Source organism: Mirounga leonina, unplaced genomic scaffold (genome assembly GCF_011800145.1).
Source record: "Mirounga leonina isolate KUSES-001 unplaced genomic scaffold, KU_Mleo_1.0 Mir_82, whole genome shotgun sequence".
NCBI classification, from domain to species: domain Eukaryota; kingdom Metazoa; phylum Chordata; class Mammalia; order Carnivora; family Phocidae; genus Mirounga; species Mirounga leonina.
This window is the reverse complement of record NW_023270825.1, coordinates 39,061,954-39,134,042: the sequence shown is the minus strand read 5'-3', so window position 1 is coordinate 39,134,042 and position 72,089 is coordinate 39,061,954. Positions and strand designations below refer to the sequence as shown.

Genomic DNA, 72,089 nt, shown 5'->3' with positions numbered 1-72,089 from the left:
AATGCTCCCAGGAGCTGAAGCTTGTGGCATCCCATGGACCTCCATGCCAGCGCTGCAGACCCCAGACCCCATCGGGGAAGCTCCAGGGCACTCAGAGAGAGGAGAGGGGTTGGGGATGTGAATATGGCCTGAGGAGACTCTTAGCTGCCAAAAAGTGCTTGGGGCTGGAGGGTGAGGAGACGAGGAGTTCATCTTAAGGCTTTTTAGAAGATCTAAGGCTTCATCTGAAGAGTAAAACCATGTCCTCAAAAAACCTTAGGTCTTCTCTATTTCCTCTCTGGAATTTCTTAAATGTACAGTGGCAGACAGGGCCAGAACCCCATGCTCCTGACATCTTCTACGTCATACGTGTGTGTGTGTGTGTGTGTGTGTATGAGTAACGCATACTTGCATGTGCACACACTATACTTTCCATCTGAGCACATTGCATCTGTATCAGCTATAACCCTAGCAGCCAGTTGAGTTCCAGGAATCCTAGAGTCTCTTATATCTAATAATGGTTCCAGTTGGAGATACCCCAATTAAATGTCATCTTTTGGTGCTCCCTTGGGCTAACCACATAAAAACTCACTAGCCTACACAGGGAGAGAGTGGGAGACTCCAAAGGTGCAACTAATTCCTATAGATCCTACTTGCCCTTCAGAACATTACTGCCCAAAGAGTGACCTCTTTGTAGGGCACAGGCTTTCGCAACAAATAGATCTGAATTTGATTCGTGGTCTTGCTATGTGATCCTGGGCAAGACATTCAGCCTCAGTTTCTGCATCTGTGAAATGGATCTAATACCTTCCTGCTGGGATTGTTGTAATGATTAAATGAGCACATATAAATCAGCTCACAATGTCCTGGATACATGGTAAGTCCTTAGTAAATGGTGATAATTATCTCCTCAGTGACTACTGAGCAGAAGAGATCAAGGCCTCAGATGGGTAAGCAGAAGGGATTTGCAAAGAAAACCTGCAGCAGTGTAATCTCTGGCTGTGGTGACCCCACCCGTGCCCACTCTGATCTCCAGTTCGATCTAAGGGTCCCTGAATGGACTGAGAGGTGGCCTAGGTTCTCAGCCATCTCCCTGAGCCAGTGCGTGTCTTCAGAACTGAGGCCACACAGGGTAATAGATCAGGAATTATCTTCATAGCAATTCTGCCTTCATCTTCTCTTGACTATTTGATCTTAAAAATAATTTACACTCCCTGAATCTCACTTTTCTCATTTGCAAAATGAGAATAATGATGATACCTCTCCCACAGGACATTTGTGCAGATTAATGAGATAATGTAGAAAGGTGCTTTAGGGTATAGTTATGTTTTATGATGGAGACAGAGAAATAATTGTTCATAAATTTGGCCTCTGCTGGAAAACTTCCAGTAACAATGAGTTCACAGAAAGGATCATATTGATCGGTTATAACTGTTTGAAGTTTTCCCTTTACATTAAAGTGGATGCCGGGTCTTCATCTCAACCCTGATGCATGGACTTTGTAGCACAAGTCCCAGACTAAATCAGAATCTTTAAGGCTAAGAATTGGGCTTATCTGGTTAAAACCCCTTCAAGTGACTGAGGGACAGCCAAGACTGCTCACCACTGACCAGGGATCAAGAATGACCTGGAGGTGGGGCAGAATTCTCTGGGGTTAACAATATGATCAAGATCTATGGATGGCAATGACAGAAACCTACCTAGTCTGATTTAAACTCTACCCTTGGGTAAGAGTTCATCTGGAATTGGGAAAGATATATTAGGAAAGTCTCCAACTGACTTAGACCTTTAGATTGATCCAACTTAACATCCAAATGACCAAATCTCAATGTATTCCTCTAATTGTCTCCCCCAGGTATCTCTCTAGCATCTTGGTGGGGAGCTAGGAAAATGGTCACAGCAATGTTGGTTGAAGGGTTGGAGAGACTGAACACTATCAGGCTTAAGGGCAGTCAAACAGTGTACTTGGAACAACGTGCAAAGTGAGTGAGGAGACTTCTCTACCATACCCACTTAACTGGTGCCGGTAAGTACTTGGACTAAAATGGACACATTCTAAAGCCATAAGAAACTTTAGCCATTGTTAGTTTGTAAGAGATTCATCTCATAGGCCAAGAAAATGTTTCACCATGTAATGTCTTTTGTACGGTAAGTTATTTAAAGTATAGAATACAAGCAATACAACGATACAGAAAACATTCAGACTTTTATTATAGCATTTTCCCTATTCTCTTCATCTTGGAACATATTTATATATTACATTGCCATTTCATATAAAAATTTTGTTATTCCCCCAAGCAGATTAGGAGCCCCTTCAGGGAAGGGATTCTGTCCTGTGCAACCTGATGTGGAATTCTGGGTGTTTGGTAAGTGCTCATCAAATACTTCATGAAACATTGACTATTGTGGGACCTTGTCCTTTATGCTGTTAACCCTTGGTCCAAGATAGGGCTGGCTTGCTTGGAAAGCACCACCCCAGCGCCTGATGTCAGTCTGTGACAAAACACCCCTGGGAAGCCCCCAGAAGTTTGTCTGGCTGCTTTCTATTGCTGCCATCACTTGAGTGACATGTGGATCTTCAGATACCAGTCCCATGGCGTTCACTTTCCCTTCCCCTTTTCTCACAGTGCACCATGCACACTGTTGGCTGAAGGATACATACTTTTAGCAGAGAACAGGTTAAGTTACACATAGGCATTGTCTTTTCTACTCACTGCACTGGGCACTGGTTTGGGGCAACGAGCCGTCTCCTGACTGCTACCATGGGTGGGATCCTTCTTAGCTCAAACCTTTGACTCCCAACCTGTCCTGATAATTTGTCTTGCTTGTGCCATTTGGTTCTGAGATCCCCAATTTCTGAAGGCATAAAGTAACTTCGGCCCAGGACTTGAATTTCTCTCCTTCTAACCACTAGAGCCCACCACCAACCAATCTCTGGAAGTGCTATCGTGGTGTAAGGCTTGAAATGAACTCGATATTATTTGCTGTTTTGATATCTTATAAAATCCAGAGGCCTTCCAGCAGCCTAACTGCAAGTTCCCCTCCCTGCACTCTTCATGCGGATAAGGTCTCTTAACCAAACAACCCTCCTTATCACGGGGACCAGGCACGCCACTTGCTTATCCTCGAGTAGCAGGTTTCAGTTCCCTGCCAACCCACAGAATTATTCAAAGATCATTTATTATTTATTTGAGAGAGAGAGAGAAAACATGAGCAGGACGAGGGGCAGAGGGAGAAGCAGGCTCCCCGCTGAGCAGGGAGCCCAATGCGGGGCTCGATCCCAGGACGCCGGGATCATGACCTGAGCGGAAGGCAGATGCTTAACCGACTGAGCCCCCCAGGTGCCCCCCAGAACTATTCAAACAAGCCAATCACATCCTTCCTTGGGAGCCAGGTGGCACCTCACCCTCTTGATACTACAAAGCTTGCCTCCCACAGCCCCTGCTTGTCCTGACCCTAAATGCAACCCCCATGTGGTCCTGTGTCGCATGGAGTGTCCTCTCCCAAGCTGAGTATGTACGACCAATAAGCTGCTGTTGATTTCATCTGTTCGGTGTCAGGTGTCACAGCCATCCCCATAATCCCAGGGCAGGAATCTTTCCCTTACTGATGGGGTGAAGCAGAGGCGATGAAAAAGCTACTCCCACACCCTCCCTGATGTGAATCCTGTGGCTATTAGTTCTTGTGCCTGTTTCTCGCACTGCTAAAATGCACCTGTTCCCTGCCGATTTTTGACTTCTTCTGTTGCCCTTCTGGAGTGCCGCATGCTGCATTTCCCCAGTCTCGCCCACCTTTGGTTCTTCACACTTAGCAAGTTACCAGCTCTTACAATGCCAACTACAACATGGGAGGGATTCGGAAGCAACTTCTTCCAGTCAATGAGAAGTCATAATCAAGTATTTCACTGTCTTTCTTCGGCAACATTAGTGTTCTCCACTCTTCAGTATTTTCCTACATCCATCCCACCACTCTGAGGTCATGCATACACAGTCTGAGAAATAAAGGGAGTTTCTGCTACAGAGACACAAATGTCAGATATACAGTAGTACACCTTTAAAAAAAAAAAAAAACTCCACTACTCTGAATAAGAAGCCGCTTCATTTTTTCACTTTCTTACAACATGGAAGCTCATCAAAGTGAGATCATAGTAGAATGCACTATTAACTAACCAATCTACTTCTAACCCACATTTTCTGCAGTAGGCTTTCATATGCCCTCAGGAGTATTGAAGGGAAAAGAACAAATACCTAAATGAAGTTACAGGTCAAATTGGGGAAAAGATAAAGCATATTTGAATGTCAAAGTGTTCATGGTCTGTTAAAAGTAGAACTTAAAAAAAGACAGATATATGCCCCAATAGAAATATTCCTATAGAAAAGGCATCAAAAGATACAGTTAAGGAGTTAACAAAAGAAAAATTGCAAACTACCGATAGTTCCACCCAAAAGATCCAATCTCTCTAGCAAACAAGTACATGCAAATTAAAGTAAGACTAAGAGACTAATTTTTGCCTATCAAACTGGCAGTGAGGGGATTCTCCCACTTTGTGAGTCTTGGTGGAAGGCATCCCTTCCTATAGGAGGTGCAAACACCCTGGACTCTCCTTCCCAGCCCCTCGGTTTGGGCACTCAGATGTGGCGACCCGAGATTGTGTGTCCGTTGCTTGTCACGCCTAGCAGCTGGAAGAGAGCAGATCTCTTCCTGGCTGCCACAGCAATATCCAGCGTGCACGAGCCATCGGGGCAGCGGTACCAGCATGGTGTCTAAGGTCCAGGCTCCATGTGGGCAGTGGCGGCCAGTGCAGGCTCGCGTCCCCCCTCAGTGGTAGTAGTGGAGGAGTCCTCGCCGCACTGGGTCATTGACTAGACATTGGCTGGGGCTCCAGCTGCCCAGCCTTCCTCCATTCCTGCCCATTACCTAAGCCTGAGGTTCTAGCCTTCCTGACACATCTGTGGGCTGCCCAACACCTTGCAATAAATTCCTGCAGTAGTTTCTGTTGTTTGACTGGTAGAGCATATACAGAATGCTCTCCAACCTAGTAATTTCACTTTCTGGATATAGCTTAAGTAAATAATTAGATATGTCCATTTAAGTAAAAGGATATCCTCCCGTGCCCTGTTTAGAATAGCAAAAACATGGAAACAATCTGAATATAATCTCTCTACAATAGGGAATTGGTTAAATGGATTATAATAAATCTATAGCATGGGACATTATATAGTAATTAAAAATCACGTTCTTAAAGAACATTAAAAGATGTGAAAATACTCAATATTAAGTTTATTTTTTTAAAAGATTTTATTTATTTGACACAGAGAGAGAGAGAGATCACAAACAAGGGGAGTGGCAGGCAGAGGGAGAAGGAGAAGCAGGCTCCCCACTGAACAGGGAGCACGATGTGGGGCTCGATCCCAGGACCCTGGGATTATGACCTGTGCTGAAGACAGATGTTTAACAGCTGAGCCACCCAGGAGCCCCGTCAATACTAAGTTTAAAAAGGTAAGTGTTCAGTAAAAGTCCACTTTTTCACAAATAACCAAAATGTTAATGGTTTCTTTCTCTTGGATATGAGATTATTGGTAAGTTTTCTTTTCTTTGTATTTATTGGGTAATCTTTTTTTTTTAGGGGGGGCAGGAGGAGAGGGAAAGAGAATCTTAAGCAGACTCCAAGCCCAGCGCAGCGCCCTTTGCAGGGCTCCACACGGGGCTCAATCTCATAACCCTGAGATCATGACCTGAGATGAGATCAAGAGTCAGAGGCTTCACAGAGATCAAGGGTTGTTTGAACAACTGAGCCACCCAGGCTCCCCTTTATTGGGTAACTTCTAATCCTCTATAATGAACATGTATTTTTGCTGATATAAAAAATGTAAACAAAAGCTAAATTAGAAAATAAAATAGATTTGTCTGAAATTGTCAAGTGGGTTAATTGTTCTTTTGTTTGGTTGTGTTCACCTTTTGCAGTTTGGTAATAGATATTCAACTGGAAAAGGATGGTGGAGAATTTAGCAAGCTTCTGAAGAGATCTAATGCCCCATTTTCTGTATGCTTTAGACTGAATGCATGAACCCCCCAAATTCATATATTGAAATCCTAAGCCCCAAAGTGATGGTCTTAGGAGGTGATTAGATCATGAGAGTAGAGCCCTTATGGGGTGGATTATTGCCCTTATAAAAGGGAACCCAGAGAGCTCCCTCATCCTTTTCACCATATGAGGAAACAGTGAGAAGGCAGCCATCTATGAATCAGGTAGCAGGCCTCACCAGACCCCTAATCTGTCGGCACCTTGATCTTGGACTTTCCAGTTTCCAGAACTGTGAACAATAAATTTCTGTTGTTTATAAGCTACCCAGTCTATAGTGCTTTGTTATAACAGCCTGAACTGAGACACTATATTTTTTTTCTTAGCTACCCAAAGAACCATCTCAATAAAACAATGGTTTTAATTTAAGAAACTTTTTTTTTAAAGATGTATTTATTTATTTGAGAGCGAGAGTGCGCACACGCATGTACATGCACATGCACGGGGGAGGGGGGCGGGCAGAGACAGTCTTAAGCAGACTCCCCGCTGAGCATGGAGCCTGACACAGGGCTCGATCTCACGATGACCCTGAGATCAGGACCTGAGCTGAAACCAAGAGCTGGACGCTTAACTGACTGTGCCACCCACGTGCCCCAGGAAACTTGGTTTAAAAAAAAAATAGCCTGGAATTCATTTGTCTGTTCAAGGCAGGAGGTCTGAATTGAATGGAAGATTAATGATAGGTGTATGGACTGATAGAGAGGCCCACAAAGGGAGTGTGGAGGGTCATAAAAGCAATATGAAGCTTAAAAACTTAGGGAACAGAAATATGGCCTCATTCTTCACTGAGAACATGTTAATTGTCTTTGCCTTATGCTGATGCTGCCCTAAATAACACTTACTACAATGGCAGGATGCTTTACAGTCTACGAAGGATTGTACCTCCCCATATATTATTATTAGGCTCATTTTACTAGAGAGAAAATTAAGCCCTAGAGAAGTTAAATGATTTATTAAATGTCTCATGTTATTTTGTGGCAGAACTGGTCCTACAAACCAGGTCTTTTGCTCTGTGACTGTTCCTGGAGGTGGCACAACAAAGGGATTGAAAGCTTGGGTTTGGGAGCCAGAGAAACCTGGGCCGGCACCTAACTCTGCCCCTAACTGCATGAACTCAGAGCAATTGCCTCGTCCTTCTCAGTCTCAGATTCCTCGTCTCAGAGCAAGAGAAAAACACCTACTTTGGACAGTCTCTGTGAGAATAAAAGGTGGCTGTAACTACCCCACTATCTCCTTGACAAGCCTTATTTTCAGTCTCCCATGACCTACATCCTTGTTTTGGGTCGAGTTGTGTCCTCCCCAAATTCATATGTTGAAATCCTAACCCTTAGGACTGCAAAATATGACCTTATTTGGAAATGGGGTCTTTGCAAATGTAATGAGTCATTGAGGTCATGCTGAAGTAGGATGGGCCCCGATATGACTGGTGTCCTCATCAAGAGGAGGAATTTGGGGCACCTGGGTGGCTCAGTCGTTTAAGCATCCGCCTTCGGCTCAGGTCATAATCTCAGGGTCCCGTGTTGGGCTCCGTGCTCAGTGGGGAGCCTGCTTCTCCCTCTCCCTTTGCTGCTCTCCCTGCTTGTGCTCTCTCTCTCTCTCTCTCTCAAATAAATAAATAAATAAATCTTTAAAAGAGGGGAGGGAGGAATTTGGAGACAGATACACACAGGGAGAATGCCACAAACCAAGGTATCAAAAGCTAGGAGAGAGGCCGAGAACAGATCGCTCCCTAGTGCCTTCAGAGGGAGCGTGGCCCTGCCAATACCTTGATTTTGGACTCTGGCCCCCAAACTGTAAGACAGTAAGTTTTGGCTGTTTGAGCCAGCCAGATTGTGGCACTTTGTTCCAGTAGCCCCGGGGCACTCAAACAATCTTCAACCGACCGCGGTGCTGGGAAATATGTGTTGGTACCTATTCCCAGTCTCATTGAGGGTTGTTTTGTTTTGTTTTTCACCATCGCTGGATAGCAGTCAGCTTCTCTCTGTGATGCTTGCATCCAAGTTCATTCATCAGATAGAGGTCATCAAAAGGGAAATCTGTGAACGCTGGAGAAGTCCAGATCCTAGGTTTAAAAAACAATTAGTCTGATTGTAAAAGTCTCATTAAAAATATACCTTAACCATAACTGAGCTTAAAGTGGCCATTTACACTTTAACCATCTACCTGTTGGAGTGGGCTCTCCCTTCAAGCCATACTTAATTCTGGAGCAATAATTCCCAACTTAGAATCCCTGGGGATGAAGCTCAGGGAACTGTATTTTTAAAAAGATTTCCAAGTGATTTTGACACGCAGTTGGATTTCTGTACTAAAATGCCATTACTGATGGGAGATTTGAAAATATCTCCTAATAGCGGTAAGAAGCAAATTAAGATCCTAAAGAAGTAAAGTATATGCCCTAGCTTCCTGTTGCTGCTGTAACAAATTACCATAAACTCAGTGGCTTCAAACAGCATAAATGTATTATTTTACCAGGCGCCTGGGTGGCTCAGTTGGTTAAGCGACTGCCTTCGGCTCAGGTCATGATCCTGGAGTCCCGGGATCGAGTCCCGCATCGGGCTCCCTGCTCGGCGGGGAGTCTGCTTCTCCCTCTGACCCTCCTCCCTCTCATGCTCTCTCTCTATCTCATTCTCTCTCTCAAATAAATAAAATCTTTAAAAAAAAATGTATTATTTTACCATTCCGGAGATCAGAAATAATAAGATCTGCCTGTAGGGCCGTGTTCCTTCTGGAAGCTCTAGGGAGGAGTCAGTTTCCTTGCCATTTGCATCTTCTGGAGATCACCTAACTCCTTGGCTTGTGACCCTTTCTTCATATCATTCTGACCTTTGCTTCCATCATCACATCTTCTTCTCTGACTCTGCTCCTCCTGATTCACTCCTGTAAGAACACTTGTGATTACACTGCACCTCAGGTGATCCATGATAATCTTCCCACCTCAATATCCTTCACTGAATGACATCTGCAAAGTTCCTTTTGCTACGTAAGGTAACACAGTTGCAGGTTCCAGGGATTAGAGGTGAACATTTGGTGGGACCATTATCTGTTCACCATACTGTAAGAATATTTGCTTTAATGTATATATATATACATATATGTATAATATAAATGGGGGGAGGATTATATATATGTGTGTGTATATATATAAATAAATGTATATACATAGAATTAAAGGAGAATTATTACTGTAAAATGTTAATGGGCCACACCCTCCCTATTTACAACTCTGGACTCTTTAGACCTATCTACGTTCTGATTTTCAATTAAGAAAATTGTAAGTATGGATGCCTGAGTGGCTTGGTTGTTAAGCGTCTGCCTTTGGCTCAGGTCATGGTCCCAGGGTCCTAGGATCAAGCCCCTCATCGGGCTCCCTGCTCAGCGGGAAGCCTGCTTCCTCCTCTCCCACTCCCTCTGCTTGCGTTCCCTCTCTCGCTGTGTCTCTCTGTGTCAAATAAATAAATAAATAAAATCTTAAAAAGAAAAAATATAAGTAACGGGGCACCTGAGTGGCTCAGATGATTAACTGTCTGCTTTTGGCTCTCCGGGTCCTGGGATCCAGCCCTGAGTAGAGCTTCCTGCTCAGTGGGAAGCCTGCTTCTCCCTCTGTCTCTGTCTCTCTCCCCTGCTCATGCTCTCTCTCTCTGTCTCAAATGAATAAATTTTTTAAAAAATCTTTAAAAATAAAAAAAGAAAATTATAAGTAACAAATCTGGAATAAACTTGCTAGGATTTGAATGTCTTTGGAAAAGAAGAGAATATAATCTCTTTCAGTCCATTTTAGTTTCCAAATTATAGACGCCCCTGGGTTTGGGACATTACAGGATTTCTCTAACTACTTCAAAAGATGTTAACTTTTCAAAAATGTATCAAGATGAAACTTATTTTTATTTACCATAACTTTAAATAAATATACCATATATATTTAGGGATATGTTTTTGGATGTTAACAAACCCTACAATGACTTCCAACTGTGTGCATAATGTTAAACCTCCGTGATCACTGCCTTCCATAAATCATTGGCCATGTGATTCAATCTCCAGCCATCCCCCACCCCTTCCCAGAGGTTGGGTTAATATCACCCACTTCAAAACCCCAAACCTCTGGTCACATGATTGGTCTTTCTGGCATGGGCAGCTTTTATCCTGAGTCATCACGTTTGTTTAAATTATCAAAAGTCCCACTGTTAGTCAACTCATCAGCATAAACTATCAGGGAACATGCTGAATAACAAAGATACTCCTATCACTTGGGACAGTCCAAGGTTTTAAAGGCTACTTCCCAGGAACTAGGGAGAAAGGCCAAATTCTTTATTACACAGGTTGTGAACTAAAATACCTACACACGGTCTTTGCTCACAACATGGTAGTATGGTTTCAAGGGCAAATGTTCTGAAAGAGAGAGAACCCATATGGAAACCATATTGCCTTGTATGACCTAGCCTTGGAAATAATGCAGTGTTGCTTCAATCACATTCTATTTATTGAGGCAGTTTTAAAGACTTAAGATTAATGGGAAAAGATATAAATCTTCTTCCACCTTTTGATGCAAGAATGGCAAGGTTTGGAAGAGGAGAGGTAGAACTCGAAATATCATAGGGGTCTTTTTTGAAAAATAAAATCTGACATCACCATCCAAGTCTAAAGTCCTCCTGGAACCTTACAACATCTTTGACAATTCAGTCTCATACTACTTTTCATTCCTGATATCTAACCGCCTCTTCACACTTTGCTTCCAATCCAGTTAAGAGAGTCGTGCCCATATCAAAGATTCTGGGCACAGCTTTCCCCCTCTGAAATACAACCTAATGCAAATTCAAGCTATTCTTCAAAGAGCACCCCTATTGTGACTCTATGAACCAGAAAGAAACCCCAATTTAAACTGGCTTAACCAAATAGAGAATGTATTGCCTCAAGAAACTAAACACTCCAGAGGAGAAGCTATCTTTGCACGTGCCCCAAGAAGCTCCGAACTCTCATCATCCTTTCTGTTAACAACCATAGAGGAACAGGATGTCTTTCTTCTAATGCTCCCAAACAATTCCTAAGATTTACTCTAATTGGTCCACTTAGGTCATGTGCCCAACCTTGCACCAGATTCTGGGGTCAGAGGAAGGAATTATACTGAGAGGAAGAGGTGGTTCTTCCTAAAGAAATATACATTACTGTTACCAGAATGTGGAAGAAATAGAAGTTCAATTCCAGAGTCAGGGTTTTTTCATTGCTAGAGTAGTGGAATGTTGAAGATGGAAGAAACTACAAGGATTATTTGACTCAACACCTTCATTTTACATATGTGGAAACTCAAAATTCAAAAAGATGAAATGACTTGCCTAAGTTGCATACAGCGGCATAGCATCAGGGCCAAGACTAAAACCCTGTGTTCTGACTCCCAGGCCAGAGGGTCTTTGTATAACCTGATGTCTTAATAGACATCAAGATTATATTTTAAACTTCAATTTTGTGTTCTAAAAAACAGCAAAACCTGGAGTCACATGGGGTTCAAATTCTATCCACTCACTTGCTCTATGAATTTGGACAAGTGACTTAACCCTCTGAGCTTCCATTTCTCATCTGTGAAATATAGTAATAACAGCTATCTTGTAGGGATTTTGTTGGGATTAAATTAGACACTGTGGAAATAAAGATTCTAGCAAAAAAGGAAGCACTCATTAAACAGTAGCTATCATTTATATCTCTTGCCATATTTATTGGGATTTGACACATACTATGTTTCTATTCCAAACTTGATGTTTGACTAACAATTCTTTTCATAGGTGTGGGGGTTGTGATTTACATCATCTAGAGCATTTTATTAAGTCAGTGAAATTCCTTGCCCTTTAACAGTTTCAAACAAATATTAACAACCAAAAAGGACCTATTTAATCCAAATTAGATAGAGTTACAAGGAACATTTCTTGGACTTTTAAACACCCTTTTGTAACATTGCCTTTGGGAATCTAAGTGTAGGACAGCAGAAATTTTATATGTTGTCAGTTCCATGTGCTTCTGTATTTTAGGTTTTTTTTAAATATTTTATTTATTTATTTGACAGAGAGAGAGAGCACAAGTAGGCAGAGAGGCAGGCAGAAGGAGAAGGAGAAGCAGGCTCCTCGCTGAGCAGGGAGCCTGATGTGGGGTTCGATCCCAGGACCCTGGGATCAATACCTGAGCAGAAGGCAGCCGCTTAACTGACTGAGCCACCCAGGCGTCCCTGTATTTTAGTTTTTGCTTTTGAATTCAGGCAGGACTGACATGTGATGATGCGTTTAGTGATGACAGTCCAAATAGTCTGACTGCCTTTAAGGCAATGTTTATGGGTACATAACCCAGATATGATACACATGACTCACTAGGGCCATATAAATCACTGGTATTTTACATCAAGCCAAGATTTTTTTTTTGGCATCCCATGTTTCAAGTACTCACATTGTTCCCTTTAAACTTTCCATGCTTGTGTTGTGATTGACAACAAAAAGAGTTTTGTATGTCTTGCCTACTTGGACAAAGGTCAGTAATTTTACTGACCGTCCCCCTCCCCGCAAGAGATGTACATATGGGTCTTTAAAAGTACAGATCCATATATTTTCTTATATATTCTTTTCAAGAACTTACAATGGCCATAAAATGTAATTTAAACAACAAATTATTTCTAAGAGATATTTGTATTTTATTTTTTTAAGATTTTATTTATTTATTTGACACACACACACACACACACACACAGAGAACAAGCAGGGGGAACTGGAGAAGCAGGTTCCCTGCTGAGCAAGGAGCCTGACATGGGACTTGATCCCAGGACTCCAGGATCATGACCTGAGCTGAAGGCCAATGCTTAACTGACTGAGCCCCTCAGGCACCCTAACAGATATTTTTAATAGAATTGATACGACATATGTCAGAGTCTGGTAAATAGGAGGTTTGCAAGATATTACAGCAACTATTATTTGCATCCTTCTCCATATTTAATGTCATTTGACACATTATAGGTTCATAATCAGTACTTAGTTTTGAATGATGGATTATTTTTCCAATGAGAAGTGCTTATTATTTACACCAGCTAGTGCATAGGCTGAATCTGGTACTATAGGCAGAAATTGTTGTTTGGCTCACCAATGCAGAGATCGCAGATTCTACAGGTGTCATATAATAGCCATAATAATTTTTATTATGAAATATTTCTTGGGTATCTATAATGTACTAATTATAAGATTAAGCATAAAATTAGTCATGGTCCCTTTCTAAAGGCCTACTCTAGGTTTACCTTGAAGACTACCAATATTTGACCTTTAAATTAAAGGAAGAAAACTCAGTAGCAAATAAGAAGACTAAACATGTGAAGTATTTGTATTTCTTTCATTGGTCCTTGAGTGAGACTGAAACCAGATATGGCTGTGGAAGAAGTAGAATTCATCTTTGATTTTATTGAGGTCTTTACCAAGTTCCTTCTTAAATTTCCTTTACCCTTCCCACTAATGCATGTCAATGCAACTTGCTTCCCATGTATTAAAATTTAACTACTCAAAAGATCTAAAGATTTTCCTATTAAGATGTAAAAATATCTGCCTTAGGTAAGGACACCTAAACTACCATTCTCACTGGATGGCACAAGGTATAAATAACTAGTAGAATTTTAGTCTTCAGCCTTCAGTCGTGTGTTGGGAGAGCATCAAGTGGAGAGGGAGAGGATAATGAGGTTCCTGGAGAGTATTTTTGAGGGCAGTAGGTATTCACCTGTAATTGAACCACTTGAATGGGTGTCTATCTTACCTACTCTTAATTTAGCCTTTCCTACAAGGTACTCCTTGCTACATTTTACTATACTAACCAAGAAAGGTTTTGTGATGAGTCATTGGCAAAGATATCCAAGTATCCTTCTCAAAAAATGAAAACATAAACTCCAATAACAAGAGATCTCTAGAAGACCTCAATCCTACCACCAAAATGTAATCATTCTATGACATTTAAAGCTGAAAATAATTTCACTTCCTCTTTAAGGATTTATGAAACTGACATGAAAGGATTTTTCTACTTCCACTTTTACTTTTCTAAAATCTCTTCTTCATATTGCAGCAAGAGCAAAACATAAATCAGATCACATCATTCCCCTGCATAAAAACCTCCAGTGGTTTTCCATCACACTTAAAATAAAATCAAAATGCTTACTGTGGCCAATAGGCACCCTGCCTACATAGCACTCTCTCCCACATTGACCGTGTCCCGGACATCCCAGAGTTCTGTCTGTTCCTTGACATGTCAAGAGCACTCCCACCCTAGGGCCTTTGCTCTTGCCTGGGTCTTCCCTTAGATTGTTACATGGTGGTTTCCTCTGTTATCCAGGCCTGCCCAACTGCCACCCCTGTAACAGACTTTCTCTGACCGGTTGCTGTAAAGTAACCTTTCCTTTGCCCCCTCTCCCATCCTGCTTGCCCACATCATACTTTGTTCTACATATATTACAGTATTTATTCCTCTGTAAGAAGCTTGTTTGTTTTCTGTTAACCCCAAGTAAGCTCTATGAAAACTGCCTTTCTTCTTCAACATAATATCCCCAGCCTCTAGAGCACTGCCTGGGATTTTTGAGGTACTCAATACCTATCGATTAGATAAAATGCATGGTGGTGACTCAAGTCTATAATATAAAAATTACAAATACTATAACATATAAAATATAGAGTTTGGAGTCCTTCTTTTAAAGCTGTATAAGAAGAACAATCTAGAGTTTAGGTTCAGAACCAAATGGTCACCTCTGATATAGATGGCATGAAGTGGAAACTCACATAAAAAGGGTCAGCAGTGGTGGGGATGTCATAGGTCACACATACATTCCCACAAGCCCTCAGTAAGCCAATGGACTAGAAGTCAAAACAAGTCTTGAAAAGAATAATTTTAGCCCTACAACTGACAACTCTGTTGTGAACCTTTGTAGGCCTATAGAAGAGATAAAATATTGCATGGAAGATGTCAAAACATTTACAATGTGTTATTATTAAAAATATCACATGCTGTGCTTTAAAGTAACAGTTACATTTTCTTGTGGCAGGTTCTTTCTGTGCAAGATCTCATCTGTTTCTGCAAGGTGATTATTCCTGTGTTCCTGATGAAGAAACCAAGGTTAAGAGAGGTTAATAACTTGTCCACAGGATAAACAGAGCAGAGATAGGCTTTGGGATATCCTCTTTGGCTCTAACGTTTTTAAAATATTCAAAAATGATTGTTATGAATATCTTCAGACAGAATAAATATGCTCTCCTCCTCCACAGTTTTCACAGAGTCTTAGGAGAAGGGAAGAGAGAAGTTTTCCTTGAGTAGAGAGAGCAGGAGAATGGAATTGGTGACAGCTGGAAACAAAATTCTAAGATAAGTGATGATTTTAAATGGAGCATGAGAAATATTTTGCTGTTCAATGTGCTGTGTACCTCCTCTCCTAAGACATCTTCAGCAAGAGCACCATTTTTGGGCTTGTTTTTTTTTTTTTTCTTGGATGCGAAACTGAAGCGGAAAGGGCCTCAAAAAAAGAGAAAGTCAGTTCAAGAGTCAGCTTCTGGGACAGAAAAAGCAGTGACTTTGGACTCAGATGGTCTCAGGTCTGCAAAAGAGCTCTTATCCTCAGCCTTAGTTTCCTCTTCTGTAAAATAGTGGGGGTGAGAGAGAGAGGGGAAGTATCTTTTTTTGCTTCTGGGACAGAAAAGCAGTGACTCTGGACTCAGATGGTCTCAGGTCTGCAAAAGAGTTCTTTTCCTCAGCCTTAGTTTCCTCTTCTGTAAAATGGGAGGTGAGAGAGAGAGGGGGGAAGTATCTTTTTTTTTACAAAGTTATTGTGAGAATTAAATAACACCCATAAGGGGCCTGGTATGGAGCTTGGCATATTCTGTATCTTTTTTTTTTTTTTTAAGATTTTATTTATTTATTTGACAGAGAGAGAGAGACAGTGAGAGAGGGAATAAAAGTAGGGGGAGCGGGAGAGGGAGAAGCAGTCTTCCTGGCGAGCAGGGAGCCCGATGCGGGGCTCGATCCCAGGACCCTAGGATCATGACCTGAGCCAAAGGCAGATGCTTAGTGACTGAGCCACCCAGGCACCCCAGAGCTTGGCATATTCTAGTCCATGTTCATTCCCTTCCCCTTATATTGAACTAGAATTGTTTTCTCTGGAATTCCCATGAGTTGGTTCTTGTTCTACTCTGCAGAATCTGAAGGGATTCTATCACCTTTTTCATGTGATAAAGCTCTAGTTTGTCTAGAGCTTTCAAGAAAAGAAAATGCGTATCAACATCTCTGTATCAATTGCTCTCAAGCCTAAAATGACTTCATTTTTCAATTACTGTTTTTACTACCCAATTAAAAACACTTTTAAGAAAGAATCAAGATAAAGATTAAAAGTGAATCTACATACTGAACAAATCCTTCAAATATTAAGGAATAAGATAAGTATACATCTCACCATGCAGCTTTTCTAAAGGCAAAGGATCTAATTTGGTAATTAGTTAACCTTATTGAGCACTCACTGTGTGTCAAGGATGTACCAGTTCTTCTGTATTTGGCTGCTTTTAGCTACAAATAACTGAATACAAAAATAAAAGTGGCTTAAACAATGAGAAATATTATCCAGTCCCCCTCCCAAAATAAATTCCCAAGATAGACAGTTGCAGGGATGCCTCAGTGGCTCAACAATGTGCAGGACCCAACCTTTTGTCATCACTCACCTTCTCCACATTACACTGGTTCTTTGCAAGATGGCTCAGAAGTTGCAGGCTCACACATAGATGTAACAGCATTGGTTGAAGAAGGCATTTTCTCTTGGGTGACTCTTCTTATTATGGAGGAAAATCTTTCCCAGATCCATCTTCCAAGGCTTTTCCCAAGTTCCATGGGTCAGAACGGCATCACATCGCCATGCCTTAAGCCTGTGCTTCCCAATTTTTTCACATCATGATACAAACAGGGGTCCAACATACAGGGGTACCTGGGTGAGGCTGTTTGTGGCCAGACAGGACAGTCTCAGGTTTCAGCAGCTGACCCTTATTCAAATATTCCAAGGGCTTAAGAGATCAATACTTTGTTACATTTCTAACCCATTCAGACCCTACTCTGAAGACTCCCTAGGACTTGGCCTGTGGTGTTCATGGGGACCCCCATTTCTCTTAAAAGATCCAGGAGGAGTCACAGTGGCCACACACGACGGCTGGCTCCTATCTGCTCCACCCTGATGGGGTGCCTCAGTGATGTCACACAGAACCGGGTTCTCTAAGCCTTTTCATTCTGTGACAGTCCTTTAAAGACCTCAGTTTCTCATGAACTTTATGGTGGGGGGGGAGGGGGAGGATGGAGGCAAGAGGGCCAGGTGGGGGGCACACACCCCACCGAAAAAATTAGTTTAGGGGCACTATCCACTGATACGTATTGCTTCAGGAGAAAGTGGGTAGCAGAGGCTGTAATTTGGACTAAGCTAAGAAAAAGCAAGAAGAGAAGAATGGGGAAAAGAAGGGCAAAGGGGACTAAAAAAGAACAGAAGAAAGGGAGAAGAGTGATAAGGAGAAAAGAGAGAAGAGGAGGACAGATGAAGAGGATATTTGTGAGAAAGACTCGTGGAACAGGTAGTGAAGTAGGAGGAGGAAGGAAGAGTTGAAGCTCTGTTCTGCTTGGCTTTGTGACCCCTGAGTAGTGGTTGACTTCAGTGTGAGAGGATGGATGGCTCAGGTGAGGGGAATTCTCAGGCGCTTCCCCAAGGGATCACTTAAATTGCTGACCTCGATTTTGAGAGGCCCAAGCCAGGCTGTCTCAAGGGACTCTCCTGGATGGATTCACAATAGTAATTTGGGAACAAGCAATGTAACCTTCACTTTAAATTGTGATTCTGGAGGAAAAGAGGAGAGGGTATTGCTAATCAGATTAAGCTTCAGACTCCTCACCTCAGCCCCCATCCTCACCCCATGCCTCCCAAGTACTAAGCTAATAGCACACAGTTAAATTCAGGACTTGAAAGCCAATCTTCCAGAAAATCTTCTTCCTCTTTGGTAATTGAAATGTAAACAGATTTCCAAAGCAGCATAGGATAGTTTTACAATATGCCTATAAGAAATTACTAAAATACAATTATGAGAATATATTCTCACTGAGGTTTCACAGAAACTCATATGAACATCCCAAATACACGTCGGAGGCCCCCTATAGTTTAAACAAAAAGAAAACTTTTAAGTCTCTTTTTTCTTTCTTTTTTTTTTTTTTAAGATTTTATTTATTTGACAGAGAGAGACACAGCGAGAGAGGGAACACAAGCTGGGGGAGTGGGAGAGGGAGAAGCAGGCTTCCTGCGGAGCAGGGAGCCCGATGTGGGGCTCGATGCGGGGCTCGATGCGGGGCTCGATCCCAGGACTCTGGGATCATGACCTGAGCCAAAGGCAGACGCTTAACGACTGAGCCACCCAGGCTACCCTTAAGCCTCTTTTTTCAATGTCCTTTCCTCCCTTCTAAATAGTTGGGTTTGGTCTATAGCATAATATTTCAGTAACATAATATTTAATATAATAATAAGGAACGGGATATTATAATATCAAGCATATTTATTCAGACAATATTAAGATATCTTTGTTCCAAACTTTAAAATGTTATCTGATAACCCATGAGTTTCCTAGTTCATACCAAAATGTCCCTGCAAGCTGTATCCAGATATAAGAAATAGCAGGAAGGTACAGCTTTATCAGCAGTCTGTGGTACACTGTGCAGCCTCCTTAAAAATCTCTTTACGCTCTTATTTTCTATTCTTCTGCCTCTTCTGCTATAATTGACCCAGATTCTCCTGCAAGTGTAGAACAGAGAGAAGAAAAGATATGGAAGCCTAAAGGAAGGAAGCAGAAAGATAAGCAAGTCCTTCAAGTTCTCTATGGTCCACTACTGTCATTGGCTACCCAGGCTCTGCCTTAGGAATAAGAAAATTTGCTTTCCAGGGGCACTTCACATAGTGGTTGCCACATGGGCTTTTTAATTTTACAATTGTAATGAGTCTACTAGCATGCTAATCATGCTGTTACTTGTCTTAAGTATTAGGGATTTCAATACAGCGCAGTTTCAAAGATCTTTGATCTAATTTCCCTTTTTTTTTTTTTTGGCAAGTGTACAGAGAAGTAATTAGGAACTGTATCCTCAGATGATACTGGGACCAAATGCATAAGTGAATTTTATTTTCACATTGTATACCTGGAAAAGATCCATCTTCCACTTACTCTAAGAAATTCTAACGCCATAGATAGTGGGGAGAGTGATTTTTGGGTTTCTTGAAGAATTGGCCAGCCAGGGACTATTTGGTGAAACTGTTTTATCCTGTTGTCAGGTTCCAGGCCTAAATGTGAAAGGAACAGAATCTTCTCAAAAAAGTCATGTAGAAAAAATTGGAGATGGCTTTCACAGCTTCAAAAACAGTTAAGTGTGCGCTGAATGACAGAAAGAATAAACAGATTGCTTTTGATCCAAGAGTTGGGGCAACAAAGTCCTTTTAGGATATACAAAGTAACAGGGTATAAATTGCTACAGTGAGTTTCTGAGATAAAATGGAGAGGCCTCATCACAAGTTTACCTTCTTATTGGCCAGAACACAATTTGACTAATATTTTCAGGTGCTCTTTTTAAAGTACTTGCCTCCTACAGTGAAGTATCTGTTTTTTTCTTTGTATATATGAGACCATCTTTTTAAAACACGGATTTTTCTTTTAAACTTCTCTTCCAGCCAGCGTGGTATAGGTCAAATCCATGAACAGGTTAAGCCTCTGACAAGAGAGGGAAAGACACCCCGGCCAATGGGAACGCATGCTGGTGATGTACTGCTCCCAGTTCTGATTCATTGGCCGCCTAGGGTTTGTCATTCTATCCCGGCGTCTGCAAACAGCGTGGGTCGGTTTTCTGTAGTCCAGCTAGCTAAACTGGATTTTGGCCGCCTGCATGTGCAGTTTCAGTTAGGTTCACTTGATCTCTAACTCTTAACAGAAGCAGCTGTTACGTTTCTGATCATTCTCAAGAAAAATCTTGCGTTCCCTAAACCTTGCAGGAGGTCGTTGGAGGTCCCCTGTGACAGAATCACATGACTGTCTAACATGTGCAAATAAATACAAGGTGGAATCCGATGAGCTACAGATGGAAAACCTGCCAGAAACTCAGAGCATGTGCCCCGTGCGTGTATCAGCCGCAGTCGCGTGTGGGTGGGTGGTGGTAGGGTGTGGCTGCCCTTCGGGACCAGAGGTGCGTGGCTGGGGCACCTGCGTGGGGCTCCCGGGGTCACTGGCGAGGGTGGCTCCAGAGGCCTCGGGCCCCGGGGGAGGGGGTCTGGCGGCTGCCTGGGTGCATCAGTGCGTTCAAGCCGCAGCCGCCAGGGGGCAACGAGGCCGCGACCGCGTCCGAGAGAGGTCGAAAGCACGGGGTCGGTCCTCCGGGTTCTGAGAACGGCGTCTTTGCAGGGAGTGGGGTGTGTATTCAAGACAAGTGGAAGCGCGGGGCGGGAGGAGCCGACGCCCTAGGGGGAGCTCCCGAGTCCGGGCTCGACAGACTGCCGGGTTTGGAGGAGCTCTCGATGGCCGGGCCTCCTTACGCTTACACACTCTGTCCAGCCCCCAGGGCCGGGGGCGTAAGGGCCCCAGTCCCGGTTCCGATCCGGGATTCGGCTGCTCCCTTCGGCCTCAGCCTGGGGCCCCGGCCGCGAGGGGGCTGCGGCGAGAGAAGCTGGGTAGGGCAGTGATGTCATCTGCGGCCGCCCCTCCCCCGCCTGCCGGCCCTCGCCGCAGTTCCTGCCCAACGACATCCGGGTCTCTCCAGCTGCTCCGCCGCGCCGCAGCTGTAGCGGCCGCCGAGCCCGCGGGGCGGGGCGGACAGAGGAGTCGGGGAGGGGCAGCACGGCGCCGTCGTGAGCGCGCCTGCGCGGGGACGCGCTCGAGGCGGCGGCGGCGGCGGCGGCGCTAGGGGCGGGAGCGCGCGCGGGAGCGAGGGAGCAGTGGTCTCGGCGCCGGCCCGGCCCGCAGCTTCGGGTGTTCGGGCGGCTGCAGCGCCGGAACGGGTGGTTGGGGAGGGGGGTGGGGGGGCGCCAGGCAGGTGGGGCGCGAAAGCGATGAATCTTCGGATCTTCCTCCTCCTCCTCCGGGACCCGCTCTCCGCCTCCCGCTCCAACGCCCGGATGATCTGAGCCGCGAGGGCGCCGAGAGCGGGGGGCCCGGACGCAGCCCGGCTCCTCCCCTCCTCCGCCCCCTCCCCGGCCTGACCTGGCCGGCGGCCGCCGCGGTGACCCCCTTCCAGCCCCCTCCCCGGCCGCCGTCGCCACCGCTGCCTTGGCCGACCAGGGACCTGCCAGCCCGCGGCTGCTCCTGGTAAGCGCGACGCTCGGGCCGAAGGCGGGCGGGCGGGCGGGCGGGCGGCGCGGGCCTGCGCGGCGGCGGTGGCGGCGGCCAGGCCTGGGCCTGGGGCCTGTAAACAAGCCGGGCGTCTGCCCGGGCGCTCCCGGGAGGAGACACGACAACTCCACCCCCTGGCCCGGCCTCCTCCCCGAAGCCGGGCGGCGGGCCGCAAGGGGTTAACGCTCAGCGAGGGCGGTGGCGGCGGCGGCGCGGGAGGGGGCGCGACCCTCCCGCCGCCGAGGCCCGGCGGGTGTTTGTGGCCGCGACGCGGGCGAGAGCCCCAGGCCAGCCTGGCCCGAGAACGGCGGGCGGAACTTTTCCGAAACGAAGAGTAGGGCGTCGCGGCGCCCCCACCCGCAGGGCCGCCCAGGGCTCCAACCCCTGGGAGGGAGGCCTGGAGAAAGGAGGGGGTAGGCTTCCTTTGGACCGCACTTGGCCTCGAGACACCAAATTCTGGAGGATTTGCTTCAGGTCTCAGAGGGGTCTGAGCTGAGAGTGAGGCTCCTTGAGAACTCAAGTCTGTGATGCCTCCAGTTCATTCATTACATCGAACGAATCCATTGAGGCAAATCACACTGATTTCTTGTATTTTTAACTGTAAATTGTGTGATAAAGTTCTTAATGTTAGAGTTGGGTGGTTGAGGTATGGTTCTGTTCTGCTTGTAGATTTAAATACTGAAACACAGCTGGCTGTGGAGAGCCTTCTACCAACCGCAGTTTAGATACGTTTTGAAAATTTCATCACCTGAGGTATTTTTCCTTGTCTCTTCTCAAGCACCGCATGGTACTTACCATCCACAAAGGTCGTACTTAAGTTGTCCAAGCCAAGAAATGTATGCGCCGCCCCCATCCCTACCCCTGAATTTTCGGCAGATTGCATTAATGAGCGGAATGAATTTTAGTGATTTGTAGAGTGATGGGAGGTGTAAAAATCAGTGGGATATAGGTATTATTTTCTCAGAGTAGGTGATTTTGACATTACTGAAAGAAATTAAAAAATGTTTAAATTGTTCTGAGGAAAAAGGCTTAATCTTTTCAAACTTGCGTATTGGGATTTTAAACACAACCAGTTTTTAGATGCAAAGAGCTCTGAAGAGTAGGGATTTATTTATTTAAACGGTACTCTGCTGAGCCTTAGGGGTTCCACAGCTCCCAGGAGTTCAGCAGGGCTTACTCCCCAATTCCTCTTTAACTGGAACAACTTCACTTTTATAACTTTTATATTTTTACATATTGGGCCTTTTACAAATACTGTATTTCTGTAACACTTTAGAAAATTGATTAGGGAGATAGTGACCCACCCCACTGCCAATTTTCTAATCATAGATGTTACCTTTGATTAAATGTTTCTTTGTCAGTAGATAATTTGAACCACAAAGTAGCATTCCTTGCCTGATGTTACAGTTCTGTTCTTATGTGTAACTCACATATATCTGAATAAACAGTCATGTAGGGATGATTACTTTTAAGCTGCAAGTTGGCGGCAGTGACACATTATTGAAAGTATAGTGAGAAGTGCACATGGAAGTTACTAAAGACATTTTTGATGTGGTATCATCAAACATTTTTCATATTAGTGAAGTAATTTTATTATGGGAGAGGTATATAAGACCAGGAAGTTTGGCTAGCTACCTCAGTATATATTTGAGAAATAAAAGGGTTGAATGCCAGAGTCATTAAAATTTCTTTTTTAGGCGCACCTACGTGGCTCATTTGGTTAAGCTTCCAACTCTGGCTCTCAGCTCAGGTCTTTTATTCCAGGGTCCTGAGTTCAAGCTCCACCTTGGGCGCTATGCTGGGCTTGGAGCCTACTTTAAAAAACATTTTTTTTCTTGGGGCGCCTGGATGGCTCATTCGTTAAGCATCTGCCTTCGGCTCAGGTCATGATCCCGGGGTCCTGGGATCGAGCCCCGCGTGGGGCTCCCTGCTCGGCGGGAAGCCTGTTTCTCCCTCTCCCACTCCCCCTGCTTGTGTTCCCTCTCTCGCTGTGTCTCTGTCAAATAAATAAATAAAATCTTTTAAAAAAATTTTTTTTCTTTTTTGGTGGAAATTTACATAAATTTCTTTAAATATTCTTTTTTTTTTTAAACACAAGTTGTATGTTTTCATATTTCAGTTTGAAAGGCTGGAATGATGACCATAATTACAGTATAACCTGTTGAAGGGAACACTGTACTAGGAGATAAGAATTGTTTAGTCATGACCGTGCTCCAAAATGTCTGTGTCCATGGACAAGTCCTTTAACCTTTTGAGTCTCAGTTCACAAGTCAGTAAAGCCAAAGTGGTAAACTGTATTATCAAATGCATGGCCAGTTGTTAAAAAATTTTTTTATTCTGCTAACATTGTCTATTCAAAATGCTTTGACCAAGTGCCTGGTATTTGCCAGGCACTTAGATGTTTCAGTATTCTATTTTTTTTTTTAAAGATTATTTATTTGACAGAGAGATAGAGAGCACAAGTAGGCAGAGAGGCAGGCAGAGGGAGAGGGAGAAGCAGGCTCCCTGCCGAGCAGGGAGCCTGATGCGGGGCTCGATCCCAGGAGACTGGGATCATGACCTGAGCCGAAGGCAGCCGCTTAACCAACTGAGCCACCCAGGTGCCCCAGATGTTTCAGTATTCTAAATCTGCATGTTATTTAAAAATAAGTGTCTTCCATAAAAGAATTTTAAGTTGGTGGTTGATGTTTAGGGATGATTTTCTTGTAGGCAGGCTTTATTGATTTTTCTGTTGGGATTGGGAAGTCTAGAAAAACTCTTGGGAGGAAGAAGGGTGGGGATTCCACAAGAGAATGGGTGGTTGAGACTGCAGGTTTGAACAAGCACAGGACCCTTGGTAGTTTGATGTGAAGGGCATTATAAGAACACATTATGAAGATGTTTCTGTGAGTTCAAGCTGGGTCTTGCTTATCTTGACTTGTTAATACACCTTTGTCTGAAAATTTGTTTCCTAATACCTAATTTTTTTAAAGATTTGATTTATTTTTAGAGAACGAGAGCACAAGCAGAGGGGAGGGGAGGAGCACAGGGAGAGGGAGAAGAAGACTCCCCGCTGAGCAGGGAACCCACCGTGGGACTCAGTCCCAGGACCCCGGATCATGACCCGAGCCAAAGGCAGACTCCCAACCAACTGAGCCACCCAGGTGCCCCTAGTACCTACTTTTTTTCAAAGGAATCTATAGCAATATTGTGTTGTCACATGGTAAACATTGCTAAGCAGTTACCAAAAACTTAATGAATTTGTTCAGATTATACTTAGACTATTTATTATAGTAGTTAATAAAATGTGTAGCCTATTCTGGCTTAGCTGTGAATGCTTATTTATTTAATAATTTAAAACTAAAGACTGACATATGTCCACAGGAAGCTTGTTGTCCCTGTAATGCGCACCCATAAGAGCTGGATTGATTTCTTAAGGTGGAAGTCCATGATCATGTAGATATAATTATAGGGTGATATTTTGATGATCGACCCCACCCCCCCATGATTATCTAACTCTTGCCTGGGCACCTGACTCTTGAGTGGTACTGATTACTTTCCATCCTTAGATCAGAGGAGGAGGCAGCCATGTAAGAAAGTCGGCTCAAGTGGAGTCCTGTAAGAGTTAAGCAAGAAGATAAAATAAGGTGTGGCCCTGTGAAATGTGTGGACCTTGGGTGAGGGGAAGGTGTGAGGCAACTAGGTAAAAGTTTGTATCTTCCTGTACCTTAGGTAGTAACTTTATGCCAGAATGTGTTCTGTCTTTCATTTCAAATACTGTCGGTGACAAATTTTTAAAATTCAGTTGCTTCATTTATTATTGCACTATTAGCCAAGAAATTCTCTGAATTTCTACCTGGGATTATTAATCACCCTTATATGAAAGGAGCTTGGGTTAAATTACATAAAAATCAAAAGGTTGATTATATTCTTCTTTTGCTCTTTTTAATGTCGAATGTACAAGTAATAATTTTATATTTTATTGAGTCTCCAGAATAGATTCCTTGATGATTTTGACCTTTGCATGTCCTAGCTATCTATGTACTACCTAGATAATCTCTTTACCTAGCTTTTCTTTTGCTGAGACAGGTAGGAGGAGCTAGAGAAAGGAAACGATTAAGAGAGGTGAACTTCTGTATACCTTTATCTAAAATGTAATAGACTAGAATTTTTTTAAGAAACTGAGAGAAGAGTACTAGATGTTAATGTGTATTAATAGACTACTGATACTATGTTTATGAAATTAGAGGTGTCTTAAACATTCCTTGAATAAATGTGTGATAAAGGAGGGAGCTTGAGTTTATAATTTTTAATATGTTTATTTGGAATCCATTGATCAAGTTTATGTAGTATTCATATTTAGGATCTGGATTGAAAGTCATTAGAGTTTTTGTAGCTGATATGATTTGAATTAAAATCCTATGAGAACAAACTACTTCTAGATACAGAATAAAGAAATAATAAAAGCCAGAGTGTATTGACCATTTGTCAGGCTTTAATTTTCCCCACAACCCTCTAAAGTATATGATGTTATTTCTGTTTTACAAATGAAGAAACGTAGATTCAGAGAATCTAAGTAACATGCCACAATCAGAGCTGTGTAGTTATAAAGTTATTTTCAAAATATTCCTGATTGAATTTTTCCCAACTAGATGAGCCTTCTTGTTCCTAGAAATCAAAAATTGAGAAGCTGAATGTTAACACTATGATTTAGATTCCTAGAATTAAAAGACACCTTATAAATTTATGTATAAATTAAGTCTTCCAATACAGGAGTCTCTTCTGAAACCTTCAGAAAAGATTTAAGAAGTTAAGTTCATTTTCTCATTCTCTTAAGTTTCCGAAGTCAACAGAGCTAAACAATTTTATGTCTTAAACTATCATTGTTTAGATTGAGGAATGGAATCAATATTAAATTCTCAAATGGTTGATATCCTTAATGAAGGACTAAGGGAAATGTTTCTAAGTACATACATTAAAGACTTTAGAGAGGAGGTGATGGTAAAATTTTCTAGTGGGGTGATTTGGGGCAAGCTCCTTGATTTCTCTAAGCCTCTGTTTTCTTACCTGTCTTATGGGAAAGCCTTTCTCATAAGGTGTTCTTTTTTTTTTTTAAGATTTTACTTATTTATTGGAAACAGAGAGAGAGCATGAGGGGGGGGGGGGAGGATCAGAGGGAGAAGCAGACTCCCCGCTGAGCAGGGAGCCCAATGTAGGACTCGATCCTGGGACTCCAGGATCATGACCTGAGCCGACAACCAACTGAGCCACCCAGGTGCCCCTCATAAGGTATTCTTGAAGATTAAGTGAGATGATTGTGTAAAATACTTGACGTTTTCTACCATGAAGAAAGTACTAAATAAACAGTAGTTGCTATTGAGTTTGTGAAATCTTGAGATACAGGAATAGAGATTTACTGAGTGTGAGTCTTTGAGTACAGTTTTAGCAGTGAGCCTGGAAACCATACTGTAAGAGATTGAGTAGAGACTTCAGAAGAAGTTATAAAGATTGTGGGCATCTAGAATTTATATATAAAAGTTAAATGTTAAGAGGTAATGGAAGAAAAAGTTGAGTATGAGTAGATTTATTTGAGTATATGAAGCTGGAGAGGTCATGCATTTGGAGTTAATGGTTAGGTGGGAATAGATGGTTAAATAGAGGATAATGAGTAAGAGTAATAGCAAAGGTGAATGTTCAGAGTAGAATGATCAGTAAGTGAAGAAAAACAAGGGTTGGTATTTTGAAGAAAAGTTACAGTTTATGATTAGACATGGGCAAGAAGATACTGCTATGGAAAAAAATGCAAGAGAGAGTAAGAAAACTAAATTCTAATTAATTCAGTTCTTGTAAAAAAAATAGTCTTTATATAAAAGGTATTAAGGCTTTACAGGTGGGTCCTGTGTTATTTAAGGTTGAAAAATTGTATTAGAATAGTACAGATCTTAATTACTTCATATCCAAGCCGTGCTTTTAGCACTCCAGCTGGTCTTTCCCACTTTCATTTTGTGCTGCATCTCCCTTCTCCATTCTATAAACCATCACAAACTTTTTCTAAAAAACTATTTGTATCATATTATTTCTGTGCTTGATATACTTTGTGATTCGTTTTCATCTAGGATAAAGTTTAGAATTCTTTGCTGGGCTTTTGACACTTTCCATAATTGAACTTCAGGATTGATCTGTTTCTCTCTTTTTTTTTAAAGATTTACTTATTTATTTTGGAGAGAGAGTGGGAGGAGAGTGAGTGGGGGGAGGGGCAGCGGGAGAGAATTTCAAGCAGACTCCCCACTGAGGGGGGAGCTAGACGTGGGACTCGGTCATGAGATTGTGACCTGAACCAAAATCACAAGTCAGATGCTTAGCCAACCGAGCCACCCAGGCGTCCCAGGATTGATCTGTTTCAGCCAAACCAGTACACTTGCCATCTCTGGAACACACCCTATCCTTTTATCTCAGTGGATTCTTGTTCATGCTAATTGGTAGGTTGGATTCTTGCCCTTCTTTTTCCCCTCTATCAAAGCTCATTTCTTTTTTTTTTTTTTTTAAGATTTTATTTATTTATTTGACAGAGCGAGACACAGCGAGAGAGGGAACACAAGCAGGGGTAGTAGGAGAGGGAGAAGCAGGCTTCCCGCGGAGGAGGGAGCCCGATGCGGAGCTCGATCATGAAGCTCATTTCTAATATTTCATCTTTCACAAAGCCTTCTCTGATCACAGTGTTTCATCTCTCGTTTCTCTGTACTTCTACAGCAGTATCTATTGTATTATTTGTTAGGCTTTAGTTGTATACTTTATTGCTAGGTATTTGTGTTCTAATTATAACTGTGTGTTCAATTTAATTATAAAACTGGGAAGGGGAAAATACAATAACTTTTTATTATCCCAAAGCTTACCACAATGCCTTGTGGATAGTAGATATTCAGATATTTTGTAAATATTAGGCAAAATCTACCTGAGAGTGGAAGTGATTGCTGTAGGAGGTGGTGGAAACAGTTCAGAGCTTTCGGGTAGCAGACATTTCTGACTTTTCTTCCTATATATTATTTTGGCTGAACCTGGGTATTTAAGTGTGAAGATTATACATATCAGAAATGTGGCAGAGTTCTTATGTTGGTATAGATAATTAGGTTGATTAATTCTAGACCTAAAGGTTTCATTTTAACTTCCAGTGTTTTCACTTTGAGGGTTAATAGGACATTCATAGTCATGCATCTCTTTCCAGAGTTATATTTGCAGATACTACGAACTAGGCAGCCTTTTAAATGGGAGTTGTGGAGTCACAGTAATTAGATGACGTATTAGTTAAAGAAGGGAGATAACTTTGAACTGATTTAATTTGAACCAAAACCATAATACATGAATAGTCTATGTTCATATAAACCTTAAAGCTAAATTTTAAACCATATCAAACTGTTAAACTGTTTCCAGTATTTGGAAAATGCATAGTAAAATTTCCTTTATTGAATTTTTAAATGGATAATTTTATATAGGCAGTCTGGTTGCTAAGACCCATTTATTGGAGTATGATACTAATGAGACCAGAATGATAAATTTTTTTTTTTTTAAAGATTTTATTTATTCATTTGAGACACAGAGATACAGAGAGAGAGCATGAGCAGGGGAGAGGCAGAGGGAGAGGGAGAAGCAGGCTCCCCACTGAGCCAGGAGCCCGATGCGGGGCTCGATCCCAGGACCCTGGGATCATGACCTGAGCTGAAGGCAGATGCTTAACCATCTGAGCCACCCAGGTGCCCCCAGAATGATAAATTTGATTCTTGTGCAACTTTTAAGTTTTTCTAGCTTTAACATTAGCTACTAACAATGATAGCTAACATTGAGCAGTAGGTCAGGCATTATCATAGAAAAATTTTGATTACTGTCTCATTAAATCTTCCTATCTTTGTATATGACATAGATACTATTATTACTTGTATCTTAACAGATGAGGAATTGAGACAAAGGTTAAGTTACTTGTCCAAAGTTTCACAGCCAGTAATAGAAGCTAAACACATGTCCTTGGATTTTTCATAGTTATTGTATATGTGGATCACAGCAGTTTTATTCCTCTTGCTAAAAGAAACTGTTGGCAGTTGTGATGGCTTAGAAAATCTTTGGTTATGAAGGGTATGACTACATTTCCGTTGTACCCAATGAGTGAATCTTGTGACTGAGTTGGGATCCTAGGTGGAAGGGTATACTAAATTTGAAAAGTGTAGTGTCATGTGTTAATGTCAATTCACTTTAGAACTTTTTACCAAGAACTATTAAATTTTGTAATATAAGAAAGATATAGGCATAATACAACTAGTACCACAAGCCATACGCAGGTTTGCCTTAGGGCTTATTCATTACTTTGCAACCCACTGACAGATGCTTTCATCAGGCCTTTATTCAAATTAAATTCTTAGTGAATTTAGGAAGATGGTCTTAAACACAAGCTACCCCATTGGGCTTAAAATAGAAGTTATACTATAAATGGAATAGTTCAATATTAAGATTTATTAAAAATAAATTCCTTGAAAGCAGGGACAGGGTTTTGTTTTAAGTAGATCTCAATATGTGATTGTTTAATCTTTATAGTCTCCTTGCTTATTTTCTGATGAACACATGACAGAGAAAATTGAATGTGAACCAGAAGTATAGCAAATTATGAGAGCATAGATCATGTATAATCCATTTTATATTTAGGCTAGTTCTTTTTACTCATCTGTGATATGACCATTCAGGCAGGGATGTAGATAAATGGTTTTTTTGTGTGTGTATTTTGTTTTGAACCAGGCTATATATGTAGCTTAGATATTTTATTTCAAGAATATGTTATTCAGTGGGGCACCTGGGTGGTTGTCAGTTCAGCATCTGCCTTCAGCTCTGGTCATGATCCCAGAGTCCCGGGATCAGGCCCTGCATTGGGCTCTCTGCTCAGCAGAGAGCTTGCTTCTCCCTCTGCTCCTCACACTGCTCTGCTCTCTCTCTCTCAAATAAATAAATAAAATGTTTAAAAAAAATGTTATTCAAGAACTATTGTGCTATTTCTAAGAATGTAATTCATTACTGATTTTGAATAAATGCCTTGGCTTTTTTTTTTTTTTTTGGCACTTCTACTTTTCTTTAGCATGAGTGGTAGAAAATTGCATCTACTTTGATATTACGTCTGTAGGAGATGTAGCTTGCTTACTTACCTTTGTTACCAAATTTCAGAGATGAAAATATTAATGATAAGGATAAACAAGGAGTGGCTGGCTATATATTGCTTTTTTGATTTTGTTTTACAAACAGAATTACAAAACTTACCAGGCTTTAGAAAAACATCTCTGCAGTATGCCATCATGCTTCAGAATGTAAATAGATGGTAAATAAAATTTTTACTTTTCATAAAGCAGTGGATTATTATCCTTGCTGAGAATCTTTAAGGCTGTTTTAGATGTTAGGGGCTGATCTTAGAAGTGGCAGTTTTTGTTCTGCTCTAACCCACAGCTTAACTCTGAATTACTCCATATCTGTCATCTTCATTTTTCTCTGTGTAAATGCTTCCTGATAGTATAAGCAAGTACTTCAACAACTAGTCAGCCATCTAGTATGATCTTGTACTAGTTTGCTACAGTCAGTAGAATGAGGAGCTCCTTAAGTGCATATGGGATAAATTCATTTTATATACAGTAAAACTCCCAGACTAAGTTAAAGATATTTTTGTCTAAAATACATTGAAAGTGGGTTTCCTAGCTCTCAGAAATTATTCCTTTGTGTCTAAATTACCTTATACTTTGCTTCTCATATAGAAAACACTTCAAAAAATTTACCCATTCATGACTATTGATTGAATGATCAGATGAATAAATAAATAGCTCAGGGAAAGAGAATGTATAGGCCCTAACTTCTAGTCAAAACTACATCTTTCTCTTTTATCCCTTCCATTTTTCAATAATGAGAGTGTCAACTAATAATGTCAAGAAACTTTTTTTTTTTAAGATTTTATTTATTTATTTGACAGAGAGACACAGCAAGAGAGGGAACACAAGCAGGGGGAGTGGGAGAGGGAGAAGCAGGCTTCCCGCTGAGCAGGGAGCCCGATGTTGGGCTCCATCCCAGGACCCTGGGACCACGACCTGAGCCGAAGGCAGACATTTAACAACTGAGCCACCCAGGTGCCCCTGATGTCAAGAAACTTTAAGTCATTAATGAACACAATCTGAAAATCAAATTTTTAATTGGTAAGCTGCACATTTGCTTTAGAGTCCAATATTTTCTTATTAGAAATCAATTCTATTTCTGTAGAGGTTTTAAAAATTAGAACTATGCATTCTATAGAATAAGAAAATGGAAATGGTAGGATACAGTTTGTTTGCAAGTCCTCTTCTATGGGAATACCTTTTCCTGGATAGAAAAGAATTCCTGAGGCTGTTGACAAGAGAGAAGTCATGATGATGGCTATCATTCCCTTGTCCTACATATTAAACAAGTGTCTCACGATATGCAAAATATTATGAATAGAAAAGACATGATCCTTTCCCTCATGAATCTGAAAATCTAAAATGAGAAGAATTCACAGGGTCTTATATACTATGATAAGGGTGAAATACAGGATTCTGTGGGCTTATGACTAATGGTAGATCTATTTCCTGAGACAGGGAACTGGGTAGGAGAAGTGGCAGGGAATTGAGAAATTCATTTTAGGTCATGTCATTTGAGGTGTGGCTAATCAAGTACAGGAGGTAGTTAGATATATATATATTTTAAGCTAATAGAAAGATGGAATTTTTCACTTAAAAAAAAAACTTTTTTTCTCTTACTTTCCCAACACCCTTTTCCATACACTCAAAGCATCTCATCAAAACTTATGGACTCAGTGAATGAATCTGTTTTTGAAAAATGTTAGATTGTATGGACAGAAGTCTTTCTCTTAGAGGCAAATACTTTTTGGTTCTTTTTTCTAGCAGTGGTATTTCATACTTAAAATTGCTACATATTTTGTTTGTGAATAAACCTTTTATCATCTTAAAGATTTAATAAGTTTTATTTTCCCCTTCTTTCAGGTTACCAGCATACATTTTTAAATGTACTGTCACACAGGGGGTTTTGTTTGTTTTAAGCAAACGAAAAAAGAATGGGTTGGTTGGCTAAGGGAGTCAGTTATTATTTTCTAGGTCAGTCTGAGTCTGAATCCTCAAATATGCAAGGTTTAAAAAATAGCAAACTGGAAATTGAATCCATTTCTGTAGACAAGTTATTCAAAACCAAGAAATTTGAAATAGTTAACAGATGAGGCAAATTGAGATTGTGAATACTATAGAACATTCTTAGAAAACTTTAAAAACTAAATAGCTCTATGCTTTCCACATCTTTTCAATGTTTTTGCTCATACTGTAGTTGAAATAGGTCAGTATCCAATTTTTATAGTCACTAGAACCCACCAACTAAATTGAGCTTAGATATTTTTCAGGCAATTATGTCCTTCTGAAGTTTACTTTTAAAAATTGCTCAATACGTACCTTTGTAGAAACTTGAGACTACCTCATGGAGCTTGTAATTAATATCACAGTACATGTCTAGAAGATACTGATATATTAAACATGAAGGAAACATCAAAAGTGGCAAGCTCTGTCTACACTTACTATGTGAGATTGAGACTGCTGCTCATACCTGCACAAGGTGACTATGGTTTCTGGAGTTCTAAGTTTTTACCTAATTCAGCAATGACTATTTTTGAGTGATATTTGGGAGAAAAAAATGACTTACGTCATGGACTTCATGGAAATACTATTTAGCATAGAAGAACTGTATCTGACTTATTTTGGTTGGTTTGCTTGGTCACTTTTGGTTTGCTTTTTGAAATTCCATTTTTAAGGTTTTAATTTAGAGCATTTAAATTTAGGTATTATTTAACTCAGTAACAGTTATAATTTGCATTATAATTCATTTGGATGGAATTTGGTTATTTGGAAGAAATATTCAAAGAGTGAAGTCAGTGTTTAGTTGAAGCTATAAGATAAAGAAATATTGGGCAGCTGGGGAAGTTTCAGAGCTAATCTTTGAAAAAATTTAATACAGTATTTTACATGTTACTCCATATAATCTATAATCATCTTTTAAAATCTTTTTATGCAAAATAAAATATAGAGAAAACCATAGCAGTCTTTTTAAATGACTTTATTGAGACATAGCTCACATAGCATAAAATTCACCCATTTAAAGTTGCAGCTCAGTAGTTTTTAGTGTATTCACAGAATTGTGCAACCATTAACCACAATTTAATTTTAGAACATTTACATCACCCCCAAAGAAACCTTGTAGTCATTAGCAGTCACTCCACATTCTCCTCTCCCCCAGTTCTTATCAACCACTAATCTACTTTCTGTCTCTATACATTTTTTTGGATATTTCATATAAATGCAATCTAGATAACTTTTTGATCAGTTAATTTCTAGCCTTTATAAACATCTTGTATATCTTTCTTATGAGATAACCAGTGATGAATAATGTAGCTTCCTTATAGAGCTTAAATAATGGTTGTTTCCTCCTCCTCTGACCAGGAAAAATTAATTCAGTAATTGGAAGACTATATCCAAATTTAAACCAAGAATCAGGCTCTTCAAAGAATATGTACGATTAGTCCTCATCCAGAAGTGCTTTTTACTGTGGGTTGCTCATAGTCCCTCAACTTTCCTTAAAGTATTCTCTAGTAGCCATTTCTCTTCTAACCTTTCAAACTCAGGCTTGCATGAGTTCACTGAAATATTTCCCCTAGCAGCTGACTTGCCTGAACTCTACCTACTTATACCCCTAAACCCAAGAATGGGAAAGGCAAGAACAGGAAAATAGAAGAGATTGATCAGGCTGGGGGGGCCGGGGTTCTCACAAGGAGACTGAATTTGTGAACAGAAGAGTAAAACTCGGAGTTTGCTTAGGAGAGAATAAGACCTAGAGGGAAGAAAGCAAAGGCAGAGATGTTACCATGTAGTAGAAGATAAGAATTTTTTTTAATTCTCTGTTCTGAACTTTGAATTTTAGTCATAATATCAGTGGAGCACAAATGATAATTCCATTTTCTGATGACGTTTAGTACCCTTGACATACTTTCTTTCCAGAACTTTGTATGGGAATTTTGAAGCTGAACTATAGTCATGTGTTGTTTTTTTGGATTATTTGAAGATCTTCAGGTTTGAACCAGCGTAGCATGGGATATCACCTTGGGATACTTTGGAGAAATCCACAGACTTAAATGACACTATCCCCTGAGGGTTTTTAAATTGGAGTGGTAGAATCCTATTCTGGGTGCCTCCATATTCAGTGGACTACTTCAGGGATCTAGAATTAGCTAGGGGAATGGCACTAATTGAGAGATTGCCACTGCCAAAGAAAATCTAATTTGATTTGATAGATCAGGGGCCTTCTGGTTGGACTAGAATTGTTAGTGGGATTTTAGGCACAGTCAGTGAAAGTGCCCCCAAAGAGCCATAGTCATACATACAGCTTTAAAGGAGTAAAATCCTGTAATAAGCAAACTCAAAATTTGGGAGAAAGGGAATGCAAACTAATGGGAACTGTTTGTACTTGTATTTTACATCTTGGATGATATGTTTAAAACCCCATAATCAGCCCCTTATCAGAAATATTGCCTACAGTATTTTGTATATAACTTTCTAAAGGAGGAGGTGATGAAGATACTTAATTTCTTTAGAACAATGAGATTCGTTATTTAACATATAAAATATGTTATCTGATTTAAGTGAATGTTTTTAGTATTGGAACTCAAGTTTACAAAATGTGTGTATTTTTTTTTTTTTAATAATAAGTATTTCTATTCAAAAGAACTCTATAAGGGCACCTGGGTGGCTCAGTTGGTTAAGTGTCTGCCTTCAGGTCAGGTCATGATCACAGAGTCCTGGGATCTAGCCTGCATTGGGCTCCTTGCTCAGCAGGGAGCCTGCTTCTCCCTCTCCCTGCCGCTCTCCCTGCTTGTGTGCTCTCTCTCTCTCTCTCAGCTCGCTTTCTCTCTCTCTGTCAAATATTCTTCTTAAAAGAACTCTATATAAATCTTCATAACTTTTTTTTAAAAGATTTTATTTATTCGTTGAAGACAGAGATACAGAGAATCTTCATACCCTTTATAGATTACTTATATTGTAGGAGAAATTTAAGAGTATTTGTTGATTTAGCTGACTATAAAATTGAGCTTTATTAAAAGAATATTTAACCAGAGAAACCTGTGAAAATATTTTAGCCCTGAGGGAGATTGGAGCACCATTCCAGAGGCCTTAGCCCTATGAGCTGCAAACTAATGGATCCCATAGGACACTCTACCTCTAACTAAAGTAAAGATATACAAATTTGAAGATTGCTATGATTTAGGTATATTTAGAAAATGAGATACCAAAGGAGCATTTGTTAAATGAGATTAAGCTGTACCTTATAGAATTAGGTGCCATTATTTTCCTGGTGTTTTCTGATTCTCTCAGTAGAATAAATGCTGATTTAGAGTGTAAACTCTGCTACTACCATAGCCGTGTTCTAGGGAGTTGGCATCAACAGAGAGATTAGTTAATAGTTCTTGGGCTTTCAGAGGCACTATAAAGTCCAAGTCTTAAAATTTCTTAGAGCTACTTCTGTGTGGACTGTTTATACTACTTAACTATTATTGGAGAATTTGATTTTCTTTTTCTCCTTCCCCTTTCCCCCTCATCCTTTGGTGGTAGGTTTTTTAAAGTGAGCATAATTTTATTTTTTTATTTCTTCAACTCAGTGAACTAAATTTACTGCATTTGTTTCTAATCTGTTGTCATCCTTTGAAATTTTAATATCAATGATTTTTAATTTTTAATTTCCAAAAGTGGCATTTAATTCTTTCCCAATTCCTTGGTAAATTTTTAAGTAATTTCTTCTCATTTTCCTGGGGCCGTGTGTGTGTGTGTGTGTGTGTGAAAAATCTTGTTAAACATTTCATACATAGTTATTTTATATCTTGTATTTGTTATGTTACTCCTATTCATTGCAGCCTGTTTCCTTGTATGTTTGGTGATTTTTTTTTCTCTGAGCTCACATTTGATTAAACACAACATACCTTCATCATCTGTATAACTGTCTATAATTTTATTTCCTCTTTTTGTAGCATAAAAAAGTTTCGTTCTCTTTTTTATATTTAATACCTACTTTAATCAGTCAGATATTTCACTGTCCTTACTGTTCCTTTATATCTCACTCCTGGAGTTACCTTTCTTCTTGCTAAGGTATAGCTCTTAGTAATCTTTTCTAACAGAGTGTGGCCTGTAAATGTCTGTAATTTTTATCTAAAAGTATATTTTATACATTACTTTCTTTTTTTAAGCAAATAAAGAATTCTTGGTTAATAGGTGTCCCGTCCCCTTATCCCTATTAGTACCCTCAAGATATTTCATTGTATTATGATCTCTGAGAAGTCTGGTTTCCACCTAGTTGTTAGGCCTTTGTATATAATTTTTCTCTCTACCAGTTTTTAAAAGGATTCCTTTTCTGTATCCTGTCACCACTATTTACTTTGTGACCTTGGGCAAGTTCTAAACAGATAATGAGATAGTATCTGTATTGTATGGGGTTGTAGCATTGATTACCTTAATAATATGTAAAATATATGCAGGACAGAGCTCTGTTTTTTAAGTGTGGTATAAATATTAAGTATTTGTTCTACCGTACTTGATAACCTAACACATTCCCCTATACCTAGGAGGTATGTGTATGTTGTGCTATATGGAGGTACTCTTTGAAATACATTGTTGATCTAAAGACGCATATCTTTCTTCAGTTCTAGAAAATTCTTTAACCTTTATATTTTTCTTTTTTTCTTTTTTAAGATTTTATTTTTAAGTAATCCCTATGCCCAATGTGGGATTCGAGCATACAATCCCGAGATCAAGAATCTCATGCTCCACCCACTGAGCCAGCCAGGTGCCCCTATATTTTTGAATATTGCTTTTCCAGGATTCCTTTTTAATCTTTATGTTATTTTCTAGGCAGTTCTTAAGTATCATTTTTCGATTTACTGATAAATCCCTTGACTTTATTCAGCTAGAGTTTATGTGGCCTCAGTTGTTTTTATTTCTCAGTGAATATTTTTCTCCTTTTCAGGTTCTTTCTCTCTAAGAGCCACCTATTCTGGTTTGATTTCTGACTGTTTTGAATTTTTTTCCTCTTTATGTCTATTGTCTTTTTTAACTTTGGAAGGATCCTAAACACACATTTTAAGTTATTTTCAGATTGTTATTTTTCCTTCTAGTTTGAATTCCTACAATTGTTGATTTTGTTGGCTGTCCATCATACTTTTTTTTCCTCATGTGTTTTGGAGTTTGGTTTTGTGTTCTCTTATTAAATGAAAGTTTTTGGTTTTGTTTTCTTTGTTTTCACCCTTCTTATCCAGTGTTTTTGCATGTGCCTACATCTTGGCCCTGGGGTGCCCATTCTGAAACCATATCTTACATTGGAGGTGTGGTTCCTGATTCTTGATAAGATCAGGATCAGACTTTTACCTCTCTCCAAGAAAAGGCACTGACTAAAAGAAGAGCTATACTTTTTCTGCTCACTGGGCACCTAACTTCATCTAAACCATAGCTCCGGGTTATGGTTAGTAAGTAGCTTTTTCCATCTCCTTTTATAGGCAACAGAGCCCCTCCACCCCAGGCATGAGTTTCAGGGCGCTTGAGTTCTATCCCAGCTTTGCACAGGGCATTTTTAATTTCTGTTACTATCCCTACAGGATGTAGACTCATCCATCTCTGTTAGTTGAACCGGGGAGACTCATAGTTTCAGCTTCACAAAAAGTTTTGTATTTCAAGGGTTTATCTTTAGCAGGTGGTTTGGTTTTCTTATTTTTGTTTTATAGTCCATTTATTTTAAAAGTACTTTTGGAATAGAAGGGCACTTTAGAGTGTGAATATAAAAAACCATTTAAATGGAAGTCAACATTTAAAATTAACGTGTGTCATACATACCCTTCAGAAAGGTGGCAGTTTAGTCTCCTACCTATGAGAAGTGTATATATATATATATATATTTTTTTTTTTTAACTCCTTTGCCAATACTGGACACTATAAATTTTTAATCTTTTTTTTTTTTTTTAAGATTTTATATATTTCTTAGAAAGAAAGAGAACGAGTGGGCAAGAGCCTGAGCAGGGGGAGCGGCAGACAGAGGCAAGGGAGAGGGAGAAGCAGGCTCCGGCGGGGCTCAATCCCGGGACTCTGGGATCATGACCCGAGCCAGAGGCAGACGTTTAACCCACTGAGCCACCCAGGCGCCCCATTTTTAATCTTTGATAATGTGTAAAAAATAAATTTGTGTTTAATGGCTAGTGAGATTGGTTATTACTCCATGTATTTATTGTCTATTTGTATTCTTTTATGAATTGAATTGCCTGTTCATGTTCTTTGTTTCTTTTCCTTTAAAGTGTTCATTTTATTGTCTTACAAGAGACTTCTATTTTAGGCATATTAACTTTACCATGTATATTGCAAATACTTGTTTTAAAGATATGTGCCTTTCAAGCTTAGGAGCTTGGTTTTATAGTGTAAGAAGTTTTATTCCTCTGGAATTGCTTTTTATTTCTTTAAAGTCTTTTTTTGCCTAACGGCAAAAAAGTGTCATACTTAGAAAGTCCTTTCCTATGATAAAATTATAGAAATATTTGCCTAGATGTATGGTTTTATTATAGTGTTTCAAACTTAAATCTTTAATTACCTGGTATTTATTTCAAGATGTGTAATAGGAATTCAGCTACTTTCCATTGGGGGGCAGGATTAAAATAGGCCAGCTGTTTTAACATCATTGAATTTTTCCTCCCACAGTTGTCTTTCCAGAGTCTCAGTTCTGTCCCACTGATGAATCCTTTTAGTATTCCCTCTTAAATATCATAATTTGAAATTATTTTAATATTAGATATGACAAATGCTAATGTTTTTTAGAATGTTTTGGCTATTCTCAAACATTTATTCTTTCATATGAATTTAGTAATCATTTCATCAAGGTCTGGGAACAAAAAGACCCAGTTGTGGTTATACTGAATTTATTGATTAATAAAGGGAGGATGACTGTCTTTGCAATATTGAATCTTCCTGTCTCAGAAATAGGAGTGTCTTTTATTCTGAGGCTCTTTTTTTTTTTTTTTTAGGATTTTTTATTTATTCATTTGAGACACAGAGATACAGAGGGAAGGAGAGAGCATGAGCAGGGGGAGAGGCAGAGGGAGAGGGAGAAGCAGGCTCCCCGCTGAGCCAGGAGCCCCATGTGGGGAATCCCAGGACCCTGGGATCATGACCCGAGCAGACGCTTAACCATCTGAGCCACCCAGGCGCCCCCTGAGGCTCTTTTCTTAAAGGTCTTGAATAATTCTTTGGTTATTTATTTAGATGTAAAGACTTTTATTGGCATTTTTTCTTTATTTTCTAAGTGGTTATTATTATTTTCTTAAGGATTTTCTGTAGTCAGATAACCTTAATTGAACTTTTTTCCCCTAATATTGTTTTAGATTTTGAGTTTGCCATCACATGGTTATTATCTGCAAGTAGCAGTTTGATCTCTTCTCATAATTTTATGCCTTTTTAAAAAAATCTTAACTGTATTGATCATTATTTCTAGACCTTGCTAACTGTTAGGGATAAGAATAAGTATCCTTGTGTTGGCTTCTTTCTGGGAATTGTTCTATATATATATATTTTTAAAGATTTTATTTATTTATTCATGAGAGACAGAGAGAGAGAGGCAGAGGGAGAAGCAGGCTCCCAAGGAGCAGAGAGCCTGATGCGGGACTCGATCCCAGGACCCTGGGATCATGACCTGAGCCAAAGGCAGACGCTTAACCATCTGAGCCACCCAGGCGCCCGATTTCTGGGAATTGTTCTAATCACTATGTTTTCTCTTTGGCTTGAAATATAGATTATCATATTATAGAATGAATTTTATCAGATGAAGAGATAATCATGTGGTTTTGAACTCATTTATTTATTTGAGAGCGTGCACACAAGGCGGAGGGGCGGGGGGGGGCGGCGAGGAGCAGAGGGAGAGTGAGAAGCAGACTCCCCGCTGAGCAGGGAGCCTGCCCCCTGGGCTCAATTCTGGAACTCCAGGATCACAATCTGAGCTGAAGGTAGTAGACACTTAACCGACTGGGTCACCTGGGTGCCCCCCTTTGGACTTTTTTTTAAAAGATGGCATATTAATAGGTTGCTGAATGTTGGCTCATAGTTAAATTGTTAAGATGAGCTCTAGTTGGTGATCTGCTTATACTTAGGGTTTTTTGCATCTGTATTAATATGTTTGGATTATAGTTTTATTTTTTGGTACTGTCTTTGCCAGTTTTTAATCAGGATTACGGTAGGTTTGTTAAACGAAGTGGGAAGCTTTTTTCTTCTGTAGGTAATTTAGGTATTATGTTTTAAGGCTTGTCTGATACACTCGTTTTTAATAACTTTATTTTGGAAACAATTTAAACTTACAGAAAATTTGAAGAAAAAAAGGTACAGTGAACTTTCATATTATCTGAATGACTTTTTTCCCACATTTGTTTTATAAATTTTCTTTTTTCCCTTTGTGTATGTATGCATACATATTCTTTTTGCACACAGAAATAATACATAAGCCCATGCACAATTGTGCATTACACTTTATTGTCATATCTTCTTGGTCTTCTTTAACCTGGAATGGTTCTTCTGCTTTTTTAATTTTTTCATGAGCCCTAGAGTTCTTTTGAGGGTTAGTTCTTTGATAACTTTCTCATTTTGTTTCAGAGTTGCTGGTCTCTATTTCATCACTGCCTGAAAAAAATTTGGTAATTTGTTTTTCAAGAACATTGTTTCCTCCATATTTTCAAATTTATTAGCAAAGAATTGTACAGTGTGTTTTATAAAACAAAACAAACACCTGTCTCAGAGGCAAGCCATATGCTTATTTGATTTCTAATTTTGAATAATGGTTTTTCTCAGACTAATTAGTGGTTTACCTATTTTATTCATTTTTCTCTCATGACATCATGTTTACCTTAATTTTTCTTTTTCTTTTTTTTTTCTTTTAGATTTTATTTATTTGACAGAGAGAGACACAGTGAGAGAGGGAACACAAGCAGGGGGAGCGGGAGAGGGAGAAGCAGGCTTCCCACTGAGCAGGGAGCCCGGTGCAGGACTTGATCCCAGGACCCTGGGATCATGATCTGAGCCGAAGGCAGATACTTAACAACTGAACCACCCAGGCGCCCCTACCTTAATTTTTCTTAATATACATTCCTTAATATATTTCTTTCCTTAGGTCTGTGTGTATGCATGTAGTTGTTCTTACTTTTTGAGTTGAGATTTAGTATACCGATTTTCACTTTTTTACTAAGAAAGTGAGTTTTCCTGAATAAGGTTTGGTCACATCTCATAAAATTTGATATAAGGTTTTACTTACCATTATTGTTTCTAAATATTCCGTAATTATAAAAATATACAAACTCACTGCAAGGTTGATTAGAAGCATGCCTTTAAAACAATTTCTAGATGTTTAAAGTTTTCTTCTTTCTTTATTTTTACCAACATCTACTGTTATTGCATTAAAGTCAGATAATATGGTCTGTGTCATTTGTTTTCTTTTGGGGGGGGGGCAAGGGTTCCTGGAGTATGGTGGGTGGGAGTGTGTTAGGAAACTTTACAGCTTTTCTAATATACAATCAAATAAATGCTTGATTTTTAATGTTTTAAGCATATTTGAACAGAAAATATAGTCTTAATTTCAGCATATAGTATTTTTGAAGGATTGTTATGAATTATCTGGCATAAAAGTATTTAGCCCATAAAATTCATAGGTTATAATTTTAGAGTACACTCTCGTCAATTAAAAAAAGACAGTCATTGTATTTATTGACTTATTCCTTATGCTTTTCTTTCTCTGAAAGTAAAATCGCACCCTTGAGTTCTGTTATACAGGTGACCCTTGAACAACGTGGAGGTTGTTGCAGGAAAAGCAGGTTCCCCTTCCCTAAGGGCACCAATTCTCCACGTGGTCAAAAATTCACATATAACTTCTGTCTTCCCCAAAGCTTAACTACTGATAGCCTACTGTTGATTGGAAACCTTACTGATAACATAAAGTTGATTAATATATATTATGCATGTTATACGTATTGTATACTGTATTCTTATAATAAAATAAGCTAGAGAAAAAATGTCAAGAAAATCATAGGGAAGAGTAAATACATTTATAGTACTGTACTGTATTTACTAAAAAAAAAAAAATCCATGCACAGGTCCATAAGTGGATCAAACCCATGTTTTTCAAGGGACAACTGTATTTGCTTAGTGTATTTTGCCAACCCCAAAGTCCTATATACTATGACATCTCCATTTATTGAATTTCTGGTTTTAATCTCTTGGCATTAACTTTTCTTTAAATAGGTTTTCCATGAATGATACTTTTTTTTTTTTTTTAAGATTTATTTATTTGAGAGAGAGAGGGAGCAAGCTTGAGCATGGGGAGGGGCAGAGGGAGAAGGAGAGAGAATCCACAATCAGACTCCTCAGCTGTGCGTGGAGCCTGATGTGGGGCTCTATCCCAGGACCCCAGGATCATGACCTGAGCCGAAGTCAAGAGTTGGCCGCTTAACTGAGCCACCCCGGCGCCCCTGGATGGTACTTTTTTAGTGTTGGCATAGTTGATGATAACTTTTCTGTTACTTTCACATATAAATGCCAGCTTTGCTGGGTATAGAATTCTGGGACTATCACTCTTCACCCTCAACGTTTATAGGCATTACTTCATTATTGCATATCATGTGACAGAGAAGTTTGAGGCCAGCTTGATTTTTTTTTTTTAATTTTTTGGCATGTTCATTTTTCTAAACTCTTGTATTCTTGAAATTTATTATCAAAGTATACTTTGGTATTGATCATTTTCTACTAAAATAACTACTTGACGAACACTTTCAATCATCAGTTCAAATTTTCCCTCAGTTTGTGATTAATTTCTTTGAAGTTTTATTTCTTCTCCATTATTTGATTTTCTTTTTACAGTATACTAATTAAATTATTGGATCTGCATTGTTTGTGTCTTTAATCTACTCACTTTTATCTCTTTATTCTTACCTGCATACAGGATGATTTTTCTCTTATTTTAAGTTTCATGCCTTGCAGATTGTTTTCTATAGGTTCTTTGCTCATTATTGTTTTTCTTTTTTATTTTTTTAAAGATTTTATTTATTTATTTGACAGAGAGAGACAGTGAGAGAGGGAATACAAGCAGGGGGAGTGGGAGAGGGAGAAGCAGGCTTCCCGCAGAGCAGGGAGTCCGATGCGGGGCTTGATCCCAGGACCCTGGGATCATGACCTGACCCAAAGGCAGACACTTAACCGACTGAAGCACCCAGGCGCCCCTCATTATTGTTTTTCATGCCATTTAAAACATTACAGTAATTTTTATCTCTCAAATTTCTTTCCTTAGCTCTATTAGTACTTTTATACTCCAGGTTTTTATTTGTACACATTTATTCTCTTACCATTCTAGAGGGCACAAGTCCAAAATTAGTTTCACTGGGCCAAAGTCAAGGTATTGGCAGGAATGTGTTCACTCTGGAGGCTTTAGGGAGAATGCAGCATTCCTTGGATTGTAGCCATATATCACTGTAATCTTCAAGGGCTAGCATCTTCAAATCTCTATCTTCACTTCTCTGTGACAGTTCTTCCTCTGCCTCTCTTTCAGGGACACTTGTGATTACATTTAGGGGCCCCAGTATAATTCAAAATAATCCCCCCATTGCAAATTTCTTAACTAATCACGACTGCAAAGACTGTTTCCAAATAAGGTAACATTTATAGGATTTGGAGCTGGTACCTATTATTCAGACATTTACAGGTATCATTTGTTTTGCTACTTTGAGATGAGGTGGCCACTTCATGAAAAATAAGATTAGAGTAAATCCTCATGGATTGTATGCTGTTATCATCACAGGTATTGTCCTCTTTATCAAATGATGCAAACTCAGATGCCATGTGGTCCATAAGGAGTAGAAGGAGCACTGGAGAATGCAGGTTGTTCAGGGACAGGGGCTAACAATATATGTGAAGATCAACTTCAGTCTACCAGCTTGTAGTCCTAGTTGGTAGCTGTTTTTTTCTTTTTTCATTCTCTACAAGTTGATTTTTCTGTTGTAAAATAATTTTATCTCATAATCTTTATCTTGGTATTGAGAATTTTATTGGCATGATTTTAGACTGAAATATTATTTACTAATGCCGTTTACCTTGGTATTCCTAGAATTTTAGGCTTCTTCTACATTTCTCAGAACAAGGTAATTATTCTGAAAATGGTTAATCAAGGTTGTTTATTTATCAATGAAGAGAGTTAGAAATTAAGCTAAAGGATTTGTCCAGAGTCACATACTGGATACATCTATAACTTTTAAGTTTAATCTTATGAAAGGTATTTCCATTTATAGACATAAGAGGTTTCTCCTTAGTATTAAATTGGATAAGTTGGCAATTTCCCAACTTCTTTTTACTTTATATATGGGATTTTGTTTTTTAGATTATTTTAACCAACTGAGCCACCCAGGCGCCCTGTTTTTTAGATTATTTTAAAGAAGCAGGTTATTTAAGAGTTAAACTAATGACAAGTCGTAGAGATGAACTTAGTTTTAAAACACAGTGAGTAGATGTTTGCTTGGCTGGATTTCTCATTAAAAAAGTATGAGTGTATACTTTGAGTCCTTTTGTATCTTAAAAAAGCATCTGGTTCCCTTTCCCCCATACACATGAATAATAGTTGGAAGCCAGCATAAAGTGAGAAAAGGGCTTGGGTCTAAGCCTTGAATGTCAGTATTTAATGGCTTAGAAGATGAAGATGGATCTGCAAAGGGAACAAGGACAGAAAAGCCTGGGGCAGGAGGAAAGCTGAGAGTGTGTAGCATCTTGAAAAGCCAGTGGGAAGTTGGAAGAGGGAGTGTCAAATGCTGTTGTAAACAGTCAGTGAAATGAGGACTAAAAATGTCCACTGGATTAAGCAACTTGGAGGAAATTATTTTGGTGGGATGGCCAGGCAACAGTGTGGAGCATCAACACGTGTTTTTAAGAAGTTGAACTGCAAAGAGAAGGGAAAGGCAGTAATGGTCGACATCTGAGTGTCTTTAGAAGTTGTACTCCAATTGAAAAGGAGAGGTTGAATATAAAGAAGAAGAGGATAATACTGTAAGGTTCCGGAGAAGACATGTAAGTAGTATAAGATTCCTTTGAAGCATGGGCTTCAAAGCTCTAGTAGAGGGATTTAAGTTAAGTGAGAGCAGAGAGTCCTCTTTTATAACAGAAAGGTATGAGAATAGGATGGGTACAGATGTGGGTGGGTTTGTATGTTTGGAATTAAGATGAAGAAAGACCTGAGTTCTAAAAGAATTTCTTGAGGTGATCTCATTTATTGGTTTGGTTTTTTTCTGTGGTATCTAATTGGCTATTCGTTGTTTCTATTGAAATTTTTAGTTCAATATTTGTTTTTCATTTCCATGTACCTACTTCCAGAGTGCCCCCCCCCCCTTTTTTCTTTAATTGACAGCCTGTAGTTCCAACTCATAATCTCATATCTCCTATCTTGATGGGTCATTTCTAGTTTGGAGATAATGAATATTGAGGCTTGTGCTCCCCTCCCCCTCTCCCTCCCCCATCCCCCCATAACTTCTGAACCTTTAAAAATATATCCTCTTATTTTTCTTTGCTCATTATTACATTTTATTTAGCCTGAGTATTTAAGATTAGCTTTGCCAGAAATTGTTCACTCTGGTTTTCTCTCAGTCCCAGACAAAAAAACAGAGTTAGATTTCTTGCTTTTTTTCCTTTTCTCTTTACCTTTCCTTCTTTTTTGTCCTTTATCTTGGCAGTATAGAAGTTTAGAAAAGTTAGAGTAGGCAGAGGAAGAAATGGCACTTAAGGAATTTTCAGCTTTGTTCTGTGACAATCTTCCCTACTTATCTGCCTTGTGTGTTGTCTTTAAAAAGCCTGTTTTTAGACTTCCATTAACTTCATTTGCAAGTACACAGGACAGGATGTGTAGAATTGCAGTAAAATTCCAGAAACGTACTACCTATTCTCAGCTTTTACTGTTGGAACTAGCTTTGTGACCTTCAGCAAATCATTCTATTTCTTGTGCCTTCTCGTTTGTAAAATAGATTTAGACAGATCATTTCTACATTTTGGCTCTGATGAGTTACACAAGTTAATCAAAATCAAATTTGTAAATATAAATTTGTGTAATCCTTTTTTTAAGAGAGAGAGGAGGGCAGGGGGAGAGGGAGAGAAAGCATCTTAAGCAGGCTCCATGCCCAGCATGGAGCACAAAGCAGGGCTTGATATCACGACCCTGAGATCATGACCTGAGCTGAAATCAAGAGTCGGATGCTTAACTAGCTGCGCCCCCCCCGGCACCCCTGTGTAATCATTTTTTAAAGTAAGGGTCGATGAGAAATTTCAGACTCCAATGAGAGAAAAATTTAGCCTTTTTCTTTTCTCAAATTGGTATAAAGTTTTGTTCATGCATTTATTTGTCATTACCATAGATAACTTTGATGTGGCTGCCTTGGATTATAAAATACAATTTATGAATTACCATGTCTCATAGCTTGGGAAGTTAAAAGTAGATTGTGTACCCTAAATTATCCTTTGCAGAGATACAGCCACAAGGAGTCTGTGTTTTTTCACTGAACCCCCACTCTGCAATATATTGCTTAAATCCTATCGTTCAATAAATGTGCATTTCAGGGGTCAGCTGAGCATTTGTCTTCGTGTTTGACAAAGTCTATTCACGTATAAGCATTAGTGGGCAATGTAGAATATGCTAAACATTTGGTAGCAGTAAAGAGTTTACATCCCACATCCCACTGCAAATGACTTGAATTTTGCCATGTTGTTTACACTGCTTCCTCCTATGCTGCTAGTTAGTGTTCCATTTTTTCCCTCTTCCCCAAGGAGCTCCTAGCGCTCTTGTATATAGTTTTTTCCCCCTCTGGATTCCCCCCAATCTTTAAAATATATTTTCTCACGTTTGTTTTTTTTTTTTTTTTAAAGATTTTATTTATTTATTTGACAGAGATAGTGAGAGAAGGAACACAAGCAGGGGGAGTGGGAGAGGGAGGAGCAGGCCTCCCACGGAGCAGGGAGCCCGATGCGGGGCTTGATCCCAGGACCCTGGGATCATGACCTGAGCCGAAGGCAGACGCTTAACAATTGAGCCACCAAGGCGCCCCTCTCCATATTGTTTACATGTGTATTTTGTCCTCTGTTTATGGAGCCTGGAGGGGTTCTGTATTAGCCTGTGTCCCCATAGGTAAACAGAAAAAAAGACCTTATATCTTTTTACTCCTCAATTTTTTGACTAACTCTTGTTTCTGGGCTAATATGTTGCTTAAGGATCTTACCAGTTGAATATATAGAGCTTTTATTGGGGGGGGTGATTTATAAGCAGATTAAACCAAATAACAAGGTTTAAGACTTTTCTGCTATGACTATGAGATCAGTTTTGCTTAATAAAAGCCAATGGCTGAACTTTAATGAATGACTTCCTGGCTCAGCCTTAGAATTTTTCAATTTAGAAGTTAGTTTGGTTTTCAAAGACAAAAAGTGTTCATCAAAATTTCTGATTATATCAAAGATGAGTTCAGTCTTGTGATTGTCATAGTACTTTGTTTTGAAAAGTTCAGATCAACCGATAGGCTAGTGTTGTGGTGAGATCCATCCGGCATGTGCTCAGAGTAGATCTAAGACAAGGCGAGAACTAGAATTTCTTTCAGAAACTAGCTTAAGCTTTCAAGGGCAAATTGAACCCCTTGGGATTTACTATTTATAGATAGATGCCAATTTAATAATTTGACTACATAATTAGTAGTCCACTTCTGGAAGATGACTATGTAAACATAGTATTTATAAGTAAGTAATTTCTGGTAAGTATTATATTTACATAACCATCTGCTGTATTTATGTAGCTATTGTTGGCTGCTTCACTAGGATTCTACAAATTACTCAGAATCCCAGGAGGTAAGATTTCTGAATTGTCTATTTTCACTATGTGAAAGTCCAATCACAAAATTACTAATTTGTCTTTGATGTATATTTTTCTACTTGCTATGGGCTGGACCTAAATTTTTATCAGATGGTTGACTTGGTTTGTTACATTTTTACATTTCTAATATATATTTTTCAAAAGTTTGGGTTTTGTTTTTAGAAATTTTATCCTGTTTGTCTTCAAAGAATTATTTATTTGGTAGTTTTATATGTATATCTGGAAAATAGCTACTGGACTTTTCTGCAAAAGAAAGTTCCCTGTTAGGTACTATCTGAATCTAGTGTGACTGTATATGTAGGAATGTAATAATAATTAAATAGTTTACTGAGTGCCTTATTTTTGCCTACCTCATTTAAACCTTGAAGCAACATTCAGAGGTAAGTATAAATATGTTCATTGTACAGACGAGGAATGCTAGATTATCAAGCATCTTAACTATATCTCTCTCCTCCCGTTTAGTCTAGCTAAAGGAATTGAGGTACAGAGATGAAGCAAATTGCTGTTGACCTTCAGCAGATGACTTAACTTCACGATGGCTCAGTCATCATCTAGCCATCTAGATGTACCTATCTAGGCATCTCATCTAGTCTTTTTACAGATACACAAATGTCTAGGTTCCAACCCTACCCTGGAAATTCTGATTTGTTAATTGTAATTTTTCAAAAAGTCCACAAATAATTCTTTTGTATATCCATGATCAAGACCATTGCCATAGTAGTAAATGGTGTTTTAGATTCAGACAGGCTTGAATTCGAGTCCTGATTCCTCTAAACTTAACAGTTGAGTAACCTTGGCCAAGTTCTTTAGTCTCACTGAGATTCATCTATAAATTGAAGATATTATTACTGACTTTAGAGGGTTATTGAGAACGAATGATTTAGAATTATTCTTAAACATGGTCTGCTATTAAGGTATCATCATTATGTTACTCCTTTGTCTAATCAAAACACTCTTGTCATAATAATGTATATCAACTTGGTATCTGGTAATCTGATGAATACTACCATAAGGAATAATGATGGCTAGTTTTCATTATTTACCTTCATTAGTGGAATTGTCATAAGGGACAGAGGAGTAAGCAAGAGATTGTTTTATCACACCCATCAGCCAGACTTCTCTCTTGTGTATTAGTTTGGTCCTGGTAGGAAAAGAAGAGGGAAAAGGTTACTGGGACACTGGGACCTTCCTAAGGAGTTTTTCTTAAACCTTTCTCTCCCAACTTCTCAAAGCTTAGAATCACTAGCATCATCAATCCCTTAGTCTCATAACTGCATCCTGATTTACCTAGGTACTTTTACCTACCCCCTATTTTGCTTCCCCATTTTACCTCCATTAAATTTAATTCTAGCCTTCTTTTGGATTGGTTTGAGTTCAGTTGTGACTTAATTTGATGACTTGGACCCTACTTCTCTACATTCCTAGGCTATTACTCAAGTAAAGGTCAACCTAAATTCTAACCGACTTTGCCCCTTGTGGGCCCATTTCAGACTAGAGTTTTTAGCTTTTGATTATTGGGAAAGGATTAGATTAGCTAATCCTTGTCCACATGCCTTGTCCACATGGCTTTTCCTAGACCCTCCAGTCTCCTTTACTGTTTATATCTAATGGTCATAAAGTATACTACTAATGATATATGTTATTACTGCTAAATTAATAGAACATCAGTAGATCACAGTAGGTTGATTTTGTTATATATAACAAGCTTTGTTGTATGTATGTATAATTGCTTTGCAACTTGACCATTGAGGTTGTACTCCTTATGATAATTTAATAACTTAATAGCTTTATCAGAGACTGAAAAAGCTATGGAAAAAGTAGAATTTGAACTAGACTTTAAAAGATGGATATACATTTTTCTATAAGTAGGGAGGAGGGGCAAGGGATTCCAGTTAAGGAGACTGACATGAGCAAAGGCTTAAAGGAATGAGTATACAAATTCGGATCTTTGTGAGTAGATAATTTTTTTTACTTTTTCAGAGTGTTCATGTAGTAGGAATAAAACTATAGGTAGTTCAGAATAAAAATGGAAAATCCTAAAAGTTCAACCAAGATGTTTGAATTAGTAGGCTTTTGGTATGTTGTGAATTCATTTGGCTTTTTCTTGATTAACATACACATACAATTTAGGTCTGAGATTCCCTAAGAGATTCACATATTCACTGCATCCTTAAACACTTGGCCTGGTTCATGTAAGCTGATGACCACTGCCAGTCTCCTTTCTACCTCAAGTGGTTGTGCCTGGCGGGGCAGTGTCAGGTCAGCTACTTTTATCCTGATGCTTTAGTTCTCTCTGCCTGTTGTCCCCAATTCTTTCTTGTTAATCTCTAGGTTCCTGGTCCGCAACACAATGAGTGTCTGCTTATAAAGTTGTGATTTCTTATTTAAAGCTTTCTTTATATTTTCTTCACTCTTAAAAAGGTTGTTGGATATGTATTTTGTATATAAGATAGTTATTAACTTTCCTGTTTCTCTTCCTTTGCAGACCTAGAATATCAAGACATAATGGGAGCATTTTTAGACAAGCCAAAGATGGAAAAACATAATGCCCAGGGGCAGGGTAATGGGTTGCGATATGGGCTAAGCAGCATGCAAGGTTGGCGAGTTGAAATGGAGGATGCACATACGGCTGTGATCGGTTTGCCAAGTGGACTTGAAACATGGTCATTCTTTGCTGTGTATGACGGGCATGCTGGTTCTCAGGTTGCCAAATACTGCTGTGAGCATTTGTTAGATCACATCACCAATAACCAGGATTTTAAAGGGTCTGCAGGAGCACCTTCTGTGGAAAATGTAAAGAATGGAATCAGAACAGGTTTTCTGGAGATTGATGAACACATGAGAGTTATGTCAGAGAAGAAACATGGTGCAGATAGAAGTGGGTCAACAGCTGTGGGTGTCTTAATTTCTCCTCAACATACTTATTTCATTAACTGTGGAGACTCGAGAGGTTTACTTTGTAGAAACAGGAAAGTTCACTTCTTCACACAAGATCACAAACCAAGTAATCCGCTGGAAAAAGAACGAATTCAGAATGCAGGTGGTTCTGTAATGATTCAGCGTGTGAATGGCTCTCTGGCTGTATCGAGGGCCCTTGGGGACTTTGATTACAAATGTGTCCATGGAAAAGGTCCTACAGAGCAGCTTGTCTCACCAGAGCCTGAAGTCCATGATATTGAAAGATCTGAAGAAGATGATCAGTTCATTATCCTTGCATGTGATGGTATTTGGGATGTTATGGGAAATGAAGAGCTCTGTGATTTTGTAAGATCCAGACTTGAAGTCACTGATGACCTTGAGAAAGTTTGCAATGAAGTAGTCGACACCTGTTTGTATAAGGTAGTTAGATTTTCTTTTAAAAGATAAAAATGGTTGTATGTCATCTTAACTATTACTCTAGTATTTAATCATTTTAGAAACTAGTTCTCAGAAATAAGTTCTTGGCACAAAACTGCAGGATACTCTTTACCAATTAGGAAAATTTAGGAACATTTTTTAGAAATAAATTACCCAATTACCAAATATGCAAGAATTATAATCTAAATGGTCTTTTAGTAACCATGACTACCTCAGCTTTTTAATATTGTGGAAGATTATCAAAGGCAAAAAGAGTGCATGTCTTAAAAGGAAAGGCATGGGGGAGGGTTAGGCCTTTGTGTCTAATAAATGAAAAGCATTTTAGAATTTTAATATTTTATTTTTATCATGTGATATCTCCATACAATCATGGAAGTACTGTGAGACTATAGTCTAATGAATATGTAGCACCAACAAAGAGAATTTAGTGATCACTTGGTATGATGTAATAAAAATAGCCTTGAACATGGAGTCAGAAGAACGTGGTATGAGACTGAGTATGACTTCAGGTAAGCTATTTAAGCTGTCTGGAAAATCAGTTTCTTTAACTGTGAAAAAGGTAAGAGATATTATCACCCTATCTCATGGGGTTGTTGGGATGATCAAAGGTGTTCATATATGTAGATGAGCCAGCTCAGCCCTTTTATTTTACAGACGAGGAAGCTGAAGCAAGAGTAAGCCGACTGAAGAGGCAGGCCTTGAGTCAGGCTTACCTGGGTTACTTTTACAGTCTCGGACAAATTGTTTGACCTCTCTCAGCTATTGAGTGGAGATAGTAGCTAACTCATAGGACTGATGAGGAATTAAATTTTTTGTCTGTAATGTTCATTAATTCTTTGGGTTTTTTCTTCTTCTCTAACAAATGTTGATTTTATAAAACTCTTCTGAGACTACATATTTGATTTTCTTTTAACGTGCAGAAATAGAAAGTCATCTTAATGTTCTTTGTAGTTTTATAAGCATACTGCCAGCTCTACTTAAAATCTTAATTAAAATCTGATCATACTTAGAAATCAGGTTTATGTAACATCCAACACAAATCAAGTTTATGTAACATCCAGCACATAGGTTTTAAAAAAAAACAATAGAGCAATAACTTAATAGTTCACACTATTGATTTCTGAATTTGAGTAGAGCTGTGAACAGTGACGCATGTGCTCTTTGTCCCTTTTAGTATGCATAAAAGTAGTATCTATTTGTTGGTCTTATTCTGTTGCTCTTGAGAATTAAATAGTTGTTGGCTAGATTAAAAGCTGTTTTCTTGGAGAGAATTGTCACATTCAGACACTAGTAAATTATGACTCAGCTAATACTTTATCTTGTCTGCATTCTCCATTTAAAAAATTATTCCGTACCCTATCGTTTGCCACATTTTATACTGTTTTTCTCCAAGATTCTTTTTAATATTAAACTTTGTATGGTTTGCTTAAACTAATGGTATAAGGTCAGTTTTCCCATATTGAGGAATCAAATATTTAAAATGTAAAAGTTAACTCCAGTTCCTAATAGGGAGGGGAATATGAGGAGGCTAACATTGATTCAAGTATTTTAATTATAGCATTTTGAATACCTAGGTGTCTTTTTAAAAATGAATGTACTTCCTAAAAGTTAAGCCATTTTTTTAAATTATGAAAGTTAAAAAACTGGTTTATAAATTATATATATTTAGTGTTTTACTACTAATTCCATGTTTCTGTTTATTATGAAGCAAAGTAGTTAGCCCCCAAATTTATTATAATTTATTTTAAATATAAATTTGTCGAGTATACATGTAACTATAGGTCAAATCCCCTAGAATTTTCTGTTTTGTTGATTGTGTGTGTGTGTGTGTGTGCATGCATGTATGTATGTATATTTGTGTTCGGTATCTTCAAATTAAGTAGGCTGCCAGTAAATGTTCAGAAATATTTTTGTTTTATAGCATTTTAAAAAAATGATCGTTTGCAGTGGAGGTTAGCCTGTAGTGCTTCTCCCGTCTTTTGGAGTGTTGGTTATACTGGATGCCATATACACTGTATGTGCATGGGGAGGGGGGTGCCTCTCCACATATGCATATTTTTTCTCCTTTAAAACAATTTATATATTTTTTACTGGAACAAGTATATTTAAGATTGTCATGGCTGTAAAAGTTTTCAAGGCTTTAAAGAGCAAAAAGAAAGCATAATATTTCTCAAACTTTTTTCTTCCCAGGGAAGTCGAGACAACATGAGTGTGATATTGATCTGTTTTCCAAATGCACCCAAAGTATCACCAGAAGCAGTGAAGAAGGAGGCAGAATTGGACAAGTACCTGGAAAGCAGAGTAGAAGGTGGATCATTTAACAAAAAATAAGTAGCTTTATTAAAGAAAAACCTCAACACAATCAAAATATTTTAGCTTTTAGATCTTTACATGCCTTTGACATCTAGTGTTTAGTGTACAAAAGTGGGAAAGGGCATTTCTGTAGTAACTGTTCAGATGTTTTTGATTGTCCTATTACAGTTATATTAGAAATAACTAGTGTGACCCTGTACATTCTGTTCAGGATACTTTGTTTAAAAAGGCTAAAAAGTGTTTGTATGCTTTAAAATTCTTGATGAATTCACTGGCATGAGTAGTTTTATGCCAGGAAAGTCTGATTTGTGGTTTATTTAATTATAAACAGATTATTTATGATGGTGATAATTTGAATACCATCTTTCTGTGTAAAGCTATGTATATGAATTTAAGGTCTTTAGGATTTTTTTTTTAATAACTTGAAGATCACAGCCTGGTTATTAGCAACTTTCATGTGCCACAGCTTTTTAAAAAATTTATTTTAAACTGTTTCAAGGCTTCTTGCCTAAGCCATAAACTTCCTCACTGAGACAACATAGACCTGAATAGAAGATATACCAAGTTTCTACTTGGTAGAAATATAAATGCTGAATAAAAGGAAGAAATGAGTTGGGAATTTCAGGAATATATTTGTCATAATTCTGCAAATTACTTGGAGACAATTAGAAAGATGTTTGTAACTCTCAAGTGTAATGCCTTTAAATATCTGGAAAAATACAAGCGACCTTTTATGAAGCTGCTGCTTTAAATGCTAAGTCTCCCCAGAGAATTCCATTTGGTTGCATATATGCAATAAGCATGTAGATTATGCAGTTTCTTTTAAGCAGAAAAACTTGACATGCCTATGATAGCGTTAAAATGCATTTTGGGCTCCTAATGTCATGAATTTGCACATTAAAGATCTAATAGTGTGTAAGCATTGACCTACACACTATTATATCCTGCTATGCCCTGCATTATTAAAATTAATATGCACTTTAATTTTGTTTTCTCCGTTTTTACTGTTTGATATCAATTATGATCAGTCTGCTATTAGAATCATGATTGGTTTTGATTTTCAGTACTATCTAGAGCTGCTATTTTGTTTTTATTGCTCTCCCCCACTTGATAGTGCTATATCTAGTATGTGTATGTACTATTTAGTATTTCATTCATTGGACATACTATTCACTGAGTTTGTTTTCTTACTATTACCCAAGGCTCTTGGAATTTTTATATTTTAAATGAATCATTTTGATATGTTATTTATATATAATACAGTAAAATAAAATATTTAGAATGCTACCAAGTCATGCCACATTGGTTCAAACTGCTGGCTTAGTGGAAAAATGAAACAGTAAGAATATGTATTGGGATAAATTGGTATGTGATTTATTGGCACTTTAAAGTAATTTGGGTGTACATGTTTTCTTACTGATTTAAAGAATAAGTACTTTAGTTTTATTTACTGTGAAACAGGATCATATTTTAGAAATGAATTACAACTTTGTCTTTAGTGTACACTCTTTAAGTTTTTGGTGCAATTCTAAATAATTGCTTTAGATACATAATTTTATGTTACAATATTAAGTTTTATATTGCTTTTTATCAAGGAAGAATTGCTACCTGAATAGAGTTTACATCAGTACTCAATATTTTTGATATGTTGAAATATACTTGTATCATTCAATTTGAGATTATTATGTCACAAATCAAATTTCATATTCTTTACTGAGGTAGGTTTGATAAGACTGCAACTAGAAAATAAATAATTACATTAATTAAAATTGCTACTATATTTTAAAACATAGAATGTAACTATTTACATTGCAAAAGTTGTTCTAAGTAAAAAATACTGCATTCAGCTTCCAAAACAGGCACTGAATATTTTTTTCTTTCTTTTCTTTCTTTCTTTGTTTAAATGCATGTCTTCAAAATTGCTGTGATCTACTAAACCTCATTTTATTTGCTTTGAATACTTTTGGCTTCTCTGTCCACACCATACAAAAGAGGAAAGGCTTTTCAGCTCTCCCATTACCTGTGCCCTTCTAAATACGTGACTGTCTAGGGTTGTGATAAAAAGACTCAGCTCATAATTTAAACTACATCACTTAAGGTTGTGGTCCTTCTAAGCCAATTTAAGATTGTACTTGTACATATATACTTTTTAAATCTTTTCTGTTGACTGCCCAAGCTTTAAAGTTGCTAATTTGGAGATAACTGATAGGATGCCTCAGACTTGGTGTGGAGGGGAGTAGGGAAGAGCAGAATGTGTTTATATATGAGTATGGGAAACAGATCTTCTATACATATATTCTTTAGTAAAAGCATTCAGCCTTTTTACAATTCTAATTAATGTATAGTTCAAGAGCAATTAAAGGAATATTTCATAAAATTCATCTTGTTTTCCTTTTTAAAAGCAGAAGAAGCAATGCTAGTGTAGTATTAATGGTAAGACAGTTTAAATGTGTTGTCCCGTGTGGAATAAGAGATATTAACTGTTTTTAAAGCCTTACATTAATTTTTTAAAAGAATTTGTCTTCCTGTAATTTTCTTCACAATTAAAATACCCTAATATATATTTTAATAAAGGAGATGTAAGATACATCAAATATAGATGAATCAAGGTAATGTTTTTTAGACCTGAAACTATCATTGATTGAATTTATCATCAGTGTTCATTTCTATTGTATTTAGTCATCTATCCAATAATTGTATTGGCTTAGCAGAGACTGTATGTTAAGTGTTTTACAGCTTTAGATTGTGAAATTGTGCAGCTTAGGTAAACATCAAAACCCTTTATTTTTGTACAGCAGATTTCCAGCATTAGAACCATGTAGAATACTAGATGTTAAAGATTATACAATAAAGGAACTTGGCAAACCAAATCTGAGATCCTTGCTTTTTGTTCAGATTTAAGACTGGTTAAAAAAAAAAAAAAGCAAAAAAAGAATACATGGTAAAATTTGGCCTTAATTCCAAAAGGACAATTTGAGCCATTTAAAGAAATATGGGTAGCACTGTCTGTCTTTTAATATATGGCTTTAATGAGGAATTGATATTTTGAGACTTGATCGAAGGATGGAAGATCTTTATATGCATTGTAATTTTCAAAGGTATTTATAAATTGAGAACTAGAATGACAGTTTTCTTGCCCTAATGATGACAAAGAGAATTTCTTACATTTAAAAACATTTAAAAACAGAAAATTGAGCAAAACTTGAACTTTTAAATTACAAATACCTTTGGTATGATCTTGCATTTAGAATAAATATGCTAAAACTCCACGTGAAGACTTCTTGTACTTGATAGTTTGAGAATTCTTTAAGTTGGTTGTATATAATTGTTGCTCTTCTGTGGTATGAATAACAGTATGCGTCTACATGGCAACACTGCAGCTCATATCACTATACCCATTTAGTAACTGGATGTTTTGAAATTAACAATTTTAAGTGCAGTTGTATGGTTTATCAAATTTTTTCTTTGTAAAAATTTATCATGAAATTTAGATTTTTTTTCCACTCCATATGCCCTGTTCAAATGACCAACTGAGGAAATGGTATTATATATCTATTTACTGCTTAAAGATACTTCAGACAAAAATTAGGCTGTGAGTGGTAATCTGCACATGCTACTTAATCTCACTTTGCAAGTATAAACATATGTAAAAATGATTTGGGTTCATATATAATCAAAAAATTCCCTTATGTTTAAAGAGTTTTTTTCCTTTCAAATTTTGAGATTGGTTATTTTTTTAAAAAAAACCTGTGCAAAATTCAGGAAACATGTTTCTAGTCTAAAGAGAGGAGTTGACCTCCTCAGAAGTAACTAGTTGGCATCTTAAGAATATTCTCATTTGTATACCCATATCCTTGATCATATAGTACATTGATTTTAACATGAAATTTTTTTCACATTTTTGTCTTGTTTATTTTCATTCTTCGAAGTTAATCTGGAAAGTATCTCATTTTTGTGTGTCATTTTGTGCATCCCTTTGTCATAAATTTTCAAAAGTCAACTTGATTTTTTTTTCTAATACCAGCTTAGAAAATCTCAGATGTGGTAAATGCCATCTTTAAAAACCTAAGTTATCTTTGTTTCAGTTTTTTTTTTTTAATTAAATTTGGACAACACTTACAAAAAAAGTACTTCTGATTCCCAGAAATCATAAAGAAGCAGGGGGAAGGCGTCCCTGACTTAGTCCATGTGATGCGCACATTAGCAAGTGAGAACATCCCCAGCCTCCCACCAGGGGGTGAATTGGCAAGCAAGTAAGTTACATTCTGCATACTCTTAAAATTTATCTCCGCACATAAAAATGTTAGGTGTTCATTGATCAGATGTGTATTTACCTAATTTCTAAAGTGATGCAGTTATCTGTATGTTCAAAATGTTTAGCCTGTGATTCAGTATTTTTCATTATTAATGATACATGATGCATGTTTTAGAATAGGTGTCAGAATGTCATTATGTGTAACTAATTATACTGAAGGCTGTCTTTAGTGAAGGCTTGGGTTATAGGATAAGTATATAGTGAAATTTTTTTGTGTGAAATAATTTTTTAAGCTAAATTATGTAGCACTACAGAATTCTAATTGTCATTTTTATTGCTACTATTTTAATTTGATTTTGTCAATCCCTGGATAATTTAGCACCCCAGGGATGAGCATCTTTCCCTTCCTCCATCTAGGCCATTTTTTTCTATCTCTTGATTTTCCCAGTGTCTTTGATTTTTGATACCTGGTTGGTTGGATTTTGTAACGAGGGAATATAATATAGGAGGATGCATTTCTTGCCTTTTTCTGTGTGCATTTCAGTTCATAGAACTGGACTAATTTGTGTCAGATATTAAGCTTACATCTTTATAAACTAAAGTGGAGACTTTAAGAAATTTTATAATTCAAACATTTTTACCTCCGATATCTGTATAATGGACCTACAAAGATATATTGATAATTTCCTTGATTCTCTACTGTGTTGTGTAAATGTAACCATGTTCTTTATAATCATTTCTCTAAATAGTAATTGTTAAAATTCCTATTTGAAGCTTGGAAACCTTTTCTTCCAATATGACTTTCTGTGAAATGACTGTCTGTGAAATTGCTTCAAATCAATTTTGGAAGTAGGGAAGGCTATAACTTATAAATACCACTACAGATTGTTTAACAAAATGTTATTCAGAAAGTCCTAGACTTGGCAAGGAAATGTCATATTCGACATTTTAGCTTTAATAGAGTTTTTTAAAGGGGCATTACAAAAAGCAGAAATTTAAATGTAAAATTTATCTAAATTATTTTACCGCAACAGATGTTGAAGTTACTTCTACTTCAAAACTAACATTCAACTCTTAAGCAGGATATATATTAGTATTTTTATCTTAAAACTGCATTGTCATTGCTGACTCATAACCACATAAGCCAGTTCAAATGAAGTAGACCATATATAGACTGATTTTTTTTTTTTTTTGTACCATGTCTTTTAGTCTTCTATTAATTGGGTTGGTGGAATGTTAACATTTTAGAGTAAATTCCCCTCTAGTTTAACATAGGGGCTCAAATACCTTAAAGTGAGGATCACTTATTGACAGTAAGAAATAGAATTAAAATAATTTCTAAGTATAAGGTAATCTTTGACATTTTAATGAGCACCTAACTATGAATTGTTAAAGTTTTGTGCTCTAAAGAATTAACTTTCTGCATTTTTTTAAATTTAGGCGGAATGTAATTGAAGCCGTTTACAATAGACTGAATCCTTACAAAAATGATGACACTGTAAGTAACATTTTGGCTCCATCTGCTTTCCCTTCCACTTCATTCTAAATGCATATCCTTCCTACCTGTTTTTGCAGAGCTGTTCACTGCACGCATTCTCTTACACACACCCCTGATTGATTGCTCTGAACTCTGGCTGCACCACAGTTCTAGTGATTGAGGACATAATCATGGTGAGTGGCCACCTCTTGAAAAAGAAGAAAGTCCCTTTGAATTATTCTTGGTTTTTTAAGTCTCTGCAAGCAATCAGCTTCAGAAGGTTTGCCTCCACTAAATGATTTTTTGAAGTTGGAAATAATACCTCTGCTCAGAATTCTAAATTCTGAGTTTTGTAAGCAGCTGCAACAGAACTTCAGAATGCTCAGCTCCACTAAGTAGTTTTTGTTTGGAAATACCTTTGCTGAGAACCCTGAAATATATACTTCATTTAAATACTAAAGTAGAGAATTCTACTTATATAAAAAGACATTAGAATGTCCTATTCACCACTTAAATTTCTTGTTACAATTCTGTTGTAGTATGGTGTTTACAGAAAAGTGGTGACTTAAAATCATTTGGGCACAGCTCTGAGATATATATTGCATTATGAAGCCTCCTCAAATCTCATATTACCTGAAGCCTTAATATCTTCTTATGTAATAAAAGTAGTGTTCTGAAGATAAATTGGGTTTTAATTGAAGAAAATAAAAATTTTTTAGTAATTATACTGATTTAGAAATACATTTGGTCAACCTCATGGTAAAATTGTATTTCAAATATTTTATTCCAAAACAAAACAAAGGGTTAACAATTTTTTGAGCAGATAGAATACTGATATTACATATACACACAAACACATACACTTTAAAAAGCACTTGTAGTCCAAATGTCAACTTTATAAAACCTTACCTTTCCGCATTATCCAGAAAGTAATGTTTGTTGGCACCTCAGCTTTAATGTAGTTCCTTGTTCTGTTCTGTTTCCTTTTATAAAGGACTCTACATCAACTGATGACATGTGGTAAAACTGCTCATCTAGCCATGGAGTTTACCTTCACCTCCAAAGGAGAGTACAGCTCAACTTCCTTGAACCTTTTAAACATCCATCCTCAACTTTAAAGAAGGCCATCTGACGTGGGTGAGAGTGGGCCACACCGGAGAACTCAGCAGTACAACAGCTAGCCCAGGACTGAATTTTTTTTTTTTTTTTGTAAATTTGAGACTTAATGTAAACATGATTTCAAACCATAATTCATGTTGTAAATCAGACTCCAGCAATTTTTGTTGTATGATTTTGTTTTTTGTAAAGTGTAATTGTCCTTGTACAAAATGCTCATATTTAATTATGAACTGCTTTAAATCACTATCAAAGTTACAAAAAATGTTTGGCTTGTTGTGTGATGCAACAGATATATAGTCCTTTGAAGTCATGTTGTGCTTGGACTTGGGGTCGGGACAGGGAGAGTAGCAGCCATGCCAGCTAGACGCTCAAATGTGCTCACAATTATGGAGAATAATTCCAAAATCTTACAAAGCTGAACATCCAGGGAGTTAACCGAAAACTATCTTGGCAGTGGGGTTGGCACTGTTGATAAAGCTGGTCCCTTCATTTAACTGTCTTTTAGGTTGTTCTCGCCTTGTTGCCAGGAGTATTGCTGGTAATACAGTATATTCATAAGAATATCAATCTTGGGGCTAAAATGCCTTGATTCTTTGCACCTCTTTTACAAGTCCTTACGTTGAATTACTAATTGATAAGCAGCAGCTTCCTGCAGATAGGAGACTGCCACGTTTTTGCTATCATGATTGGCTGGGCCTGCTGCCATTCCTAGTAAGGTATTCTGATTCCATTTTATCAATAAAGCTTGATTTAACAAACAAGAAATTTAATCATGTATGTGTAATTCCTCCTTTACCCCACCCTTATAAAACACCATGCCATTGTAAATGAGAAGTTTCTCATGGGGAAAGATGCTAGTCTCTTTTAATTGGGAAATACTGTTACTTAAGGCACAGATGAAACTGTTTCCCTTCCATTAGAAAGACTACAAGATTTAAGTCTGTGTTGTTTCTTAATGTGTTTTTTAATGGAGTTCTTTCTGGCTGCTTATTTTTCATTAAGATGTGGATCAGCTTGAATTTGCCTACTGTTTAATTAAAATAATTGTCAGAGCTTGACAATCTAACACTCTATAGTAGGGGTGTGTGTGTGCGTGTGTGTGTGTGTGAGCGTGTGTTTGCCTGTGGTTCTTAATTGGCCCATGTCTTTAGAATCCAAGTAGTTCAGATGTATTTGTGATTTGAAATATAGCATGTTGCTAATATTTAGCTGTTGGCCTTTAAAAATAACTTTCAAAGCTTAAAGAATTGTAGATATAAAAATACCTAATTTAATTTAGGCTTAAATTCTTCTGATTAAGCATGTGAAAGTAAGTTTTTAAATCTGTCACGCAGAAAAGACTACTGTTTTGTGCCCTTCTGTATTTTTGTCTGTCTAGGTTGGATATTGTATTTATTGCCGTGTAATTTAATCATTCAGTAGGCAGATTCCCCACTAGAAAACTATGAACGTATAAGATTACAATACAACATTGAATACAAAATCGAAACTCTGTGTATAAAAGGTAGTATAATCAGTTTTGTTATATTTGTTTTTTTCCCTAACTTGGAAATATACATATTTGTATATATAGCCTTAAAACTAATGTAAAGTTAGGGGAGTAGTGGGCAAAGTAATGTGAAATGTCTCAGATTTAAGTAGTTACATACCAGCAAAACCTTTCCATTATCCCTCTTATTTGTGAGGCGATTCAATGTAATTTAATTGTATTTAATTTATAACTCAATCCAGCATGAATGAAGAAAAACAAGTACTATTTATATTTAGAAATTCGTAACAGTTGGAATTACAGAACCAATTCCAAACTTACAAATAAATGCTCGGTGTCTAAATCTGTGGTAGAGTGCGAAGTATGACGATGTTCAATTCTGGCTTTGCGGGCAGCTCCACGTGCGGTCCGCGGATGGCGGCGCTTCTCGTGTAGAGTGAGTCCTAGACCTACTAGCGCTGAAAACGAAATTCCTAGTGTAAGAAGCCAGCTCCTTAATATTTAAAGTAGACTGAATCTTTTAGTTCTAGAAATTTCAAAACCTTGAATTAGACTTTGAGATGCAAAATTGTAAGTCATGAGTAAAAATATGTGATGGAACGCTATATTTCAAACCATAACAGCATATTTAGGGTTGTTTTTTATTTGAGACTTTTTAAATAGAAAAGAAGAGGTTAAGATATTCCTTGTTAAAATTAGTACTGAAATGAAGCTTGGAAGTGAGAGAAAACTACTAAGTACTCTCTGAGAAGACTAAATCTTTTCCGCATGAGTCAGCATTGCCATACTATATATAATTTTTCATTGTAAAAAAGGAAGTATACATTATAATAGCAGACTGTGTGTGTTCTTGATTCCTGGGGGTAAGGGTGGGGGTGGGAACCAACCACACTTTTAAAAGGCACTTTTGCACCTCTGTTGTGCACATCATTTTTGTACCACTTAAGTTCTTACCCTCCCAACCCCCTTTTGTGTGCTAATTATAGCATCTCAGGGCAATGCCTCAAAATTTTTTGATGTGTTGTATGTTACTTTCTTTGGAGGGTGGAAGTTCTTGTATGATGGTAATATACCATTCAAAATGTACTTTCATTTAAGTGTTTTAATAGGATGAACTCAATTTGCTGCTTTTAATAGGAAATTCATTTTGTGTAGCAGACTCTTGTTACCCTAACATTAAAAATTTCACCGATCTCTTACTGTTTTAGCAAGGTAAGCTCTCTTAATTTCCACTTTCTTAAGGAATATACTTTTACAGATAACAGAAACAGTGCTCAATATTAGAATTAACTTTGAAAAATCCAAGTGGTATTTTTCTTATTTAGCTTTAGAACTATTTCAAACATTTGTAATTGTAATGCTTGCTCCTAGAGTACTATGCAATTAGCATGCTGCTCCGCCCACGCATTTGTTCACCACGTCAAGAAATTTGGATTAAAGACTAAATCAAGTATGTAATTCAAATAATCTGAATTATACTAGCACTTTTAGTGACCATCCATTTGACCACATGTCAATTCTGCTAATAATCCAGGTTTCCCACAAAATGTATTGAGTGTTACCTGCAAAACACTGTTCTAGGCCCAAGTACCTTGGAACTATAAAGACATGAATAGGTCCTTGCCCTCAAGGAGTTTACATTTGAGTACAATTTATAATCTAATGTATGTTAATATTGTAACTGAATCACTCATCCAGAAAAATAGTTACAGTCCCCCTACTGTCTGCCAGATAATTGTCCTGAACAAGGCAGGTCTCTGCCCTAAAGAGCTCCTTTGTACTACCATTATTCATTTGAAAATGCTCCTGTTTACTTTCTTCTCCCCAAAGTTAAAAATCTCATTCAGAAGAAAATTTTGCTCAGCATAGTAATAAAATTGGACTGAGGAGGCTCAACTCTATTCAGTATGCTTGACTACCTTTAACAAATGGCCTTTATTTACTCTTCCTGCCGACAGCAGCCAGTCAGAGAAATAGGTCATGGATTTCTTAGATTCTCCAACCTTGGAAATACTGGTTGAGTTTGAGCTTAAGGCATTTAAAAAAAAAAAAATATATATATATATATAGCTAAATTTATCTTATTTAAGAGAAAAATCTGTTTTTTGAAAACACACTGCCAGTGTTAATAATTTTATCCAAATGATTACTATGTGTTTTAATTTTTAAAAATAATTTCACTGCCCATCTTTATTGGACAAATTCATATGGGAATTCAATTTGTGATTTCTGAAAGAACTGACAAAATTGGTTACAGGTTTTCTGTTTTCATTTTGAATTTCATGGTGTATCGTTTTAATTCATAAAGTTTGAATTAGAGGTGTAAGCCTATGTTTTGTTATTTGTACAGTATTATGTTAGGATTTGGTAGTAGAAAATATGTAAATATTTCAGTACATAGATGTTTCTCTTTTGAGGTTTTTCTTTGAAGGAATCTTAAAGAGTTTCATACCTTTGCTTGCAGGTATTGCTAGTGAGATGACCATTTTGTAATTGAGTCTTCTAATTAGTTTTTCTTTTAGTCATGAGGATGACTTCTCTGTAGTTTAAAACTTTAGAAGCCTAATTTCACTTTATTTCCTTCAATAATGTGCCATGAGTTTGGATTGTATTTTTAAATTATACATTACTTTAGAATATGCTTGAAATATTTAAGAATACATTTTCTAAATGTTGGGAGTAAAATACTGTATTGTTTTGTTGGTCAGAATAATAAGTCTCAAGTGTTAGTTATTACTGAAATCAAGATGCCATACAGAATTGATGAGAGGTATTTGGTTCCACTTTGTTGTCAAATGAACATTTCTACTTCTGTTCACCTTCACGCAGATTCTTTCCCTTTTGCCTGCTTTATATATTAACCTAGGGGCCTCTACTCTCGTGTTTTCCTGATTATATTACCAGCAGGTAGAAGTGCACCAACTAGAAAAACTCAGATATATTTATATTGTAGTTGACAACATATTAGATGGGGGAAAATGTTGTTTGAATTGATATAACAAAGAAGTGACTTTTCCCCCCCCCTTCATGCAGCACGAAATGTTGCTTGATTTCCTCTACTGCCCTCTTGGTGATGGTTCTCTCTGTCTCTCTTTCAGCAGGCCAGTTCTGTTTTCTTGGGTGCATTACCTCACCAAGGCCAATTAACACTATATAAAAGTGGGCCAAAAATAAGAAAACTTGGGAGACGGAAGGGTGGGTAGATGCCAGTGAGGAAGACAGAGAGGATTGCTCTTAATTATTTTAAATGCCATTGGAAGGTCTTCCTTGAGCCTAGCTGTATATTATTAACTGTTGCATCACATAAACCAGCAAGAACCAACCTTTGCTTCTTCAGATCATTTGATTTTTTCCAGCAAGGGAGATAATGGTAAAAATTACTGCTGCTTAAACTTAACTGAGAAAAATAAATGCAATGTTTATTCACCACAAAACCCAATCCTTCTGTTCTTTTAATTGCTCCAAAGCTCAGTTTTCTGTTAGCTTTCTTATTGAATTAAATGTTTAGAAAGATTTAATGTTTTTCCTTTCTTTTATATAGTCCTCCTGATCCAGTAAAGGACATTTAGTAACATTTGTGTTTGTATGGTACTATCTGAAGATTTGTATAGGAGATTGGGTAGCTGCAGAACAAAATTAGTAAAAATTAGGTACAGTGAGTGGTACAAATTCATTTTAGCAGTGGTTCTTAATTTTTTAGGTTCCCAGGCCCTTTGAAATTGATGAATCCTAGGAACTTCCTTACACAGGAAAATTCATATAATGTACATAACTCCCCAAAGTTTACAATATTGCATTGGTTCGTCAGCCTTTTTCCTGCAAAGCCCATAAAAATTTCAAGGGCATCAAAATAATTTGAGTCTATATTTTAAGGAAGTGTTTAACTTTTTTAAAAGATAAAAGAGGTGGATGGGACCCTAGGCTAGAACCTGATACGAAAATATCCTTTTTAAAGATGGTATTTTGGGGGGAAGCAAGTAATTAAAGGTGAATAGAGTATTTGGACTAGTTTTGGAGGATAACATCACTCTAAGTTTGCCACTTGAAACAACAGAAAAGAGGTAAAAAATGGAAATTGAAAGTTTGAAATGTTTCTGACCTGCATAGTGCAAATACAGTATATTCACAACACGTTTAACTGTCAGATCTCACTCAGGTTTTGAGCTCCCTAGTCTTAGAGTTCATCAAACGTGTAATTCACTTCAGATTCTAAGGAATTGGGTATTTACTTACTGATACAGAATGTTAAAATAGGATGTAACATACAGCCATTAATGTATAGAATTAATGGGATATCTACTAAAATATAACCACCATGAAAAAATTTATTAGCTTGTTGCATTTGTTGCCAAAATAAGTTACAGCTTATTTAATTCCCATTTGTGGGAATTTTGAAACACAGAAACCATTGTCTTACTTGGTTAGCCATTGATTAAGACAACAGCGTATGTGCAGGAAAATACCTTGTTTGTAGTAATACGCCCAAATAGTAGTTGGTTTCACTCTTGAAATGATTTTTTTTCACTTAATTTGTATAAATGTTATGAGTGGAGAGACCATGTACATGTTAAAGCATGTTGCATTATATAAATACATTCATTTTTTAAATCTATAAATGTAAAACTAATACAACTGCAGAAATATTTTTCCTAAACAGTGTATAACAAAATTCTCCACAGTTAACTCACCCACTGTTTGCCGTTTATGTGATCCAAACTTTAAAGAAATTCCATAAATGTATATTTTGTATTATGTACCATTTTCCTGGTCCAAAGAAAACATGTGGATTCAGTTCTAACTTTAAGAATGTACTTTTGTTTTTAAGTCTGTTGAAGAAATTGCATTCGGCCTGTGAATGATTGCAGATTGTATGTGAGATGAAAAGTAGAAATAATTTCTAGTTTGCAAAATTGGTGCCACTAAATAAACAGGCAATTGCATAATGTGTGTGTGTGTTTATGATTGTTCGATACTGCAGGCAGCATTTTTGTTCTGCCTAGAAACATGGGAGTTTTGAAGTTAGTTATTAGGATACCTTAAGAGAATTGTTGTTCAACTCAATTTGGTTCATTGGCTAAGGAAGATAGAACTGATAGCCATAATTTGAACTGGACTTGTCCCTTCTTGACTTTAGGAAGATTACTGAAAGCAAGTAAGTTTGAATTGATGGTTATTTTCATAAAAACATTCCAGAAACGAAGAAGCCAGAAGTTGTTCCTCTTGGGCAAGAACTTTTCCATTTGTCTTCTTACAATAAAGATTTCTTACTCCCTTGGAGAATTGGGAATTGGGAGTGGTCTGGAACTTACCCATTTAGTGTCCCTGGTGTAGTGCTCACTTCATTGTGCGTGTGTGTGTGTATGTTGGTGCTTCTGCTAATTCTGATATTTTGTTGTATTACCTGTGTTCATGTCTGGAAGTGTGACTTAGAGGCTTGCAGAATTGAATTAGAGGGATTTTAACATACATTGAATTGGTGATGTAAGTTAAGTTCTATGAACTGCAAAAGCTAATTGTCATAAAATGTGTAATGAAAACACATTAATTAAAGGTAGCAAGTCTTAGAAATAAGTAAGGTTGAGGCAAATAAGATTTATTTGGCTTACATGTAACTAGTGCCTGTTCACCTGTCAAAGTGTAGTTTTGTATCCTGGAGTTTTGTTTTCTGTAATCATTCTTTTAAACATTGAAGGTAGGTTTTGTTTTTTTTTTAAGTAAAAATTGTTTATTTCAGTTACTTTTTCCTTTTAAGTGATTGCTTATGAAGAAACTAATATTGGGGTACTCTTTCCTTGTTATCACTTAATTGCTTAGACTGAAATTCCCATCAAATCACAGAAATTTTGATTCTAGTTGAAAAATCTATTCTTAAATGAACTACCCCAGAAAAATTTAATTTGCATGCTGTCCATAGGATTTTGTTTACTTGCCACAAAACCACCCACTTACCAGAGACAGGGAAAGGATTTGTGCTCTGTTGCTGCCTGTTGTCTAAAAGAGAATTATAGTAATTTCCCTGATACCTCATATAAGGTGATACAGAGTATCTAAGAAGCTTTTTATAAGATTGTGTTTCATGTTAATAGTTGTACCATTACCTAGATAGTAGATTAGCTAAACATACTGCGTAAGTGTCCTCTTCTGTTTATAGTTTAGGTACGGGCTTGGGTCTCCCAGACCAAAGCACTTTCTCTATGGCTTTCCCGATAGGTACAAAGAGTTTTTCCAGATGTTAATTTGAACCAGTGAAATTTCTAATTGAAATTTCTTTTTTATTTTTTAAAGATTTTATTTTTTAGAGAGTGAGTGAGAGTGAGTGGGGGGCGGGGGGAGCAGAGGGAGAGGGACAAGCAGACTCCATGCTGAGCACAGAGCCCGACACAACATGGGGCTCGATCCCACAACCCTGAGATCATGACCTGAACCGAAATCAAGAGCCGGACGATTAACCGACTGAGCCACCCATGCGCCCCTTTCATTGAAATTTCTAATTTCTAATTTGACCATTTTTAATCTACAAAAATGGCAGTTTTATTTGGTTCAATTTCATAGTTTCTGAAGTTAGTTCTTGAATGATCAGATTGCAAGTCAGTACTTATTTCAATTTAATCATGTCTCCTTAGAATTGACCCTTAGAACTGGATGACAGGTTTAAAGAAAAAACATACATAAATAAAATTTGCATTTATGAAGTTTGATAAATATAGACAATACCAACTTTATAATTCCTACTTTGAAATTAAATCTAAAGGTATGTTTTTATTTTAAATTACTTATTCTTTGTCATTTCAGCTTTTTCATAAAGCCCCCTCTAGATGCTCTAGTATTAGATCAACTTGCTTGGACATTGGTATGGGAAATGTTATTCCAGCCGTTGACCCAGAAAGAAATAATATTGAGCTTAAATGTTAATGCCAGGTTATAATATAGCATAAAGATAAGATGGGAAAGTGATTTTAAGGTTTTCTTTTGAATGACACAAAAGTGAGTTGAGTGGAGAGTTCCTTTCAAACTCTAAGGGTGTTGAGATTTATGGATCCAACTCAGTCTGACTGAGACATCACTGAAGTCTCCGAAAATTATTCTTTTAAGTGTAGTCTCTGTTAGAGGTGGATGAGGGCTCTAACTAGGTGACAGTCAAACTCTGACTTGGATTATAACCATACTGTGTCCTTAAAGATCCTTTTTGTATTGTATTTTGCTATTTGTGTTTGTTCTGCTATCAACTGACTAAAATTGTTTAGTATTTAAAAATCAAAGGGTTTGCTAGAAGAGTTCGTGACTGTTCTAGTTCAAATGGTTTATATGTGTACCTCACATTAGGATACTGAAATCATTCTAAGGATTGTCTTAAATTTTCAGTATAACAATCTCCAATGTATATTTGATTCTATTTAATGAAGAAAACAAAGATTCACTATATATCATTATAAGAGCAGAGCTTTTTCAATTATTTTAGCCATTCCATCTTTTAACTCCTTACTAACAAAACAAAGGTTTTTTTAGCTAAAATTCTCCAGAACATTCCTAACAAAACAACTATAATGTTCTAGTGATTTGATGTAGTAGAAGCACATGGGAAGTGACTTTTTAACCTGGCATTCAAGCAAAAGTCTTCATGTAGCTGATGTAAATTCAACTTTTATAACTGTTCCAATGTATTTTGACAGATTTTGCTGCAATGATCCTTAATAAAATAAAAAGACAGAGGTCTTAGCATTTAATAAGGGCAGCGAAACGGCTAATGTGCCTAGATCCCAGAAAGGAAGCTTGCTTGGTGTCCTTCTTCCTTAGTATTTACTTTAATGTCTGAAATCAGAATGCTTGCCTTGTTTTTTTCCTTTGGTTTTGTTTTAAATATGTAAGCTGCTAGACTACATTTGCTTTAGGACTTATGTAAATACATTTTTAGAAAAATTTGAGGGTGTTGAATTCTGCCTCTCATATATCCTAAGGGTTTGCATTTTGCTTTGTCCCGATTTCCTCAATATTTCTAGGTTGGACTGTTTAATGACAATATGGTTATAAGGGTGTTACATATGCATATATAAATATCCTTGTTCAAGTTCAAGTGCCTGGCACAAGTGTTCCTGGTTCAACTTGACCTTCAGAGAGGTTTGCTGCTTCACGACCAGATGGATTTGGCATCTGACAGAACTACAGTGTCAGTAAAAGCTTCATCTCAGGAGGAGCAGGACTCCAAGAAGGATACTTGCTGGAGGTGAGTCTCCATGATTTGAAATAAGGCTGTAGTAGTTTTTGAAGATCATGTAGTTGGTTCTCTAAAGCTGTTGGAACTGTTTGGGTATTTTAGTTTCTTGGGCTGAAGTCAAACACTTTTTTCAAAAATCATTTGTTCAGGTATAAAAATTTGAATGCTTTATGTGAAAATCATTGTACTTTTTAATCTTAGAATCTATGATTTTCTTAGACTTGAAGTGATTTAACGAAATTGGCAGTATTCTTTTTGGCAAGAGAGGAAGAGGAAAAGGGAATGTGGAGGAGGGGAGGGAAAGGCGATAAATACTAAGGGCAAGAAAGAAGAGGTTCTAAAGTGAAAAACAAGGTATAAGTTTGTTTTTTTTTAAGTTAAGATAATTCTACTTTTCTGAAATTAAAAACAGAATTAATCAATTTAGCCTCCATAAATCCTTATGTTTTTATAGCCGTCAATAGGCACCCCTGGTTGGCAGATTAGGCGTCCCTGCTCTCCCTGCACTAGGTCCCTCCAAAGGCCCTGTATAAGGGAAGCTGGGGATGGCCCAACATTCAGCTGTCAACTGTCACTTGGAGGTTCGATTAGGAAAGCAATAAAAATGAAGTTTAAAATAAGGATCACAGGTTTCCCTTCTATTAATTGGTCCCCTGGCTTCTCTGAAGCAGTGGTTCTCAAGTTGCCCACAAGATAGAATGACCTTCTTCCATCAGTGAAGGTTCAGTTGCAAGGTTACTCCACCACCAGCCCCAGGGGGTACCTGCACTCTCCCTCGCCCCTCAGACCCTTTGTTCAAGTTCCTGAGATAGCTGCTGTTTCACTCAGTAGAAGCCGAAGCCCTTCACAGCGGCCTGCGAAGCCCTCTGTATGGGGTGGTCCCTGAGACCTCTCAGACCCACCTGGCTTGCTTTGCTTCAGCCACACTCCCCAGAACATGCCTGTCTCATTCACATCCTAGGGTCTTAGGGGAACTTGCTTTACTGTTCCTGTACTTGCATGGTTTCATTGGCCAGAGCAGGTCACATCTAACTTTAGGAGACTTGAAAGGAACAAACCGGAATAATCGTGAGTAACCCTAATAAGTATGTTGGGTGCACAATCTGCACTTGGATAAATAAGCCTGTGCGTGTATCTGGGCCCGCAGAAAACGAGATTGGTGTATACGCTCCGGGAGACGTGGTCTTATTTGAACTGTGCACTTTGAGACCAGTGGCTGGGACCACGTGGGATGATTTCATGTTGGAAGTGCTCATAATCATGAGAGGTGAGCGTTCCTGCATCTTTGGGGAAGTGGAACACACCTGGCATTAAGGGTGAGTTAGATTGGCATAGACAGAGCTAGGCAGGTAGTTTTCCAAGCAGAAGAACCCGATGAGCAACGGAGCGCAAAGGAAAGGCGCCGAGGCGGCGAGGCGGGTGAGAAAGCCCAGCTCCGCGGGAA

At 38.0% G+C, this 72,089-nt stretch overlaps 1 protein-coding gene across 3 annotated transcripts; it reads left to right on the top strand.

Annotated features, from left to right (window-relative positions):
* The first annotated feature begins 21,001 nt into the window (after positions 1 to 21,001).
* Positions 21,002 to 67,372, top strand: PPM1A (protein phosphatase, Mg2+/Mn2+ dependent 1A). 3 transcript variants are annotated; one of them, XM_034992768.1, is made up of 7 exons: positions 21,002 to 21,399; positions 22,093 to 22,176; positions 50,909 to 51,762; positions 53,971 to 54,088; positions 58,238 to 58,346; positions 59,789 to 59,846; positions 60,820 to 67,372. In XM_034992768.1, exons 3-7 carry the CDS (start codon positions 50,929 to 50,931, stop codon positions 60,847 to 60,849), a joined length of 1,149 nt encoding a protein of 382 aa, XP_034848659.1. In that variant the 5' UTR covers positions 21,002 to 21,399; positions 22,093 to 22,176; positions 50,909 to 50,928; the 3' UTR covers positions 60,850 to 67,372. The 3 variants fall into 3 exon arrangements, with proteins under 3 accessions (XP_034848659.1, XP_034848657.1, XP_034848658.1); XM_034992766.1 differs by lacking the exon at positions 22,093 to 22,176 and having other exon boundaries at positions 21,003 to 21,399; XM_034992767.1 differs by lacking the exon at positions 21,002 to 21,399 and having other exon boundaries at positions 21,695 to 22,176.
* The last annotated feature ends 4,717 nt before the right edge of the window (positions 67,373 to 72,089 follow it).

What these genes read in the sequence shown, in the direction of transcription:
- PPM1A (XM_034992768.1), top strand. Translation starts at nt 50,929, where the DNA reads ATGGGAGCATTTTTAGACAAGCCAAAGATGGAAAAACATAATGCCCAG. An exon ending in CCTGGAAAGCAGAGTAGAAG is followed by an intron (nt 54,089 to 58,237) that starts GTGGATCATTTA and finishes TCTGATTCCCAG; the next exon opens with AAATCATAAAGAAGCAGGGG. An exon ending in CTTACAAAAATGATGACACT is followed by an intron (nt 59,847 to 60,819) that starts GTAAGTAACATT and finishes CCTTTTATAAAG; the next exon opens with GACTCTACATCAACTGATGA.